General features: G+C 40.4%; 2 protein-coding genes across 3 annotated transcripts in view; both read left to right on the forward strand.

Moving 5' to 3' along the window:
• Positions 1–6858: 6858 nt before the first annotated feature.
• LOC114319234 (protein FAR1-RELATED SEQUENCE 5) lies at positions 6859–50922 on the forward strand. Its single transcript, XM_082897154.1, has 5 exons — positions 6859–6962; positions 47206–47268; positions 49143–49194; positions 49307–49388; positions 49955–50922. Exons 1-5 carry the CDS (start codon positions 6859–6861, stop codon positions 50920–50922), a joined length of 1269 nt encoding a protein of 422 aa, XP_082753280.1.
• An 18174-nt stretch (positions 50923–69096) lies between these two features.
• Positions 69097–72089, forward strand: part of LOC114315246 (sulfate transporter 3.1) — an 11663-nt gene continuing 8670 nt past the window's right edge. The window contains exons 1-2 of one of the 2 annotated variants that reach the window (XM_028261837.2): positions 69097–69709; positions 70390–70597. In XM_028261837.2, the coding sequence (XP_028117638.1) occupies positions 69367–69709; positions 70390–70597 (551 nt within the window). In that variant the 5' untranslated portion in view covers positions 69097–69366. The remainder of the gene's footprint in view (positions 69710–70389; positions 70598–72089) is intronic. The other variant, XM_082899549.1, reaches the window with a different exon arrangement.

Consider the following 72089-nt stretch of genomic DNA (forward strand, 5'->3'; position numbering starts at 1 on the left):
CGGCTGAAGAGTAACAAGAGTTGGTTTAATCCAGCTAACCACTCTTCAGCCTTAAACTTACTTCGACTGAAGAGTAACAAGAGTTGGTTTAATCCAGCCAACCTTTCTTCAGCCTTAAACTTACTTCGGCTGAAGAGTAACAAGAGTTGGTTTAATCCAGCCAACCACTCTTCAGCCTTAAACTTACTTCGGCTAAAGAGTAACAAGAGTTGGTTTAATCCAGCCATCCTCTAAGTTGGTTTTTTCATCCAACCTAGAATAGATTGTTTGGTTATTCCAACCAAACGTCCTGCAGCCTGGATTCTTATCTTGGGCTTAAGAGGGGTGTTGGTTTAATCCAGCTAACCTCTAAGTTAGTTTTTCCAGTCAACTTAGAATAAAGTGTTTGGTTATTCCGACCAAAACGTCATGCAGCCTGGATCCTTATCCTGGGCTTAGGAGGGGTGTTGGTTTAATCCAGCCAACCTCTAAGTTAGTTTTTCCAGCCAACTTAGAATAAAGCGTTTGGTTATTCCGACCAAAACGTCCTGCAGCCTGGATCCTTATCCTGGGCTTAGGAGGGGTGTTGGTTTAATCCAGCGAACCTCTAAGTTAGTTTTTCCAGCCAACTTAGAATAGATTGTTTGGTTATTCCGACCAAACGTCCTGCAGCCTGGATCCTTATCCTGGGCTTAGGAGGGGTGTTGGTTTAATCCAGCCAACCTCTAAGTTAGTTTTTCCAGCCAACTTAGAATAGATTGTTTGGTTATTCCGACCAAACGTCCTGTAGCCTGGATCCTTATCCTGGGCTTAGGAGGGGTGTTGGTTTAATCCAACCAACCTCTAAGTTAGTTTTTTCCAGCCAACTTAGAATAAAGTTTGCAATATACCTAACTTCACTAAAGCTATCTTTTACAGAGAACAACTTATACTGAAAAGAATCATTTTGTTTTATTGAGGAAAGAAAAAAATTACACCGATTTTTAAAAGAAAAAGCTAAAAATAAAATAATTTGAGATTGGCAGTATTCCATGGCCTGGGAATTGTCTTGCCGTCCTCGTCTTCTAAGTGGTATGCTCCTTTGCCTGCTAATCCAACCACTTTGTAAGGTCCTTCCCAATTAGGCCCTAACTTGCCATCTCCGGGCACCAAGGTGTGTCCCATCACTTTGCGTAGTACCCAATCTCCAACCTTGAATTGTCTTGGATGAACTGTCTTATTGTATTTCCTGGATAACTCTTCTTGATACGAGGCAATGTGAACCAGTGCTCTTTCTCTTCTTTCCTCCGCAAGGTCGAGTTCCAAAGTCATGGCTTCGCCATTCAAGACAGGATCAAAATTTTCGCTTTGAATTGTGGGGAGACCAACTTCCAGTGGGATCACTGCTTCCATGCCATAAGCTAAGGAGAATGGTGTTTTTCCAGTTGATCGTCGTGGTGTAGTACGGTAAGCCCATAAAACATGAGGGAGTTCCTCCGCCCACTTGCCTTTGGCTTTTTCTAACCGTTTTTTCAGTCCATCCAATACTACCTTGTTTGATGCTTCTGCCTAACCATTTGCTTGGGGATATGCCGGCGTAGAATTGTAGAACTCTATCTTGTATTCTTCACAAAAGCCTCTGAAGATTTTGCCGTCGAACTGAGTGCCGTTGTTTGATATTAGGGCTTTTGGTATGCCAAACCGAGTGATGATATTTTGCCAGACAAACTTCTTCACATCTCTTTCCTTGATTGATGCCAATGCTTCTGCTTCCACCCGCTTTGAGAAGTAGTCTGTTGCTGCGAGAAAGAACTTCCTGTTGCCGGGTGCTGTTGGAAGTGGTCCTACTATGTCCAAGCCCCACATTGCGAAAGGCCATGGGCTAGTTAATGGCAAGAGTTCTCTAGCTGGTTGATGTATTTGGTGTGTGAATTTTTGGCATTTCTCGCACTTCTTCACATATTTCTCTGAGTCTGCCTGCATGTATGGCTACCAGTATCCTTGTGAAATGGCCCTATCAGCTAGCGATCTTCCTCCTTGATGGCTTCCGCACACCCTTTCGTGTATCTCGTACAAGAATGCTTCCACTTTACTGGGGTGGACACACTTTAGATAGGGTCCTAAGAACGACTTTTTGTATAATGCCAAAGATGGGGAGAGCCAAAATCGCTGTGACTTTGCTCTAATTTTGTTGGCTTCTTTCTTTTCTTCCTGTAGGACGCCGTCTTTTAAGAATAGTATGATGGGATCCATCCATGAGGGGCCTAGTTCTGCGCAACATACCTCTTCTGCTTCGAGGTCCTCAATGCTTGGTCTAGGTAGGTAGTCGATCAATAGTGGATGAGGGATGGAGGTATCTGCCATTGACGCGAAGCCTGCTAGTTCGTCTGCTCTGCTGTTCTCCTCCCTGCCTATCTGTTCTATCCTCACTACTTCAAATTTCTTGATTTCTGTTCTGACCAATTCTTGGTACTTGGCCATCCTATCATCCTTTGCTTCGTAGTCGCCAGAAATTTGGTTTACCACCAACTGTGAGTCGCTGTAGACCATTAATTCGGTGGCCTTCATGTGGTATGCTGATTTGAGTCCTGCTAGAAGTGCTTCATATTCCGCTTCGTTGTTTGATGCTGGAAAGCCAAGGTTGATTGCTTGCTCCACAACCAGGCCGTCTGGTGAGATGAGGATTATGCCAAGTTCTGCACCATGCCGGTTGGATGCTCCATCCACAAAGAGCTTCCACATCTCACCAACGAACAACTTCCAGCAAGTAGAGGGGTCGGATGATGTCGTGGGGTCAGGAATGTTGCTGGTGTTTTCTTCAAGGTTCATGCTTGCTGTCTGCCCCTCGCTATCTGATTGAACCGAGTCTTTATTTGTTGGTGAGTCTCGGTTTGTTGTAGCTTGGTTTGCTTCGTCCTTGCTGTCTATAGTCTGGTCTGCCTTGGAGTATGACTGAGTACCTTCTGTAAAGGGTTGTGCTATTCCGGCGTCAACTTCCATCCCTAGTTCGGTTGTGTCAGTTAGGTCGACTAGGCAGATATGATGACTTCCAGGAGTAAACTATGCGACGAAGTCTGCCAAAGATTGGGCTTTTACTGCAGTTCTAGGTTGGAACTTGACGTCGAATTGTCCCAGCTCTACTTCCCACTTCAAAATTCGCCCAGAAAAGTTTGCCCTCTCAAACAAAGCTTTTAGTAAGAAAACTGTGAGGACGACTATGGTGTGGGCGTGAAAGTAGCGTGCCAATTTCCTGGAGGCCATCATCAAGGCTAATGCCAATTTTTCCAGTGGCAAATACCTTGTTTCGGCTCCCAGTAATGTCTTGCTGACATAATAGATGGGCAGATGTTGAATTCCTTCCGCACGGACCAATACTACGCTAATTGCGTGCTGAGAGACTGCAAGGTATAGGAAGAGTTCTTCTCCTGGTATTGGGGTGACCAGCAATGGTGGAGAGGACAAGTATTCTTTCAGGCTTTCCAGAGCTTGGTCACATTCTTCGTCCCATTCGAACTTGGCTTTTAAAGCTTGAAAGAATGGTCGTAGTCTGTCTGACGATCGGCTTATGAACCGATTGAGCACGGCCGCCATGCCGGTGAGATGCTGTACTTCTTTTACTGAGTTTGGTCTCTCCAAATCCTGAATTGCTTTGATCTGGGAGGGGTCCTCTTCTATACCCCGGTTGGTCACAAGGAAGCCCAAGAATTTGCCAAATCCTACTCCGAATGCACACTTAGATGCATTGAGGCGCAACTTGTGCTTCTTCAGGATTTCAAACATCTCTCCTAGGTCCTTGAGATGGTCATTTTCATCCTTGCTTTTGACCACCATGTCGTCGATGTAAGCCTCCATCGTTCTTCCTAATAATGGTTCAAACATCTTGGTGACCATTCGTTGGAATGTTGCCCCTGCGTTTTTCAGGCCAAAGGGCATGACCTTGTAACAGTATAGTCCTCTTGGAGTTGTAAAGGATGTGACCTCCTGGTCTGGTTCATGCATGGCGATTTGGTGATAGCCTCTATGTGCATCCAGAAAGCTAAGTCGGTTGTGCCCTGCCGTTAGGTCTACCAGTTGATTTATCCGTGGTAGAGGAAAGCTGTCTTTTGGGCACGCTTTGTTGACTGTTTTATAGTCGACGCTGACACGCCATTTGCCATTCTTTTTTGGCACTACGACTGTGTTGGAGATCCATCTTGGGTAGTGCACTTCTCTAATTGCTCCTGCCTCCAGCAGATTGCTTACTTCTTCCGCCACTATCTCGGCGTGGTGGAGTGCCGATCTACGGGTGCGTTGAATGATTGGTCTGGCAGATGGGTGGACATTAAGTTGGTGACAGATGAAGTTTGGATCAATCCCTGGCATGTCGTAGGGTGTCCAGGCGAACACTTCGATGTTAGAGGTTAAGAATTCCAAGACCTCTAATCTCTCAGTGCTGGACAACGACGAACCGAGCAAAAAGAACTTATCCGGGTTCTTTTCATCTATTTTTACCTCTACCAAGTCCTCCACTGCTTTCTGATCCGCCGCTCTGTCGACATCTGCAAATAGCTCATTACTCTCAGGTTCTTCCACCGAATGAACGTATCCTTTGGCAGCGCGGCTGCCATTTACAGTGACGAAGCATTGCTTTGACATGATCTGATCTCCATAGACTTCTTCAATTACACCGGTGTCATTGGGGAACCGCATTACTAGGTGGTAGGATGACGCCACTGATCGCATGGCATGCAGCCATGTTCTGCCAGGATGATGTTGTAAGTGGAGAGGACCTTCAATACCCAGAACTCCACTTGTTTCGTCACGCTTTCTGCTCTAACTGGAAGAATTATTTTGCCGACGGGCCATTCTGGCATGGAGTTGAATCCAATTAGGGGAGATACAGCAGGCGCCAAGTCTTTGTCTTGTAGCTTCAGTTGTTTAAATGTTTCATAGTACATGATTTCACATGAACTTCCCTGGTCAATTAGAATCCGCTTGACGTCAAAATCCTTGACTCGGAGAGTGACGACCAGGGCATCATTGTGAGGGCAATATATCCGTTCTAAGTCTTTATCTGAAAAGGACATGACGTTTGTGGCTTCTGTCTTCCCCTTCTTGATGGCAGGTTAGGCACTTAGAACTTCTCTTAAATGCTCGGCCTTTTTGATTGATCCCTTGAGCTCGCATACACGCTCAGGTTCAAAAACTCCATGTATCACATTGATAATGCCTTGAGGCGGGGCATCGATTGGCATCCCATTGGGGTTATTATGGTCCTAGGGGGCTGGTTGCGTCCCTCCTTCAATGTATTTATCCAAGTGACCTGTCGCCACCAACTCCTCCAGGTGCTGTCTCAATGGTGTGCAATTTTCAGTGCGGTGCCCCTTTTGTTTATGGAAGGTGCACCGCGATCTTTCGTCGTAGTCTTTCTGTGCTTCTCCCAGCTTAGTTGGTCATTTGATGAAAGGCTCATCTCTTATTTCGCTCAGAATCCGATATATCGGTTTCTTGAACACCGTGGTTATGGCAGTGCGGATTCTCAACCATCTTTTATCTGGGTCTTCTCCGTTATCCCGTCTGCCACGTCTGTTTCTGTTCGGTCGATCTACCGTATTAACCTTCGCTAAGGCCTTCTTTTCTGGTACTGTGGTCGTCCCAGATTTTGCTTTGGCACGTGCGCTATCCTCTTCTACCCTGATGTGCTGATGCACTCTTTCCATCAAGGCTTCCATGGTGAGGGGTGGCGTCATGGTGATCGAGTCCCTTAGTCTGTTCCCGACTGGAAGGCCTCTTTTATACTATGCAATGGCGAGATTGGCGGGGCAGTCCCCAATCTGATTGAATGTCTCCCAGTAGCGACTATTGTAGGATCTTAAGGTCTCTTTATCGCCCATGTCGATGGAGAGCAATTGGTCAATCTCCACCGGGGTTTTAGTGTTCGTTCGGAACCTTGTTACGAACGCCTCTGCCAATTGCGCCCAAGAGGCTATGCTGCCCTCTGGAAGTTTCTCGAACCAAGTCAACCCTAAGTTGCCAAGGCTAGATGGGAAGAGTATGCACATTAAGGCCTCGTTTCGCCTGTATACAGCCATGACCTGGTGAAAGTGGCTCAAGTGTGAGTAGGGGTCCATCTTCCCTTCATATGTAGTGAATTTGGGCTGAAGGAAGCCTGATGGCAGGGGCGCGTTTTCAATCACCAGAACAAACGGCGAAGTCTGCAGCCTTGCTAATGCTTTGTCCGTTGGTTCGTAGGCAGGGCGCGGTATTGGCATTCCAACCTCGACGCTTCCATGCGTCCGAGGAGCCAACCGCTGTAAGGCAGAAACTCTGTATGGATCCCGTGCCCTGGCATCCTCCTTGCATCGTGCTTTTTCTTCGAGCACGGTTCGTAAGTCGGATGATCTGGGTAACTCCGTCTGTCTAGATCTGGTTTGGTGCGTATGTGAGGGCCAATACGTGCTTCCTTCAGTGTATAATCTTCCAGATCTTGTCCTCTCAGACCTGGAGTGACGAGTTCTGGAAGACCTGGATTGAGTATCGCTTGTCCTGAGACTTCTACTTTCTCCTTGCGAGGGTGTGGTATTCCTACTACGATTTTCTGAGTGCCGAGGGGGCGTTTTATTTTTGCGCCCCTCTCCTGTCGTCACTTCTTTGTTCTTCATCTGGCGCTTCAAGGCCTCCATGTCCGCCGCCATCTTCCTTATTAATTCGTCTTGCTCCTTCACGCGGTCCTCCAGAACTTGAGGATCAATCCTCCGCCTTTGCCTGTCAGGACTTTGTGAACGAGAGTGACGAGGGCTGTAAGTCCGTCTTCCCCTAGTATCTCTCCTGGGGTTATGTCGTTGGGACTCCAAGTCCGCCATGGGAGGGATAGAAAGTAATCCTTCACGCCTGGTCCCCCCATCTGGTGTTTGCCCGTCGATGGCGGACTGTGGTAATTCTTCTATGTGCGCCATTGTTTGTAAAGGGGTTAAGCTTGATCAAGAGGTTTTGTCATCTGTTTCTTTCCACAGACGGCGCCAATTGTACGGGAAAGAAATAAACCTTCTCGTATAATCCTGTTGATCAAGCCTGCGCTCCTCTGTACGTCGTCGCTTTATCACCTGAAAACACAAGCGTGAGCTAGCCGGCGGGTGTGTGCCGGAAACCTCTCTGATGCCTAAGTCAATGAGCTTGACAAATAGACAAAAGCTCTGTGTATTCAGAAAGCAAAGTTGTATCTTACCTCTCCAAAGGTGATGTTTGTGAGCTTTTATAGGTTTCGTGTGGCACAATCCTAGTAGGACTTCTACTCCTCCATGCAGAGTCCTCCTAGAATTCATACTTCTGAAAGATAATGCTTATCCTTCGACACCCCCCTCACTGCTTAAACCAAGTGAGATGGTTTTATCATGGCCAAACTCTAATATGACCGAAGTAAATATGTCTATGCATAGCCGAAGAGTAAGCCGAACTAACTCTTCCTTTTAATGCTCTTACGTCGGCTCCTCATGCACAACCCATGGCGTGGTCAGACCGAACTAACATGTCGAGACCAGTGTAACTCCAAGACCGGTCTAACTTCAAAGTACCGTTAGACCGATCTAACTTCAATCTTCTGTCAAACCGGACTAGATACATGGCCTTAGGACCGGACTATCGACAAAATAACCACACGACCGGAGTAACTTACATGGCCATTTTACTCGGCCTTTTGTACTGCGGCTTATAACGGCCCATTACCTAGCTCGGCCCAATTTTCACATAAATTACCCTCTCAATATATATAAATTATTTGACATATAAATAAAGAGGGAAAGGTTCCAAATTGTTTCATCCTCAAAGTTTTAGGATAAATTACACATAAGTAGTATTTTCACAAAATATTTACCATTGATGAAAAAGTTTATAATTTTATTATTAATGTTTATAAAATTTAGTAATTTAACTATTTTTTAAAAAGATTACCCTGAATTATAAATTCTCCAAAATTTTATCCAAAGAAGATTTTTAACTTGGGTAGATATTTTTCAACACTACCCCCACTATCATATCACCAGCACTAACAACAACCAAAAAAAAAAATTGAAAAAAAAAAAATCATTAGCTTTTTGAAAAAGAAAAACTCAAGAAAGTTGAAACTACTATCCTCATTTCATAATTTTACTCGTGTTGTATGATCATTCATGGAAACATCCTTCTTTGAGGAGACAAATGAAAAAATAAAAAGTAGCTTACGTTTTAATTAATGATGCAAGTTCTCATTCTCATTCTCCTTCATGATGATAGCAAGATAGACAATGGAGATTCAAACATTAATTGCAATCAAATGATCAAGGAGCATATAATAAAGTAGGTAAAATTCAAATAATAACAGTTTGGTTTTTGCTAAAGAGAAATCACTTTTTGATTTTATAAGTTAAAAAAATAAAAATAAATAAATGTTGGAGCACTTGAACTTTTAATATAGGTTACTTTTACAAAAAGGGGAAAAAATGCTAAAATAACAACATTTTCTAGGAACTTTTTTGTTTTCTTTTTTGTTTTTAATTTTTTTTTATTTAGATAAATTAAAGTAAATCCTCTTAAATTATGACTCATTTGCAAGTTACCGCTTAAATTTCAAAACTCAACGTTTAAGCATCTCAAAGTATAATCTTGTTATAACTAGCCTTTTTTGTTATGATTATGTTAGGAATTTATATAAAATCAAATTATACATAAAACACATGACACATTTTTTTGATCGGTAAGCACATAACATATTTATTGATTTTTTAGGAACAATGCCCTTATTTAGTGATCTCGTTTGATAATTAGGTGCCTGAACCAATTTGTATGTATCTCGACTAATTTTAGAGTCCTGAAACTAATAACTATACAAACATCCAGTGACAGTGTCTCATTAAAGTGACTCGAACTTAAGATCTTATATTTTATTATTAGGTTTCAACTGCTCGCGTCAATCTTTGAAATTCAGTGGAAGCCACTATGACGAGACCAATGTGTTTGTTTCCAGTTTTCCAGCCATCATCAATGACCAAATGAAAACCTTTTGAGACATACGCAATCATGTTACCAAGCAATGACGATGACGATCTATAAGTTATAAGGTTATGTTTGGATCAATAATTTGAGTAGGAATTTGTGAAGAAAAATAAGAAAGTGAAAGTGAACAAAATTTAACTTTTCATTCAATTTTTTCTTTGTTTCTTCTTTTTTTTCTCATAAATCTTCCTTAAATATTTAATTCAAACAGGTTCACGAAAAATGCTATGCTATAAACTAAGGTGGAGCAAGCACTAGAGCTTTTCTCATAGGCTTTGCTTTTGAGTCAAGAGCCTCTCCTTGCAAGCTTGTGCTTGCGTCCGTCCTTGCAGGCCTTCGGGTCTACTTTTAGGCCCAATTTTGATAATCCGAACCGTTTATATTTTATGATTTATTCAGTATATCATACCTGTAAAAAATCAAGTTGATCGGATATCAGAAAGTATGTGTTTGAAAAATTGAACTAAACACTATTTTTTAAAGAATTTAATAAACAGTTTTCCGAACATATGCTTTCTGATATCCGATCAACTTGATTTTTTACAGGTATGATATACTGAATAAATCATAAAATATGAACGGTTCGGATTATCAAAATTGGGCCTAAAAGTAGACCCGAAGGCCTGCAAGAACGGGCGCAAGCACAGAAGCTGCAAGGAGAGGATCCTCACTCTTTGCTTTTACTGGATGTTACCTATTTGTCATAATTCTAGATAGTTTTATTTAGATTCTGTTTCATACTATCTAAAAAAATATATATTCGTCTCAATCAGAACCCACTTGTAACTTTCATTAAATATATACAAAAAAGTGATTAAGAATGTCATTACCTTAATTATTATTGATGCCATGTTCTAGGTTTATTTCTTAATTCTTTAATTAAAGGATCCTTTTTCTAATTAGAGTCAAAGAGTCATGATATGAATCAATGTTCAGTTGCTTAATTAGCATTTTAAATTTTAATTTTAACAATATGCCCCCAAATATGCATGTCAATAATATCTGGGTCGTCTTTTGGGTTTGCCTTGAAAAAAATAAAAAAATTATTTGATGACATTTTTGCTTTCAAAATAAATAAAAATAAATAAATAATAGGACAATGGATTCTTGTATTTTTACTTTAAATAAGAACAGAAAAGAAAAATCATCTTAAATGGAACAATTTTAGAAAATTTTAGCATGACTAATTTTAATTTCTTTTCCTTGAAAACTATATATTTCTCCATGTGTATATAACTCTTTTTAAACCATTTTCCTAACGGTTGCATGCCATCTATATTTAGTGAAATATGAATAATAAATAAAAGCACATAACTAAAAATTATAAATCACATGTATATAAAATAATATAAAATTTACGTGATTTGTTTTAAAATTAAAAAAAAATGTTTACAATCATCGTTATTTTATTATGTTCAGAAATATATAATATTAATAAATAAAAAGAAAAATTATTTATAAGTCCTATTAGAGAAACTTATGCTACATATGATCCTACTGAAAAAATTTATGTTCTCATAAGTCTTGTGTAAAGTTTGTTGACACATTTACCCTCAATATTAATTATTAATATCATAAATAATGGTAAAACCATATATAGGAAATTAAATGTTACCATAGATTAAGTTTGCGAAACGTAACGTAACACCTACATAAACATAATATAACGTGACCTTATCAGATAGGACATTACATAAATATAACGTGACGTGACACCTATATAAACGTAACGTAACGTGACACCTACATAAACGTAACGTGACGTTATACCTACATAAACGTAACGTAACGTGACACTTACATAAACGTTACGTGACACCTGCATAAACGTAACGTAACGTGTCATATATTACGTTTCGCAAATTTACTAGGTTTTTGATTTTTTTAATTGAATGTGAAAATATTACTTTCTAAGGTAACATTCAATTTCCTATATATGGTTTTGCCATTATAGTGTATAATAGTATATTAATACCATTTATTTACAACTCATAAGATCTTGTGGAATACATTCCTATCTAAATAGGACTTGAAACTCTATAAGAAATTACACAAGACTTAACATAATATAAGTATCCGAAATAGGACTTATAAATAAGTCTCCCTAAATAAAAATACAGATCACAAATATAAAACATCAAAAAATTCTGATTCTATAATTCGGATAGAATAGTATTATTCAGGATGCATATGAAGAAAATCAAAATAAAACTCAAGAAACATGTGTAGCACATGGTCAAAAGAAGTCTTTTTCACAGGTGCAGCATCATGCTTGCTAGTTGAGATAAGGCGAAAATTAGAGAGTTGCAGTTGCAGAGTAACTTCGTTTCAAGTGCTTGGTTAATTTTTCAGTGTCGATTGAAAAAAAAAATGTTATAGGCTGTAAATTTTTTATTAAATAAATGATTAAATGTTTCATATGAATGTTGGGTTCATAAAATGTAGACTTTACACCCATGTGAGATATTTGGTCATTTATTTATTAGAAAATTTTGTATCCGTAATATTACCAAAAAAAAAAAAAAAAATCCAACAAACTAAACGATTCATGTTACCGAAATAAAATCTGTGATGAATTTTATAGGTCTAATAATGCCTTTCAGCTCAAATGAAGGAGCTAAGCTTCCTTTTTGTCTTGTTTTGTGAGGCCCACATGTTATATTTTAATTATTTAAACCGTTCATTTTATAAAGTTATATTACTCAAAATAAATAAATAAATAAGTTGATTCAGGTTCAATTTATCACAAAAAAAACAAAAAAATTGATGATTTATTTTCAAAACTACACTTGCCGCCTTATTATCTTTTCAGAATCAAATTTTTTGTCTCAAAAAATAAACTATTTTGAGACTAAATTATTGTCCCTAAATGTTTATTTATTGACATTTTCAAAATTTTGTCACTAAAAGCTTTATTTTCTACTTTTCGAGACGACCTTTTAACAACTATCCTCACTGTAATAGAAATTGGTCCCTATATGTTTTCTACAACAAAATTCACTTTTAAAGATAAAAAAAATTTAGTCTTTACAACTCTTGTATGTTATAGTGATTCATAGTATTTTTTGAATGTCTATTAAACTTTTAGTTTCTGATGATCGAATTTTTAATTGAAAAAAACAGTATCAAACGAGTCATTTCAGACCTAACAAAAAAGATAATGTTGTTAATGTTCTCTAATAGTAGATTATAATGAAAATATTAAAATACAAAATTGTTGATATATGATCTTATGATTGAGAATATTGAGAAAGAAAAACGAATATAAATTTCGAGTACAAAAAATCCAATAACTCAAAAAACATGGGATCCACTTCAATTATTCATGCATATTAATATTCAATTAAACATCATAGCAGATTAAGACTGTATTTAGATAATGAATTTGAGTATGAATTTGAAAAAGGAAAAAAAAATGTGAGATATATGTGAATAAAATATAAGTTAAGTTTGTTGTTCAATTTTCCTTTTTTTTTTTTTTCCTTCTAAATTTATGATCTAACACAATGTAAGGAAAAAAGACAGAAACAACCCTAATAATTAAATCCATTTTGCAGTCTACAATAAGTGTCCCTTGGCAATTTAATTAAGCACCCAATTGTCATTAATGAATCTAGATTTCATTAGTTTTCCTCTTTTGTCATATGGGAAAAGGCCTTGTAACCTTGTTACGGTGAATAACAAATGCATATTTCTTTAATCATCAGCCACTCTTCTTGTTGCATAAAAGCTCATCCATGGTCCCTCCTCTCCCTAGTCTCATATGTCCCCATTTTGATTAGATTAGTCATTATCTTCAACTAACGTTTGGGCTAGATTAGGCAATACATGACCCCACTAAGATTCTTCATTAATACTTGTTAAAACTCATAAAACATTATTTCTAAACTAATCTTCAATAATATGACTTGTTCCCAGTCATGTGTTAATTTGTTTATGAATTAACCAATTAAGATCCAATTTCTTGTCATGTCGTTATGAGTATTAAAATGATATTTTAGAAATAGAGTTAGATTTCCCTCCGGTCCATAATCTAGATGGATAAATGTTGTTTACGCCAAGGATTATGGGTCACTGCTGTGCTAAACACACAGCAGTGACTGTTGTGGTTCATTTTGCGATGCATTATGGGCTTATTTTTATGATCTGAACCGTTCATTTTGTAGGATTTGTTAAGTACTTCAAGCCTACCAAAAATCATATTAATCGGATATCAACAACTATATGATCGAATTGCTTATTTTTATACTATTTTTTAAAAGAAAAACTTCTTGTTTGTTTTTTTGGTTATCAATCATATAGTTATTGGTATCCGATTAATATGATTTTTGGTAGGCTTGAAGTACTCAACAAACCTTACAAAATGAACGGTTCAGATCATAAAAATAATCCCATAATGCACCACAAAATGAACCACAACAGTCACTGCTGTGTATTTACCACAGCAGTGACCCCAAATCCTTAGGGCAATGGGACTTACTACGGGTTCTGTGTTGATGATCCCAATCATTTATTTTGTATTGTCTTTTGCGTATATCATCTAAAAAAATTAAATTGATCCAATAATTATAACTTATTCAATTTATTACATTTGTGTCCAAAAAATGAATAGCAAATATATTTTAAACAATAAATCATTTATTTTTTTTACAATTTATATTATCAAAATATGATTTATGATAGACCCGTGATAAATAAAACAATTATGTTATTGTTTTATTGATCACGGGACGAGTTATTGATCTGATCAAGCAATGTGCTTGTCAGTATAATAATCTAACATAATTGCTTAACGTAAATTACAACCTTGATCACGGGATGTGATAATGATCTGATCAGCCAATATAAAGAATTGTTTCTCAATCTTATATTTCTTATTAATTGATCATCCATATGACGGCCAAATATCATTTATTCTTATTTTTTTTCTGTCTCAAAATAGTGCTAATTCTTAAATCATTGAAAATTTTAAAATGCTATAATAATTTTAAGTATTTTGAGATAGAAGGATGAAACAATTTTGAGAAGCGTTCCAAACACAGTCTTTGTCCTTTTATACTAAGTCAACTCCCAACTCATGGTATAAAATCTCTTTAAATAGGGAGCTTTTTTCATAAATTCATCTTTAATTACTAATGTTACATCTAATTCATATTCTTTTTTATTATTCTATTAGGTTTTATTTGAGATAAGAAGATCAAAATACCATTTTCATCTACTTATGTTCTATTTAGTTCATATTATTTTCTTATGTTTCAATAAGTCCTATGGGTGACATAAGTACCAAAATACCCCTAATGTGAATGTTCACACCGTCAATGTGAATATTCATATCGTCAATGTGTAGGGGCCCGGCCCATGTATAATGTGAATATTCACATTGACATGTTAACATTCACATTGATAGGAGTGTAAAATTAGTCCACGGCCTGTGAGCGGCCCGGGGCGAGCCCGGTCCAACCCGTAACAATGTGAATATTCACATTGACATATTAACATTCACATTGATAGGACTGTAAAATTGGCCCGCGGCTTGTGGGCGGCCCGAAACCCGCCCGTTGCCAAGGCGAGTCCGGCCCGTTGATAATATGAATATTCACATTGACATGTTAACATTCACATTGATAGGAGTGTAAAATTGGCCCGCGACCCGTGGGCGGCCCGAAGCCCGCCCGCTGCCCAGGGAGGGCCCGACCCAGCCCGTGACAATGTGAATATTCACATTGACATATTAACATTCACATTGATAGGAGTGTAAAATTGGCCTGCGGCCCGAAGACGACAGCCTCGGGTCGGGCCGGTGGGCCTAGGCCTAGGCTCAAGCTTAGGCCGAGCTTGGGCGAGCCTGGCCATTTTTTTTTAATTCTTTTTAATTTTTTCAACCAAAATTTTATTATTTTCCACAAAAAGAGACATTGTGCCTCAGGCGGGCTGGGCCTCGGACCGAGCCTTGAATGGGCCTTAAGCGGGCCGATAGGCCGGGCCGGGCTTCAAAATGATGGCCTAGGCCCTAGCCTAGGGTCTCGGACATGCTCGGGCCCGGACCCACACAAGCCTGCCCCAGGCCGTGGGCGGGCATCGAGCAGCCCACGGGCGGCGAGCCAATTCTACATTCCTATCAATGTGCATATTAACATGTCAATGTAAATATTCACATTGTCAACGAGCCGGGTCGGGCCTATCCCGGGCCGCAGGTGAGCTTCGGGCAGCGGGAAAATTTTACACTCCTATCAATGTTAATGTTAACATGTCAATGTGAATATTCACATTGTAACGGGTCGAGCCAAGCCCGCCTCGGGCTGCGATCGGGCCTCGGGCCGCCCACGGGCTGCGAGCCAATTTTACACTCTTATCAATGTAAATGTTAACATGGCAATGTGAATATTCACATTGTCAATGGGCCGGGCTGGGCCTGCCCCGGGCTGCGGGCAGGCTTTTGGCCCCCATGAGTCGCGAGCCAATTTTATACTCTTATCAATGTGAATATTAACATGTCAATGTGAATATTCACATTGTCAACAGGCCGGGCCGGGCCCCTGGGGGCCGTCCACGGGCTGTGGACGGGTTTCGGGCAGCCACGGGGCACGGGCCAATTTTATACTCTTATCAATGTAAATGCTAATATGTCAATGTGAATATTCACATTGTCAACAGGCCGGGCCGGGCCCGCCTCGGGTTGCCTATGGGCTGTGGGCGGGTTTTGGGCAGCCACGGGGCGCGGGCCAATTTTATACTCTTATCAATGTGAATATTAACATGTCAATGTGAATATTCACATTGTCAACGGGCCGGGCCCGCCCCGGGCAGCCCACAGGCCGTGGGCGGGTTTCGGGTAACCACGGGGCGCGGGCTAATTTTACACTCCTATCAATGTGAATGTTAACATGTCAATGTGAATATTCACATTGTCAACGGGCCGGGCCGGACCCGCCCCGGGCCGCGGGCGGGCTTTTAGCCGCCCACGGGACACTGGCTGTAGACACCCCGTTTTTGACCGACCTTAAGACTCAGACGTCACTGATTGAGCGCTTGGTGATGTTGCATATCGTGCTCGTTCAGAGGTTTTAGAGTCTCGGTTGCGAGCCTTGCCTCCCGACTTCCGGACTCTTGAGTGCTTTGCCTCGGTTTGCGAACTAGGCTCTGTTTTCTTTGTTTTCTCTTCCCGAAGGGAGGGAGAGGTCTCGTCGATCATCTCTCAGTGGCCGTAGGCTACATTTCGTGGTCGTAGGCCATTTTTCCCGTTTGGAGTCTGGTTTCTAGTTTTACAGAGCCGTTGGCCGTGTGCCTCGGTTCGGGACCGCTTAACCATCTCCGTTTGCTCCAGATTTCGGCATACATCTTATTTGCTCCCTTTTGAGGGACACTGTGGCACGAGAAACCAACTTCGTGGCTGAACACCACTCCCGGTGCCTAACAGTCAGTTTTCGGGGCCTCAGGCTGCGCGTTTCGGCCCCCGAACCTTCATTTTGCATCGGTTTTGGTTTGTTTTTGGCAGGGACCTTTGTTTCATTAGTAAGAAGGTCGTAGAAGGGTGGGAGGCCAACAATTGTTCAAACAACCAGTTTTATTCCTCCATCGCCCTCCGTCGCCCGTTTTTCCACACTTCAAAGCCAATGTTGACCACCCTTGGGCCATTTTCTTGCACCCTAAACCCCATATTTGTGATGTACACATCTGGGAGGCCACCAATATTTGGTGGCCGGCCAGTAATTGCTTTTGAACCTTTTGAACCCCTTTGAAAATTGGGTTGTTCTCTCTCCTGGTTCATTATCTCCAGTTTTTAACCACTTGGTTGTGTTGTGCACACATTAGAGGCTCTCTTTTTGGGGTGGCTGGCCACTAATGCTTCTTGACCCTTTTGACCCCTAGCCGACTGGCCATGGGAGGGAGCCGGCCGGCCACCTAAACCCTAGATAACTGGCCGGCCAGAATCCTTGCATCAAGTACAGTGCAGATACACCATCCTTTTCCCCCCATATTCTGTATCCGGGGGGGGCCAACTTTTGGAGGGAAACTTGGCTTCATTTCCCTCCATTTTTCCCCCCTTTTCCCCCTCTCTTTTGCCTATATAACAAGCCTTCCAGCTGCATGTTTAGGGTTACAAAAATTTGCCTTAAGCCCCTTGCATTGCATCTCCCTCTCTCTACACTTCAACCCTCCAAACCTTTAAGTTCCTACACCCCTTTCTACACCACCACCTAGCACCATACCTCCAACCTCCATTGCAGCCACTTGAAGCTGTTTTCTAGAGCTAAGGAGCCACCAAACTCAAGCCAAGAGGCTGTCAAAGATTGGTCCTCAAGGGTGAGTCCCTATTCTCCTTTTTTGTGCTTTATTTTGTTCAATATATTAGCCATACTTGCTTGCTGTTTTGGGCTCTGACCCTAACTGGAGCTAGCATTATTTTGAGGTATTTTTCATGTTTGTTTAAGGGCCTCTCACTGTTTGAGGCCTCCTTGTTGCACTTGCTTCATTAGCTCCCTTGTATGCCATTTTCTTGTGTAGTATTTTTGGCCTACGTGTAAACTGTTTTGAGCTCTGTCATAAACTTTAAAGTTTCTTATTTTGAGCCCTTATTCAACATTGTTGAAGGGCTTATCACTGTTTGAGGCTTCCATTTGCCACTTGCCTTTATATCTCTCTTTTGGCTCCATTTTTGCATGATTTGTTAGCCTCTTGTGCTTCTGTTTTTGGGCTTTGGTCCAAACTATAAATGACCTTATTTTGACCCCCTCTTCATGTTCCATTAAGGGTCTTTTACTATTTGAGGCATCCTTTTTGTACTTTGTGTTATAGCTCTCTTTTTGGCCTTGTTTTGCATAGTATTTTGAGCATGCTTGTGCACTGTTTTGGGTTTGATCATAAACTGTAAAATGCCATGTTTTGGGTCCCTCTACAATATTGTTGAAGGGTCCTCTCTTGTTTAGGGTCATCAGCTGTGACTTGCTTCTTTATCTCACATTTAGGGCCATTTTCGCATGCTAGCTTAGCCCCATTTGTGTTCATTGTTTGGCCTTCCTTAAAACTGTAAACATGCTTGTTTTGGGGCTGCCTTGAATCTGTCTTCACACTTCATGATCAAATAGTGCATGTTTGTATAGCTATAGGCCATTGCGCATAGTTTTGCATTTCGGGTACCATTTCATGCATCGGGTGCCATGTTTCCATGATTCGGGGATATTTTGGGTCATATTTTAGTGCTGAAATTTGCATGCTAATATGCCATATTCCATGTTTTTCCGTGTCTTGTTAGAGTGGCATTTGGCGCCTTAGGTTCGATCCTCAGTTTGCGTGCATGCGTGCGCGCATCTCGAGTTGTCTCATTTTCATCGTATGGCCTCCTATGTGAGTGTGACTGAGGTCTACTCATGTTGGTGTAAGCCCATATTGCATTGTGCATGCCATTTCATTTCATAGCATTGTGTATGCTAGGTTGTATGTTAGCGCATTGTGTATGCCACGTTATCTCATGCATCGTGTATGCCATTTCGTAGCATGTTGCATGTTAGGTTGTATCTTAGTTGCATTTCATGCATATCATGCATATTGCATTGTGCTTGGGATAGGAGTTAGCCCGAGCACGGGAAATGAGGTACGTTTCGTACTCCGAGTGACGGAATGTGTCTCAATTCCCAGTCACCGACACTCCGGATTATCCATGATGGAGTTAGGCTTTAGTTGAGTTTTCATGTGCATTCATTCATATTGAGTAATGCAAATCGACTCCTCGGTCATCATGCATCGATATGCGTGATTGGTGGCACGAGGATCGAGACATGCATACATCTGTGAAAATACATTGCCATGTCCTTTTCCTGCTCTCTGTTGCAGCAAGCCAAGAATTAGCAGTCTTCCGGGACTTGGCGCGCTTTCCAAGAATAAACTGCAAACAAAGGCTAATCGGGGCATCGCCGTGGATTTCTGCGCAAGGCAACCCGAGCATGCATCATTCATCATCCAGGGTGGAGTCAAGGCAGGCCCTGGCTTGCATGCCAGTTTATTGTTTTCCTAGTTCAATTGGTTAATTAATTAGGATTTTTGTACATATTTGGACTGTATTATTTATTCGGACTGTATTATTTGGACTGTAATATTTATTTGGGACTGTATTATTCTTTCGGACCCTCTGCGCGAGGGCAATGTTGTAATAAGTGTGCGTGCATGTGATGTATGTCTTCCAACCCCACGTCTTTCTCCCTTTTATTTACCCGCTTATGATGGTTAGATTAGGGCATGTTTCAATTAGCATACAGTATGATAGCATGTTTGCATTCATTCATCTGTCTTGCATGAACCGGGCTCGGCGCATTATGCTAACTGCATCGTATTTTCAATTCCAAGTTGAATACTTGTTAGCTGTTGCATCTCATATGCCATGTTTAGAATAGTCGAGCCTGCTATAGTTGCATTTTGCATGTGTTGCATTAGGCATTTCTGTATAATTAGGATCATGCATGGATTTCTAATGAGCTTCTGTTTTGGCTTGGAGTACTCGGTAAGTTTTATGCTTTAGCATCATTGCATGCGTGTGAGTGACTACCATGAATAGCATGCTTACCATGAGGCCATATGCTTATGTGATATAACTGCCTGAATGCCTGTGGGTGAAGGTTGGGTTATTTGAATTGGAACAATTCATCAAATGTGCGTTTTAAGCCCACTAGATAGTGACAAAATCATGTTTTCTAAGCCCACCCGAGGGTGGCAAAATCCACGTCTTAGCCTACTTGTGAGTAGTACCATCAAACCATTTTCAAACAAACAAACATTGAAATGTTTTGTTCCAATTCAGGCGATCCAGTCTATATTTGTATGCTGTGCGCATCACATAGTAATCTAGGCTAATAACCGGAATAAGAACACATAATGTTTTCAAAAATAGATATCATAGTTAGTAGAGGCCGATCTTTGATCGGGCGAGCAGGGGTGCTCACGAAGTGACCTTCCCCAATCGTACCCAAGTTCCCGAGCCGAGGCAACTTTAGTGATGACGGACACGTGGCCTTAGGCAAACGAGTCAGGGTTTCCTAAATTTTCCCCAAATAAAATATTTAGGTGGCGACTCTGTATCTGGCAAAGCAGTCCATGTTTGGCACTTCTTTCAAAAATCTGTTTTCTCAAAACGATTTGCCGGATTTGGACTCTTTGGTTCAGACTTAGAACCGTGACAATTTGAGAGTCCTGAGCTGTAGTGAGCCCAATATCGAACGGAACGGGGGGGGGACTCGTTCCTCCCCGGGGCGTTCGGGGGACGTCTACAATTTCTGACGACTCTGCTGGGGATTTAGAGAACTTGACTCGAACTCATCATATCTGTTTTTGACTACACTTGTGTGTTTCTTTGCATTGCATTTGCATTGGTGCGCCTAGGACACCGCGTTTGCCATCTGCTATTCCTGAACGGTTTGCCGGAGGCTTGTCTTGTCAAGGCATGACCATAAGGCTGACCGGTTGTGGGCTCTGCCAGTATGGGAACACAAACCCCGGTTTTACCGGGGCACCCTTTTTGACCATTCGACCTAGTGCATATTCGGATCCATAGTGACCATTCCAAACTAGGACAGGTTGCTTACCCGTGTATAGGTTGTTTGAAACCGCTGTGTGCGTAGTGAAACCCTAGCTCCTGACAAAATAGGACAGGGAAACCCTACCCCAACATAGGGGTGTTTTGGCTCTCACTTATCTGTTATGTGCTTTTAGAGTGCGTCTCTACAGGAATGCATGTATCAGTTTATGAGTTTGGGCACCAGGCCTGCGGGCATCAGTCAGTGTTTGAGAATCAGTTATCTGCTGGTATCAGAGATTCAGTTTTGGGGACAGTGATTCAGGGATAATAATCACTGATTGAGAACAGTGTGTATTCAGCTTATCGACCGTGTGTTGTTATGCCCGGCTGTGTGTCATGCATTTACTTTAAGCTGTTATGATGTCCGTTTATCTGTTTATTTCATTCCTTATTTGCTTTATTTATCTTTTTACTAGGGCAGTTCTAGCACAATTGCTTCCAACCCAGTAGATATTCCCCAAGCACTTTGGACAAGAGGTCGCCAACTCAATCGATCTGAGGATCTAGTTGACGGACAGCCAGTGTTTCATTCTCTACCCCCAGTTGTCAGAAGAAGGCCAAGAAAACGCAATGTGTCTGAGCAAAGGTTACCAGAACAATGGTCTACCCTAGCAGTGAACAGTCGAGCTGAGGTTTTAGTTTCTGCCATAGAAATACACATACCCGTCAGTCAGTAAGATCAACAGAGTGTAGCCGAAATGGAGGATATGATGCGCCAGCTCCAAGAGAGCATGAAACAAATGCAAGAGGACGCCGCCCGCCAAGCAGAGTTCTCTAGACAACAGGTCACAGTCATGGCTCAGCAGGCCGAGCTAATCACTAGACTGCAACAGCGAAATGCAGCATCAGCCTCACATCAAGTCCCTCCTCCACCAGGGGTCCCGCTACCCGAGCAAGCACCTACTGTCCAGAATGCTCTGCCAAACACCCAGAACACCTTACCCAATATCCAGAACATCCAAGAGGACACGGACCTTCCAACGGGGCCAGCTCCGCCCCCGCTTCCGCCTCAACTGTCCAAAACCCACACACCCAACCACCCAGAGTCTCTTTTCGAGTTCGAAATAGACCATACAGCTTTGAAACTGAACAAGCTTGAAAAGCTTTTCAAGAAATCACAAGGAGTAAAGGCTATTTCGGATATCGAGGACGGGTATACCGATGTGGCCGTAACATTGCCAGATAGATTCAAGATGCTGTAGATTGATCGTTTCGACGGATCCGGGGATCCCATGGTCCACCTCCGGTTATTCTCATATATACTGCGGCTAATGGGCCTAACCCGACCACAAAAGCTTTCGCTGTTCGGCCGAACCTTGTCGGGTGTGGCCGTTATCTGGTACGCAAAGTTAGAAGATGAGGTAAAGAGAAGTTGGGATGAAATGGCCGAGGCCTTTGTCGCACAGTACTCATACAACACCCAGATCGAGATTACAACTCGTGATCTCGAAACGACAAGGCAGGAGCCCAAAGAAACTTTCTCAGATTTCGTAACTCGATGGAGGGCGAAGGCGTCGATGATGACTTTGAGGCCCACTGATAAGGACCAAATCAGGATGATTGTGCGCAATCTCCAACCAAAATTGATGCAGAAAATGATTGTACTCCCCTTCTCCACTTTTTCGGATCTACACGAGATGGGAGTACAGATCGAGGACGCGATGAAGCAAGGTCTGATTGACTAGGACAGGGAACAACCCCAGAGAACATTTAACCGCAACAATAATGCAGGCCCGAATGGCGCTGCAACCGCAAGAGCTTCGGAGGTCAGCATGGTCGCCACTATTCCCCCTCCCCTTCCAAGGCCCATAGCAGCCACACCCTTCTCCGGTGCATCCGGAAGCAATACCCAAACCTCTAAATACCAGCCCAGAGGCCAAAGAACCTTCACCCCACTATACATGCCTTTGTCTAAGGCTCTGGGGGTCTTGATCAGAAAGGGGCATCTAAAACCCCTAGAGCCGAGGCCATTGCCAAATCCACTCCCTCCCTCTCACAACCCAGCCAAGTACTGTGCATATCACCAGCAGCACGGTCATGATACTAACCAATGTTTTAGGCTGCGTCACGAGATTCAAGACCTCGTTGACAAAAATGTGATTTTGCCGCCAGAAAAACCCAACGTCACAACCAACCCCCTCCCTACACACAACCAAACTCCACCTCCCAAAAGAGTCAATCTTATCCAGACTGGGGTCGTGTCTTACGATCCTAGCATCTATATTACTCCTACCCATCTACCTAAGCCGGAGGTGCTCCTTCCCGACTGCACTGACTTCTTGTGCATGTTGGACATCTCCACAACCCAACCAGAGCCGATGGTAGTGACCATCGAAGATGGGGCAGGGCAGACTTCAGGAAAGAATAGGATTGTTGAGTCTGGGATTGAATAGAGTTTTGCTGGGGAAGTCTATGATCCAAGTGAGTACATCCTGTCAACAAGCCAGATTGGGCTGGGTATAGAATTGCCAGAGAAGGAAGAGCTGTGTGTGATCCAGGGGGATGGATTTTAGCAAGGGACAAATGATCTGACAGCTATGGAGGAGGTCTTTGCCAACCTGCAATTTTTCGATGACCAAGAATCAGGGGACGCGGCAGTCAACTGGTTTGACTATGAGGAATCGGCAGAGGCCACTGGATGGCTGGATGATCAACCAGATGTGGTGGAAGAATCCCAACCAGAACAGGGCCCGGCAGGGGCAAGAATATCAGCTATGGCCAGAAGGGCCGAAAGTTAGGTTACATTGCCGGAGAGCGCCGGTAAAAAGAATTTCGCTCAGGACAGAAGCATTGTGGATGCAGGGAAAGTTGAACAACAAACTGCACTAACGCAAGTAGAACAACAGGGTTCTGAGAGAACCGGGAAAGCCAAAATCCATGAGGGGATTGAAAGTGCTACAGGCACAAGAACAGAGGATGCTGTGAGCATGAAGGCTGAAAGTGTTATGAGTACAAACATGCCCGAGCCAGATAGGTGCTTTCTGAATGCCAGTGGAATGTGGTGGGAAGACGATGACTTATGTCTTGCCCACACAGACGAAGACTGGGGAGGCAATCAGCCAGACGACACCTGGTACCTCGATGAGGTTGATCACATGACAAGAAGTGGGCGGTACTTCAAACCCCCACACCTAGACCAACCCGAGGCATCTGGGAAGGATAAAGAAGCTGAGAAACAGAAGGAGAAGCAGATCGAAGAGAAAGCTGTACTAAAACAGCTAAAGAAGATACAAGCAGACATCTCCATCTGGGGACTGCTTATGGCGTCACGAGTACATAGACAGGCTGTCTTATCTGCCATGGACAAGTCCAAACTCTCTATAGATACTACACCAGAACAGCTGGTTGGGCTGATTTTTCCGGGAGGAGGTTCCCCGGCATTAACCTTTTCAGACAAAGAACTAACGCCTGAGGGCACAAATCATAACAAACCCCTCTACATTTTCGTGGAATGTAGAGACAAGTGGATACCGGTGGTACTTGTTGATATCGGGTCCGCCATCAATGTCTGCCCAACCAGAACAGCGTATGCAATCGGGTTGAAGCCCGTGGACTTCGTGCCGACTACTCAAGTGATCAGAGCATACAATAATACTAGCAGGGAAGTGATGGGGACTGTCAAAATTCAAACCCAGGTTGGTCCCGGACAACACAGCATTGAATTCCATGCCTTGGATGTTCCCGCAACCTTCAACCTACTTTTAGGGCGACCGTGGTTGCACCAGGTCAAGGTAGTCTCTTCCACTTTACATCAGATATTGAAGTACCCTCACGGGAAGGGGGTGGCTATTGTCTTCGGGAATTCATCAATCCATCCGCCGCCGGAAGTGTCCACACCAGTCTTGGAAATCGAGCATGGCACTGAGGATGTGTTCTTATCAGGGCTCACTTTGGCTGAGGCTCGAGTGGTGCAGAGTATTATGGCCGTGAATGAGGGGGTGTACGTCAGTGCTCAATCCGTCTACCTCATGAACAAGTTACAACGTATCCCCGGAATGGGATTGGGAAGGAGCGGCCGAAAGGGCATCGCAGCATTGGCCGAAGTGCCACACAACCCTCACACCTTTGGCTTGGGTTATCTACCCACCAAAGAGGACTGGGTGAGGAAGGGTAAAGAGATAGCTGGAAGAGCCAAAGCAAAGAAGGCTGGGAAGCCTTTTGAATTAATGCATCGGCCCATTCGGGGTACCCTAAACAGACGATTCGTCCGGGAGGGGGAAGACTTTTCATTTTGCGGCTTCCTAGAGCCATGGTTGAACGCGGAGAGGAAGCGCGTGCTTAGTTTCGAGATCTTCTTCGACTTACAACTACCCGGAGATGATGTTGCCTAAGAGCAGACAGACCCATCAGCTGAGGTTAGGCAGTGTAAGGCAATGGATTCCGAGAGCACCGAGCTTGAGATGGGGGTAGTACTGGCATGTCTACTTTCAAATCCTTCGATCGACCAAAAGTGCTTGGGGGATAACTCCTCGGTTTCCATGATTGGGGATGAAACAGCTGCGGACCTTCCAGCGACTATTTTGGATGCATCTATCGCACTCTCTCTCACTTGGCAGTACGAGGAGGGATTTTTGTCCAGCAGCACCGGGTCAGGTAGTGAGCCGGAATCTGATTCCACCGAATCTTGTGAGTCGTAATCAGGTTCCAGCTCGACTGAGTCTGAGTCTGGTAATCCTGGGGATGATAACCCGGATGCCACAGTTATGTCCAGGTCGTCTTTTTCTTTCTCATTTGAGTCTGTTATAACCGAGAACTCGGACGATTTGGATGTGCCTAATGAGAATCAAGTAACTGTGGTTTCTGAGTACTTTTCTGTACCCTTAATTTATTGCATAAACTCAGACTTTCAAAATTTTGATAAAAACGATGAGGACGAAATTCCTCCGGTTTTGCAACATTTAATTAAGCAGGAGCAGGAGAGATTTGTCAAACCCTTAACAGATGAAATCATTACCGTGAATATTGGTACTGAGGAGGACCCGCGGCTGGTCCAGTTCAGGTCCACGTTGTCTTCGGAGGAATGCGAGCGCTTAGTCGCTTTACTAAAAGATTTCAAAGATGTTTTCACGTGGTCCTACGAAGACATGCCTGGGATCGATCCTGAGATTGTACAGCACCGGATCCCCCTTAACCCCGAGGCCCGACTTGTCAAGCAGAAACTCAGAAGGATCCGCCCGGACTGGGCTCTTAAGATTAAGGAAAAGGTCACCAAGCAAATCGATGTAGGCTTCCTGCTGGTATCCGAATACCCGATTTGGTTGGCCAACATCGTTCCAGTGCCGAAGAAAGATGGCAGGATCCGGGTGTGCGTGGATTTCAGGGATTTGAACAGAGCTAGTCCGAAGGACGACTTCCCCTTGCCGCATATTGATGAGTTGGTGGATTTCACAGCAGGGCATGCTTTGCTTTCATCCATGGATGGCTTCTCAGAGTACAATCAGATAGTAATGGCACCAGAGGACAAAGAAAATACTGCATTCACCACCCCGTGGGGAACATACTGCTATAGAGTAATGCCGTTTGGGTTGAAGAATGCCGGAGCTACTTATCAACGGGCCGCGACCACAATATTGCACGACATGATCCACAAAGAGGTTGAGGTGTACGCGGACGACATGATTGTCAAGTCCAAGGAAAGAGAGGGCCACTACACCACCTTGCAAAAGTTCTTTCAAAGGATCAGGGAATTCCGGTTACGGCTAAATCCTCAGAAATGTACATTCGGTGTTACAGCGGGAAAAATGCTGGGATTTCTGATTACACAAAGGGGCATCGAGGTCGACCCTTCAAAAATCAAGGCCATCTTAGAAATGCCACCACCAAGGACTGAAAAGGAGGTGCGAGGCTTTCTGGGTAAAATGCAATTCATAAGACGGTTCATCTCAAAATTAACCTTGACTTGTGAACCACTTTTTGGTCTCCTGAAGAAAGGCAAGAAATTCCAATGGGACGGCCGATGCCAAGCTGCTTTTGAACAGATCAAGAAATATTTACAGAACCCGCCCGTGTTGTCGCCACCAGAGCTGGGGAAACCGTTGATATTGTACCTTTCAGTGACTGAGACTACAATGGGCTGCATGCTCGCACAAGAATCGGAGGATAAGGTGGAGAAGGCCATCTGCTATCTGAGCAAGAAGATGTTGGACTACGAGACCCGCTACACTCCGCTCGAGAAGGCTTGCTTGGCTTTGGTATGGGCTACCAAGAAGTTGCAACACTACTTGTTAGCTCACTCCGTAATGTTGGTTTCACGACTGGATCCCATCAAATACCTTTTCGAGAAACCGGCACTTACGGGTAGGCTAGCTCGTTGGCTGTTGTTGCTCTCCGAATTCGATCTGAAATATATGACACGCAAGTCAGTCAAGGGAAGAGCAGTGGCAGAGTTCTTAACCGATCATCCAGTCAAAGGGGATGAAGCAGTCGAGTACTTATTCCCAGATGAAGCCATTTTGCACATCGACGACGAGTATTGGACGATGTACTTTGACGGAGCGTCAAATCAATACGGGTATGGGATAGGAGTGTTGCTGATAGCACCCGACAATTCCCGTATCCCTCTAGCCTTCAAACTCCGGTTCAAAGTCTCGAACAACGAAGCAGAATATGAGGCATGCATTGCCGGCCTAGAAGCGGCCCTAGAACTAGGGGCAAGACATTTGGACGTCATCGGGGATTCAAACCTTGTTGTATCTCAGGCAAACGGAGACTGGAAAGTCAAAGAAGAAAAGATGATGATGTACCACCAGACCTTGGACTTGTTAATCCCTCGGTTTGAAAAACTAAACTTCGCTCATCTTCCAAGAGAGAACAGCAGGTTCGCAGATTCTTTAACAACTCTATCTTCCATGATAGACATTCCGTTTGGAATCCGGATGCGTCCAGTTGTCATTGACCAGAAATTTGCGCCAGCCTATGAGTCGATTGCTGTTATAGATGAAGTTCAGGACGAAAACCCCTGGTATTACGACATTTGGAATTTCTTGGAGAATGAAGCATATCCGCCAGGGGTAAATGCCAAGGATAAAAGGGCAATCAGAAGAATGGCCGTTCAGTTCATCATCTGTGGGGGTAAGCTGTATAAGAGAGGTCATCTGGGAATGCACAAGCTGTGTGTTGAAGCCGAGGAATCTAAGCGCCTGATGGAGGCCATCCATGGAGGAGAATGCGGTGCGCATATGAACGGAGTAATGCTAGCACGAAAGATCCTCAGACAGGGTTACTACTGGTCCACCATGGAGGAGGATTGTATTAGTTTTGTTCAGCGATGCCACAAGTGTCAGATTCATGCGAACCGCATTAACATCCCGCCGTCGAAGCTGTACAACATGACTTCGCCATGGCCATTTCAGTTTGGGGAATCGATGTGATCGCGGCTGTCACTCCAAAGGGGTCGAATGGGCATGAGTTCATCCTGGTTGCGATAGATTATTTTACGAAGTGGGTCGAGGCCCAATCGTATGCGGTGTTAAAGCGTTACACGTTGCAAAGTTTATCAGAAACAACATCATTTGTCGCTATGGGGTCCCGAACGAGGTCGTTTCAGACAATGGTTCCCACTTTAAGAAGGAAGTGATTGACTTGTTGGAGAAATACAACGTGGCTTTCCATAAGTCATCTACATACCGGCCACAAACCAACGGAGCGGTCGAGGCCGCCAACAAGAATATCAAACACATACTGCAGAAGATTGTGGAAACCTACCGAGATTGGCCAGATAAGCTGCCATTTGCTCTGTGGGGTTACAGGACTTCAATCAGAACTTCTACCGGAGTGACTCCGTATTCATTGGTTTACGGTATGGAGGCTGTTCTACCTATCGAGATTGAGGTTCCGTCGTTACGAGTATTGGCTTAGTGTCAAATAGCCGAAGCAGATTGGCAGCAGAGCAGATTTGAGGAACTCATGCTTTTTGATGAGAGAAGACTGAAAGCACTGTACCATGTTCAAGGCTATCAATGCAGGATTGCCCGGGCTTTCAACAAGAAAGTTAAGTCCAGGAATCTAAAGGAAGGAGATTTGGTGCTCAAGGACAACCGAGCTCCCATCCACGACCCAAGGGGCAAGTTCAAACCCAATTGGACTGGTCCCTACATCATCAAAGCTATTTGGTCAGGTGGAGCTGTGGTTCTGATGGATCTAGATGGCCTAGAGTTCTCCCAACCGATCAACATGGACAAGTTGAAGAAATATTACCCCTGAGAGGCTCGCTAGGTTGAAAACCCGAAAGGGCGACCTAGGCAAAAGTTAGAGCACAAAAAATTGAAAAATATAAAAACTGAGCTTGCAAGGTTGAAAACCCGCAAAGGGCGACCTTGGCAAAAGTTAGAGTGTAAAAGGAGAGTGAATATACTCGAGTGAACCTAAGCCTGAACTACGTAAGGCTTGATTCCCATCTTTGGGATACGTAGGCAACTTCGCCCTGAAGTTCAGCCATAAACTTTTTCCCTGATCAACTTTGTCCATTTTAACCATCTTAGTCATCTTTATCCATCAGTATTTATCGCAATCTCCGGTGCAGTGTTATTCAGACTAGGGGCAACTTTCCGTTGCCACACGGTGCCGCGGTACTCTTCAAACTAGGGGCAACTTTCCAGTTGCAGGGATCCGGGGTTGTGCATCTCAGTGACAGATGTTAGGCGTGTCCAGTTCTGATCCATATCGAAAATGGTTTTGAAAAGTTTTAATAAAAGTTGACTTTGTTCAAAGTAATCTCTTTATAACTAAGACCATTTTTGGACCAAAGCGGAAAATTTTCAGTACCACAACCTTCAATTTCATTGATTTCAAAACGGAGTTCTCCTGCTCTTGCATACAATCGAAGTTGTTTTTATTACATTCATAAAGAAAACTTGAAAGTACTAATAAAGCAATAAATCCAGGGCATAGTCAAGTCAAGTATCCCTGCGCCCCCTCCCAGAGCTGGTCGAAGCCTCTGACGCCAAGCTAGGCCCAACCTGTGCCTCCTCATTGAGCCAGCCCAAGCACTCGTCAGACAAAGTGCAACTGAAAGTGGGAGCAGGAGCCAGGAGCTCTCTAGTCCTCCATGCTGTGGCATATCGGGCAAGCTGTGCACCTCGGGCCGAGAAAGCAGCCGGGTACTCAATCCCCTCTGGCGGGCAAATCTGATCATGACCGAACTGGCACAGGAACTGGAACGGAAAGTAGAACACACAGTGGGTCAGACCAATCAACTGGATCCCGATCAGCCGGGACATGCTATAGCTCATTGCCGGGAGATTGAGCCAAGGACAGCGTCAAGCAATACGATCTGCGGACAAATTGCACATCCAGTCAAACCACCACCTTTCATCAGGGGCATCGACTAGGCGCTGTCGAAAGAAATAGCCTCGAGTTGAGTAGGCTGGGCAGGAGTCCACAACCTGTAATTTGTCCATCAACCATACCTGGGGGAGGGATAAAAAATGAGAGAATAAAGAATAGAGAGATGTACGGTGAGAGAAAAGTGAGAAAAGGGTTTTGTGAGAAAAATCGAGCCTGAGGGCCGAGTGATGCGAGCAAATACATATGTAAGTTTGGGTGGGAAACATTACCTGCAACAGCAGTGGACTCCCAGCGAATCTAGTCGTCTCCCGGCGATAGACAACATCCAAGCCCATCAGTGTCTCGGCCAGGGTCATGGCGATGCAGCTCTTTCCATCTTTCAAGCCGTGAGCAACTTTAATCAGACGAATGCTAAATCCGCCAAAGCCCGGGGAAAGCAGAAAGTGAGACAGCAGGCACAAGCAAAGGGCGTGTTGCCGGAAACCTTTCCAATAATGGTTGCTGCGGTCACCAGTGTCGGAAAAGCGGTGAATCAAACCAAGGATATCCAGCTCCCCATTACAGATCAGAGACCGAGCATCATGCGCGGTGAATCCACACATCCGCCCTAAAGCTTGGGCATGGGCAAAGCAGAACTGGGGCAAGATCTCTTCGCGACCTTCAGATTCCATCAAAACTTGAAAATCTTCAAAAGTTGGACATACCTCTTGCCCGCCGAAGCTAAAGACATGCGTCACCGGGTTCCAAAACCTCGCCGCGACATGAAGGAAAGGAAGATGTAGCGGAGTGCGGCTCAGTGTGAATAGTGTATTCAAGCCGAAACCCCGGAAGTTCAACTTTTCCGAGCCATCTAGAGAAGCGATCCAAGCTGTGAGATTTTCAACGAGAAACGCCTCCATTTTTGTGAAAAACTAAGATGAATTGAATGAACCACGGAGCTAAGGCTTTTAAAGAGGAAAAAACACTATTCAAGGGGACAAGTGTCAAAAATTGGGCGGTTGTGAGCTAAGTGGCCGGCCGGCCATCTTTTCTGGCAGGCCGGCCATTTCTTGTTTCAAAACTGGCCGGTGGCCTCCCCTCTGCAATAAATCTGGCCGTCCGGCTCCCAAAAGTGGCCGGCCATGCTCCTATGTGTGTCTTCAGCCCTGTTTTACCCTATGAGGGAAAGTTTCAAGCATTTCCATGCGACGGATGTGTCGAAGGCCTCTATTTCTCTCTGTTTCGGATGCGTTCCGTTGCCCAGATCGTCCGAAGTACACTTCGTTCTGTTAAGTTTTGTTTATCGAGTTGTTGTTTTGTTTATCGAGTTGTCGTTTTGCTTATCGAGTTGTTTGTCGAGCTGTCGTGTTTCGTGTTTTTGAGTTGTTACTCTTTGTTTAAGCTTTTTGTTCGAGTCTTGTTTATCGAGTTGTCAACACTATTGTGCTTTGTTTATTGAGTTGTAACTTGCTAAGGTTTTGTTATATCTTAGAAAGTTAAGTTGTTGCGTCGGTTCACTACCTGACTGGGCAAAATGCACAACACACACTTCCATTCAATCTCATTATGATGCAGAATGATGCGATATGATGTTAAATGTTTAAAATACAATACTTTTTTCAAAAACTGTTTCATCCCATCATGCCTCGCTTGTTACAACATTTTACAGGCTAAGGCACAAGTTTTACAGAGAATAAAACTGCCCGATAATGTACAATGTGCTACAACTACTAGCAAAAAGATAAATAAAACAGGAAACAGCCGCATCTGTGCTCTCAAGAGCAGTAATAAGAGGCCCTCTTCGTCCTCTTCTGTGGAATAAACTCTCCGCCACTATCGCCATCGCCATCATCTGAATTAGAGTCTTCATCCTCGGGATCCCCCTCAGCCTCGCCTCCACTCCCGAAACCAAGACCGGAGCCGTCCTCTTTATCAGCAGATGGCTCCGACTGACGGTCTGCAGCCTCCTCCTCCTCATCCTCACCAGGCTCCTCCTCCACAATATGTGCTCTGCGTCTACGAGACGACCCCTCCCCTCGATAAGGCCTGGATGGCCCAGCTCCTCGGAAAGGCCTGGATGGCCCAACTCCGTGAAAAGGCCCAGATGGCCCAGCTCCCCGAGAAGGCCTAGGTGGCCCGGCCTGTGGCTGAGCATATACCGGAGGCATCTGAGAACAAAGAGTTCAATTTAAATACATCAGTCCAAATATGTACATCAGATGTAGATACAAGCAAAAACTACATGAAGTGGGTGCATGTAACAAGTGGGGTGTGTGTCAGATGTGCTCTACACAAGTAGCCTATCAATGCAGTAGAAATCAGCATGTCATCAGAAGTATGATAAATGCCAGAAAACTAAAGGGTACCTGGAAGCCCATGATAGACAACTGTGCCTCCCTCCGCAGGACCATCCCCTCAAGTGAGGCTACCATCTCGAGCACCTGATCCATGTACTCAACAGGGGACTACAGATGCAAAGGCAAGGGTGCCAGTAAAGGAATGAACGTCCAAATATCTGAGTGATGAATCAAAGCTGTGAAACATACCGGTGGTGAGTCGGGGTCTCTGACATATCGATGACCGGGCATCGGAGGCTCTATCGAGATCGAAATCGGAGAGGTAGTCCCATACTACCACCCCATCAGCTCGGTCGGCATGTCCGGCCACCCAGGATGAGGAAAAGTCGGAGGAATCGGGGGAACCGATCCATCCCCACCTCTAGATGTACCAGCCCTGCTGGTGGAAGGGGCGTCTGTAGCCCGAGCCCGGGCCTGGCTCAAAGATGGCATACCAGCAGGCCTCATCATCGGAGTACGAACTCCCGTCAATGGAGGCATCAGGTATGTGTGACGGTAAGTAGCGTAATCTCCCTCCTCAAGATGCAGCAAAGCATCAGTACCCAGCATAGCATTAACAACATCCCGGGAAAAGAGCACATCAGCAATCCGCATGTCGACCGAGGGTGCTGAGGGAGGGTCCTGAGAAGTGTACCCCCAGACCTGACGCAAGAAACGCTCCCCCAAAAACCAGGCCCTACCAACCGGCCCTTCAAACAGGAGCCTGTACCGGGAGGCACCCCACCCTCCGGCAAACTGGAATCGGAGACCCTCACCTAAAGGCGCCCAGGGCTGCCATGTAATCTGCGGATAACAGGCGCATAAACCAAGCGGAAATCGAAGATGTACAGGACAAATCAAAGATGAAAACAAAAAAAGAACTGAGAGTTCTGAGGTACCTCCGACGAGCGCACCGTGTCGAAATACTGTCGCAGGTAAATGAGAGACTCCCGAGGTCTCGGCCGGTGCTGGCCTTCAAACACAAGTGAGTACGGGGTCACGAGAGGTCCTGCTACCATCAACTCCGGGGCCAATGTCGGGAAATATACATAGACCCACAACTGTAGAAAACAAAGCAGAATATGAAATGCTGAGAGCAAAATGCACGATACATAGTATAAAGTGCGCCGTGTGTGCGATGTGCAGGTAATGAGGAGCAGAAATGTAAATCAAAAGGGCAGAAAGTACCTCCCAGGCTCTCCAATAGCCGCCAAGTAAGTGGCGTGAGGTCGCGCTCATGTAGCAATAAAGGGTGGCCAAGCCGGCACCACCCCAGTTATACCGCCTGACCTGTGACAGGTCCACCAAGGCACTCAACAAATAAAGCCCAACAGTGTTCCCTCTATCAGCAAACAGAGTGGTACCGAAGAGGAACATCAAAAAGCCGCGGGCATACTGTGCTGCCTCCTCAGGAGTCTCGGGCTCCATCTCCACCCGCCGGAAATGGGAAGAGAACCAGGTGTATCGGACTCTCCCCGAAGCTCTATCAACGGGTGGGCGAGCCCCCAGCAGATATATCCAAGCGGCCTCCCACTGGCCCATGTCCTCGTCATAAGGGATAGGCCAACCTCCCACGTCAAGGCCAGTCAGCACAGCAAAGTCAAACGGGGTCATGGTCAAGTCCCCCGTGGCAGAAAAATAGAAAGAGTTGGTGGTGTCCCACCATCTCTCCACCAAGGCGGCCATCAGCGTCCTCCTGGCAGGACAATGAGATAGCCCAGTACAGAAGGGCCCAAACCCCGTCAAGTCAACCAAATCCCGAACGGCCTCCGGGAGCTCAGCATACCAGTCTCTCACCGCGGTAGAGCCATACCCCCGCACAGTGCAAGAAGTCACCTGCATTCAGGATGAATACATGTTTCAGCATAAAGTGAATAAGCTGCGTGCAAATAAAATGAATAGGCTACGTGCAAAGTAAAGTAAGTTGGGCTGCGTGTTCAACTCTTAATCAGTGTGTGCTGTGTGTTCACCTTCAATTTGGGTTGTGTGCTCAGAATATCAGTGTGGGCTGTGTGTTCACCTTCAATTTGGGCTGCGTGTTCAGATAATCAATGTTGGGCTGTGTGTTCAACTCTCAATCAGTGTGTGCTGCGTGTTCACCTTCAATTTGGGCTGTGTGTTCAGATAATCAGTGTTTTGGGCTGCGTGTTCAACTCTCAATCAGTGTGGGCTGTGTGTTCACCTTCAATTTGGGCTGCGTGTTCAGATAATCAATGTTGGGCTGTGTGTTCAACTCTCAATCAGTGTGTGCTGCGTGTTCACCTTCAATTTGGGCTATGTGTTCAGATAATCAGTATTTTGGGCTGCGTGTTCAACTCTCAATCAGTGTGGGCTGTGTGTTCACCTTCAATTTGGGCTGCGTGTTCAGGTAATCAATGTTGGGCTGTGTGTTTAACTCTCAATCAGTGTGTGCTGCGTGTTCACCTTCAATTTGGGCTGTGTGTTCAGATAATCAGTGTTTCGGGCTACGTGTTCAACTCTCAATCAGTGTAGGCTGTGTGTTCACCTTCAATTTGGGCTGTGTGTTCAGAAAATCAGTGTTTGGGCTGTGTGTTCAACTCTCAATCAATGTGTGCTGCGTGTTCACCTTCAATTTGGGCTGTGTGTTCAGATAATCAATGTTTTGAGCTGCGTGTTCAGAATATCAGTGATGTGGGCTGTGTGTTCAGAAAATCAATGTGTTGGGCTGCGTGTTCAAACCTCAATCAGTGTGTGCTGCGTGTTCACCTCCAATTTGGGCTGTGTGTTCAAAATAATCAATGTTTTGAGCTGCGTGTTCAGAATATCAGTGATTTGGGCCGTGTGTTCAGATAATCAGTGTTTGAGCTGCGTGTTCGACCCTCAATCAGTGTATGCTGCGTGTTCACCTTCAATTTGGGCTGTGTGTTCAGATAATCAATGTTTTGAGCTGCGTGTTCAACTCTCGATCAGTGTGTGCTGCGTGTTCACCTTCAATTTGGGCTGTGTGTTCAGATAATCAATTTGAGCTGTGTGTTCAACTCTCAATCAGTGTGTGTTGCGTGTTCACCTTCAATTTGGGCTGTGTGTTCAGATAATCAGTGTGTTGGGCTGCGGGTTCAACCCTCAACCGATGTGTGCCGTGTGTTCACAATCAATTTATGGGCTGGGTGTTCAGGAATTCAAGTGATTGGACCGTGTGTTCAGAATGCAAACAGAATGCAAGAAAAATTCATAATACGTTACAGAAAAGGTAAGAACGAAGTAAATACCTCTCGTGCTTCATGGGAGAGATGATACTCTGGCTCCCGCAAAAGGAGATCCCCGGGTGCTCGCTCGTCAAAATCGGTGAAATGATGGAAAACAGCCCGCGGGATAACGTGTACTGGTGGGTCATACCTCTCGGGGATGAAGGGGCGAACCCTCGGAGGAAAAGACATGATGTCAGGCTCGCCTCCGGCACCTGGAGAACCTCCGCCGTGGGGAAATTGACCCGCCATTTCAAGAAATCTGCAAAAGGGGCAAAAATGAGCCAAAATTGGAAAAAGTCAACAAAAGTCAACTCTCGGGAAATGAAAAAGTCAACAAAAGTCAACTCCCGAGAAAATCTTCCAAATATTGAGACAAACTCACCTTAAGTGGCGAAAATGAGAAAAGAAGCCCCGAAACCAAAATTTAATCGATTCAAAGTGCTTAAAACTGAAAGATTTCGCGAAAACAACTTGCGTGGGATGTTGGAAAACGCGTATGGAGCCCAGATCTGAGGGAGAAAATGGTTTGGAAAGCTAGAGAAGGTGTTTTCGGAGCTACACTTATGAGCCCGAAATGTTTGGATGGATGTATTTAAAGAAAAGAGGCCGAAAAGAAAAAACTGCCCCCGGATTTGGCAAAGTGGCCGGCCGGCCACTTTTTCTGGCAGGCCGGCCATTTCCTTTTCAAAAAATGGTCGGTGGCCTCCCTCTCCCAATAAAACTGTCCGGTGGTGTTCCCCACATGCCCTCCAAGGTCCCTACAAATTTTGGGGAGGGTTGGAGTCCCCAAGACCTGAAAAAGTACAAAAGAAGTGCACTTTCTGTCGCGAAATCGCTCCGCCGGAACTTCAGCTTCAACTTCCGATGCATGTCTCATCGTTTACTCATCGAAAGTGAGGTATATCCTTTTGAACAAGTTGTAATCTCGCCAGGAGGTGGACCGGAGGCCGCGATCGAGTTGCCCTCGCCGAAACGCGCGTTTCTCTCGCCGAAACGCGCGTTTCTTCCCGCATTGCGATGCACTTTTCTATCAAACACCGTGATTGTCTGCATTCGATATCACATTGAACAGTATGTTGTTAGATGTTCGTGCTCGTTGAGTTTCTTTATTTTGCAGGCACGATATTGTATGTACGGTTCATTTGAAGCTGGTGCTACCAGACGAATCGCGCAGGTATCGTATCTTCTCCATGTGAGACGCGATGAGAATTGAATAATTCTCCGCATTCCTAACTGCATGAAATGTAGTTGTTGCTTTGCATTCTTACTTAAAACTGTTGCATCTATTTGCGAATACTTGCTTCATTACAGCTTGCTGCATTTGCATGATCATCAAGTCGCATCTGGCCTTGTGCATACCGTTTTGCATTTTGCCCCCTGCCTGCGGGCATGCCTGCGGGCGCATCTCTGTTTATTTTGCCTGCTTGTCTAAGTCTTCGGCCTTGTCAAAAATGGGTCGTCTCTGGGCTTTGACATTCACTCCCGTCACTTATGACTTTCGAGTTCTATCAAAGAGGGGCAACTGTAGACACCCCGTTTTTGACCGACCTTAAGACTCAGACGTCACCGATTGAGCGTTTGGTGATGTTGCATATCGTGCTCGTTCAGAGGTTTCAGAGTCTCGGCTGCGAGCCTTGCCTCCCGACTTCCGGACTCTTGCGTGCTTTGCCTCGGTTTACGAACCAGGCTCTGTTTTCTTTGTTTTCTCTTCCCGAAGGCAGGGAGAGGTCTCATAGATCATCTCTCAGTGGCCGTAGGCTACATTTCGTGGTCGTAGGCCATTTTGCCCGTTTGGAGTCCGGTTTCCGATTTTTTGGAGCTGTTGGCCGTGTGCCTCGGTTCGGGACCGCTTAACCATCTCCGTTTGCTCCGGCTTTCGGCATACATCTTATTTGCTCCCTTTTGAGGGACACTGTGGCTCGAGAAACCAACTTCGTGGTCGAACACCACTCCCGGTGCCTAACAGTCAGTTTTTGGGGCCTCGGGCTGCGCGTTTCGGCCCCTAAACCTTCATTTTGCATCGGTTTTGGTTTGTTTTTGGCAGGGACCTCTGTTTCATTAGTAAGAAGGTCGTAGAAGGGTGGGAGGCCAACAATTGTTCAAACAACCAGTTTTATTCCTCCATCGCCCTCCGTCGCCCGTTTTTCCTCACTTTAAAGCCAATGTTGACCACCTTTGGGGCATTTTCTTGCACCCTAAACCCCATATTTGTGATGTACACATCTAGGAGGCCACAAATATTTGGTGGCCGGCCAGTAATTGCTTTTGAACCTTTTGAACCCCTTTGAAAATTGGGTTGTTCTCTCTCCTGGTTCATTGTCTCCAGTTTTTAACCACTTGGTTGTGTTGTGCACACATCAGAGGCTCTCTTTTAGGGGTGGCCGTCCACTAATGCTTCTTGACCCTTTTGACCCCTATCCGACCGGCCATGGGAGGTAGCCGGCAGGCCACCTAAACCCTAGATAACTGGCCGGCCAGAATCCTTGCATCAAGTACAGTGCAGATACATCCTCCTTTTCCCCCAGATTCTGTATCTGGGGGGGCCAACTTTTGGAGGGAAACTTGGCTTTATTTTCCTCCATTTTCCCCCCTTTTCCCCCCCTCTTTTGCCTATATAACAGGCCTTCCAGCTGCATGTTTAGGGTTACAAAAATTTGCCTTAAACCCCTTGCATTGCATCTCCCTCTCTCTACACTTCAACCCTCCAAACCTTTAAGTTCCTACACCCCTTTCTACACCACCACCTAGCACCAGAGCTAAGGAGCCACCAAACTCAAGCCAAGAGGCTGTCAAAGATTGGTCCTCAAGGGTGAGTCCCTATTCTCCTTTTTTGTGCTTTATTTTGTTCAATACATTAGCCATACTTGCTTGCTGTTTTGGGCTCCAACCCTAACTGGAGATAGCATTATTTTGAGGTATTTTTCATGTTTTTTTAAGGGCCTCTCACTGTTTGAGACCTCCTTGTTGCACTTGCTTCATTAGCTCCCTTGTATGCCATTTTCTTGTGTAGTATTTTTGGCCTATGTGTAAACTGTTTTGAGCTCTGTCATAAACTGTAAAATTTCTTATTTTGAGCCCTTCTTCAACATTGTTGAAGGGCTCATCACTGTTTGAGGCTTCCATTTGCCACTTGCCTTTATATCTCTCTTTTGGCTCCATTTTTGCATGATTTGTTAGCCTCTTGTGCTTCTATTTTTGGGCTTTGGTCTGAACTATAAATGACCTTATTTTGACCCCCTCTTCATGTTCTATTAAGGGTCTTTTACTATTTGAGGCATCCTTTTTGTACTTTGTGTTATAACTCTCTTTTTGGCCTTGTTTTGCATAGTATTTTGAGCATGCTTGTGCACTGTTTTGGGTTTGATCATAAACTGTAAAATGCCATTTTTTGGGTCCCTCTACAACATTGTTGAAGGGTCCTCTCTTGTTTAGGGTCAGCAGCTGTGACTTGCTTCTTTATCTCACATTTAGGGCCATTTTCGCATGCTAGCTTAGCCCCATTTGTGTTCATTGTTTGGCCTTCCTTAAAACTGTAAACATGCTTGTTTTGGGGCTGCCTTGAATCTGTCTTCACACTTCATGATCAAATAGTGCATGTTTTGTATAGCTATAGGTCATTGCGCATAGTTTTGCATTTCGGGTACCATTTCATGCATCGGGTGCCATGTTTCCATGATTCGGGGATATTTTGGGTCATATTTTAGCGCTGAAATTTGCATGCTAATATGCCATATTCCATGTTTTGCCGTGTCTTGTTAGAGTGGCATTTGGTGCCTTAGGTTCGATCCTCGGTTTGCGTGCATGCGTGCGTGCATCTCGAGTTGTCTCATTTTCATCGTATGGCCTCCTATGTGAGTGTGGCTGAGGTCTACTCATGTTGGTGTAATCCCATATTGCATTGTGCATGCCATTTCATTTCATAGCATTGTGTATGTTAAGTTGTATGTTAGCGCATTGTGTATGCCATGTTATCTCGTGCATCGTGTATGCCATTTCGTAGCATGTTGCATGTTAGGTTGTATCTTAGTTGTATTTCATGCATATCATGCATATTGCATTGTGCTTGGGATAAGAGTTAGCCCGAGCATGGGAAATGAGGTACGTTTCGTACTCCGAGTGACGGAATGTGTCTCAATTCCTAGTCACTGACACTCCGGATTATCCATGATGGAGTTAGGCTTTAGTTGAGTTTTCATGTGCATTCATTCATATTGAGTAATGCAAATCGACTCCTCGGCCATCATGCATCGATATGCGTGATTGGTGGCACGAGGATCGAGGCATGCATACATCTGTGAAAATACATTGCCATGCCCTTTTCCTGCTCTCTGTTGCAGCAAACCAAGAATCAATAGTCTTTCGGGGATGGGCGCGATTTCCAAGAATAAATTGCAAACAGAGGCTAATCGGGGCATCGCCGTGGATTTCTGCGCAAGGCAACCCGAGCATGCATCATTCATCTTCCGGGGCAGAGTCAAGGTAGTCCCTGGCTTGCATGCCAGTTTATTGTTTTCCTAGTTCAATTGGTTAATTAATTAGGATTTTTGTACATATTTGGACTGTATTATTTATTCGGACTGTATTATTTGGACTGTAATATTTATTTGGGACTGTATTATTCTTTCGGACCCTCTGCGCGAGGGCAATGTTGTAATAAGTGTGCGTGCGTGTGATGTATGTCTTCCAACCCCACGTCTTTCTCCCTTTTATTTACCCGCTTATGATGGTTAGATTAGGGCATGTTTCAATTAGCATACAGTATGATAGCATGTTTGTATTTATTCATCTGTCTTGCATGAACCGGGCTCGGCGCATCATGCTAACTGCATCGTATTTTCAATTCCAAGTTGAATACTTGTTAGCTGTTGCATCTCATATGCCATGTTTAGAATAGCCGAGCCTGCTATAGTTGCATTTTGCATGTGTTGCATTAGGCATTTCTGTATAATTAGGATCATGCATGGATTTCTAATGAGCTTCTGTTTTGGCTTGGAGTACTCAGTAAGTTTTATGCTTTAGCATCATTGCATGCGTGTGAGTGACTGCCATGAATAGCATGCTTACCATGAGGCTATATGCTTATGTGATATAACTGCCTGAATGCCTGTAGGTGAAGGTTGGGTTATTTGAATTGGAACAATTCATCAAATGTGCGTTTTAAGCCCACTAGATAGTGGCAAAATCATGTTTTCTAAGCCCACCCGAGGGTGGCAAAATCCACGTCTTAGCCTACTTGTGAGTAGCACCATCAAACCATTTTCAAACAAACAAACATTGAAATGTTTTGTTCCAATTCAGGCAATCCAGTCTATATTTGTATGCTGTGCGCATCACATAGTAATCTAGGCTAATAACCGGAATAAGAACACATAATGTTTTCAAAAATAGATGTCATAGTTAGTAGAGGCCGATCTTTGATCGGGCGAGCGAGGGTGCTCACGAAGTGACCTTCCCCAATCATACCCAAGTTCCCGAGCCGAGGCAACTTTGGTGATGACGGACACGTGGCCTTAGGCAAACGAGTCAGGGTTTCCTAAATTTTCCCAAAATAAAATATTTAGGTGGCGACTCTGTATCTGGCAAAGCAGTCCATGTTTGGCACTTCTTTCAAAAATCTGTTTTCTCAAAACGATTTGCCGGATTTGGACTCTTTGGTTCAGACTTAGAACCGTGACAATTTGAGAGTCCTGAGCTGTAGTGAGCCCAATATCAAACGAAACGGGGGGGGACTCGTTCCTCCCCGGGGCGTTCGGGGGACGTCTACACTGGCCAATTTTATACTCATATCAATGTGAATGTTAACATGTCAATGTGAATATTCACATTGTCAACGGGCTGGGCCGGGCCCGTCCCGGGCCGCGGGCGGGCTTTTGGCCGCCCATGGGCCGCAGACCAATTTTATACTCTTATCAATGTAAATGTTAACATGTCAACGTGAATATTCACATTGTCAACGGCCTGGACCGGGCCCGCCCCGGGCCGCCTATGGGCCGCAGGCGGGTTTCGCGCCGTCACTGGACGCGGACCAATTTTGCACTCCTATTAATGTGAACGTTAACATGTCAATATGAATATTCACAGTGTCAACGAGCCAGGCCCACCCCGGCTCACAGACGGGTTTCGGGCTGCCCACAGGCCAATTTTACATTCCTACCAATGTAAATTTTAAAATATGGATGTTCACATCATAAAATTGCTAACCGTTCAAAAAATATTTATAAGGGTATCAAAATTAAATATAAGGGCATAAGTGTCCAAGAAAATAGTGTAAATCAAGAAAAAAAACTTTATGGAATAAAACTATACATACATGGGACTAAATGGATTAAAAAATTCCTTCATGGACTTCTTAAGTTAAAACACTTTTAAATGAGATTTATCAATAATTTTTCCCTTAAAATAAAAATAATTAATTGAAAAAGGCAAGAAGCATGAAAGATGGATTTTGGGAAGACGGTTAGGTTGAGATTTCAGAATTCATTTTTTGAAAAAAAAAATTTGAATTTGATGGAAAAAATGATAAAATCAAAAACAACGTATTATTTTTAAATGATTTTTAAAAATTTGAACACGTATTTTTTAATATTTATTTTTATCAAATAAGTTTTATTATTTTCTTTAAAGAACACAAATTGACGTAAATGAGATGGTCAAAAATGGGCAGTTGAGTGAGAAATTCTTAGTATAATTATTAAATCTCTCTTTACACTTATTATATGTATCATAAAAATCTCTACTTTAAATAGAAAAAATTGCCTAAAAAATGTAAATATTAGGGCATCAGTCAATATTTCAAATTTTAATTTTTTGGTACGATTGTCTAAACTCTTTTTTTTTTTTTTTTTTGAAGGACAATACTAATTTGAAAGACCATATTATTCTCACTTATATGTCTATTTGTTTATTTGTCCCAAGTGTTCAGTTTTTTGTCTATCGTTGTTGTCAGTGGTTATTGATAGTAGTGTCTAAGAATGAAAAGATGAACTAAATATAAAAGATAATAAGGGTAAAAAAGAATGTTCTTTAAAACATTTGTATTTCTCACCAATTTTTCATATAACTATGTTTTTAAAATTAAACAAATCAATTATTAAACTTAATGTCATATACTCCTAACTGCAAATTACTCACATTTAAATTCAAATTTATGAGGGAAGCCTAACTGCAAGTGATGGCACAGTGGGGCTAATTGTAAGACAACATGATCAGCGATCATGGAGGAGCAGTTCGACGGTTGGAAATACAATTCGATGGTTATCCTCAAGAAGTATAAATAGCAGAGAAGGCCCAGAAAAAGAGCCTCCAAACTCAGATCCAAAAAATCAGTCTTATTATACTTATTTTCCTTTCCAGTTTTACATTTCCAGTCTTTCATTTTCCTGTACTTTAAATTCCTGCACTATACGTCGTTCATAGGAGTAGTTTCAAGTAGATTGTTGCTGTAAACCTCTACGAGACTGAGTTTGAATCATTGTAAGTTTTTCATTTTAATGAAATACTTCAACTGTTCTTCATTTAATTGTTATTTTGCTTAATTCTCCTAAATCAAGCCACCAGTAAAAGTCCTCTTCGTTCAGACTGAAAGAACTAAAACACAATCGTCTGATAATCAGTTGGCAATTAATTTTCTGTAAGAACTGATTGATCCTTACTGACACGCTCGCAATTACAATAATAACCTTCGAAAGCTAAAAAAGCCAACATAATTATTAAATCTCTCTTTACACTTATTATATGTATTATAAAATTTTCTACTTTAAATAGAAAAAATTGCCTAAAAAAATGTAAATATTAGGGCATCGGTCAATATTTCAAATTTTAATTTTTTGGTACAATTGTCTAAACTCTTTTTTTTTTTTTTGAAGGACAATACTAATTTGAAAGACCATATTATTCTCACTTATATGGCTATTTGTTTATTTGTCCCAAGTGTTCAGTTTTTTGTCCATCGTTGTGGTCGGTGGTTATTGATAGTAGTGTGTGAGAATGAAAAGATAAAGTAAATATAAAAATAATAAGGGTAAAAAAAAAATGTTCTTTAAAACATTTGTATTTCTTACCAATTTTTCATATAACTATGTTTTTAAAATTAAACAAATCAATTATTACACTTAATGTCATATACTCCTATAAAATAGTTTTGTCATAAAGTTTTCTTAAATATTATGAAAATTTTAGTAGGTGCATTTGCTGTGTCGGCTCACTAAAGAGAGAAATAGTCATAAAAAATGAAAAATTACACTTTTGTCTCCTTTATGTTTAGCTATTTTCTTAGTTTGATTTTTTAAATTTATTTTTTCTCACTTTGACCTTTTATATTTTAAACATTTTTTAATTTACTCAAAAAATTAACTTATGTTCAAAATTAAATAGAAAATGACACATTAACAAATAGGTAATATAAAAATATTTTATTATATATAATTCAAACATGTGTTATAACTTCAATTATAATATAATAATATATTATTTATATTATAGGACAATTATTATAATATCTTCTGTCTAATTTTATATAGAAATTAGTTTCACGAGTAAATTAAAAAAAAATTAAAACTTGAGGGGTCAAAGTTTAAAATTAAAAAAAATTTAAAAAAAAATTAAAGATTAAACTGTGAAAATGATGAAACATAAAAGGCAAAGTGTAATTTATCATAGGTAGGCTGTTAGTACAACATATGATGTTGACAAGTGTGATGATCATGTTTTGGAAGTGAGAGCAAAAATCAGGACGGTGATTCACTTTTTGGGGAGGTAAGTAGGTGTTTAATACGTATTAAAAATGTATTTTTTTAAAAAAATATATATATTTATGTTGATCATATTAATCAACATTTATTAATATATATATTTTTTATTTTTGTACTTATTACTTTCTTTTATAAAAAATTAAAAAATACATTTATTTTAAATATTCCAGACTACTCCTAACTTTACAAAATCAGGCTGGTCTGTCGTCAAATTGGGCCGTCAAAAAGCAACCGTCCTCGGGGCTTTACCGTTTCAAATTTGACCCAAAAAAGACGTTACAGAGAAAAAGGAAAAAAAATTGACTCCAATATTTAATTATTTAATTTAAAAATATTATGTAATTTGTTTAATGTGGCCATTTAAACTAATCATGTGCCTAATTTTTGTAGTTTTTATAAGACGAAAAAATCGATGTGTTTGGATTTTTAATTTTTTTAGTGATTTTATTGATTGTATGAAAAAAAAGATTGACACAAGAAAATGAAAAATATTAAAAACTATGATGGAATTTGTAATAAATTAAAAGTTAAAACCTATTAGGTCATATTATTACGAACCTAATTAGGAAAACTATTTTAGAGGTCTTAAAACATTTTGCATGATATATATTGCTTTTCACCTTACACTTTTATTTTGCAATTAGTAGATAATCAAGCTAAGTCAGCAACCAATGCACCCCGCAACCCCACCTTACAAACCACGCACCCCTAACCACCCCTCTGCCACGGCGGCAAAGGTGGCTCGGTGGGCGAGTGTAGAAGATACAAAATGTAAGAATGTATTTTAAAAAATGAGGTGTTCAACAATTTTTTATAGGGGACATTTGGAGATTTTCAGTTTTATATGGTTAATTCCCTTTTGATTAGACCATTTCGACCTTGATTTTTTTTTTTATTATAAATTCTTGATAGATGTAATATATTTGACTAAATCGGCACAATATAAAAAACTAAAACGATTGAAACTATAGAGACAAAAGGATCACAGGTATAATTTATACATAGAAATATCAAGTAATATAATTTTATGATACTTTTTACATTTTGCTTGGATAGAAATTGATATTACATTTCACATATTTGTTATAATATTTTTAATGTTGTAGAAGTTCATGGCTCCAAAATGAAATTCGTTATAACCTTTTTAATGTTGTAGAAGTTCATCGCTCCCAAATTCATTGTACTCTTGTAGTTTGATTAGTTCTTATACTTTAACTCTAGTTTTAATTTAATTCTTTTGTTCAAATCGTACGTTAAAAATAACGATTTTTTTACAAGTGTCAGTCCAGATAGAAAAAATTGGTAATTATTTTGATGAAAGGACCAAATTGAGACTATACAAGAACGAAATAATCTTTCACTCGTATAATCATGTTGATCAAGCTTGCACTCCTCCACACGTTGTCATAATACCTGAAACCACAAATGTGTATACCGGAAACCCCTCTGATGCCTATGTCATCAAGCAGACTGAGGATACAAAAGCTCTGTGAATTCGGGAGTAAGAATTGCAATAGTTGGATGAGGGTTTGGCTTGAGCTTTTGTAGAGTCCGCATGACACAATCCTAGTAAGACTCTATCTCTCCTTCGTAGAGTCCTCCTATGAATCACATTCCTAAAAGATAATGCATATCCTTTGACACTCTCCTCATTGCAAGCTAAATGAAATGGCACAACTCTTTGCTCGGCTTTCGTCGTGTAACCGAACTACTTTTGCTTTGTTCGGCATTGGCCTAGCCGTGAAACACACAACATCGTGCACAACTTGCACGGCGCGCCACCATGCTAACATTGCACTACTCTTCTCCTAACTCGGTCAAACCTCCATACTTAGTCCATTTGACAGCCTTCCTCGTAGCTCGAACAAATGCATTGACCATTAGGAATGAGCTATAGGTCCAAGAATATGGGCCTTTTGGTAGTCCGGTCAAACTTCTTTGACCTGTTCCATCCACTATTATAGCGATTCCGATTTTAACAAATTAGATGATATTAAAAAATTGGTTGTAAGTAACAAATTGGATGATATGTTGTCATCATTAAAAAAAAGTAATTTGGATGAAACAAATTAAAGATCCAAAATTAGGAACCAAAATCAAAGTCAAGAGTTGCTTTTAAGAATAAATTATTGAATAATCAACTTTGGAAAATGTGGCCATAAATCCCTATTAGCTTCATTTTCTTGTTAAAAGGACAGAAAAAAATTCAGTACTTTCAAAATCCCCTTATAATTATAAAATTATGTATAAAGAATAAAATTTATTATTTGAATATTTTATTTGACCATTATACCCTCTCTTTCTTCCATTTCTTTTGCAGCGCTCTCTCTCTCTCTCTCTCTATCTCTCTCTTCACCAACTAGATGGTTGTGCATTGTCTCCATCATCTTCATCATCTATCAACGTCGCTCATCCTCACCATCAGTCGACAACTACCATTTTTACTGTTAAACCACCATCATCTCAGATTTGATACTTACGAACTCATATTTGAGATCAATAATTTCATATCAGAGATTAAAAAAAACTTAGATTTGACAGAAAAATAAGAAATCGAGATATTGCAATAAAAAATTAAGAATTTTTTGTTTGTTTGTTTGTTCATAGATCTGCAAGTAAAATTTGACTATGATTCGTTCATTCAATATATATTTTGTTTTCGTGACAGTAAAATTTTACTTTGAATCATAGTAAAATTTACTCTGATTTAGAATAAAATTTTACTCTCATTTTTTATTTATTTTTATTTTTTTATAATTACAAAGTAAAACTTTACTCTAAATCAGAGTAAAATTTATTATGATTCAAAGTAATATTTTACTTTGAAATAAGCTGCGAGAATGGCTTTACAAGAGAGTGTCATGTCATAAACCAAAGTAAAATTTTACTATTGAAAGAACAGAGCATCATGAGAAGAAGAAAGAGAGATAGAGTTCGAAAATCGAAGATCAAGAGAAGAAGAAGAAGAAGAAGAGAGAGAGAGAGAGAGAGAGAGAGAGAGAGAGAGCACGAACCATCAAAACCAAAGAGAGAAAGTGTGAAGGATATCAGATTTGAGGTTTACGAATCGTCGTAAATCGTCATTTTCCAGTGACGAAAATTGTGAATGATCTCAGATATGAAGTTGTGGATTCAACAAATAAAGGTGGTGATGAAGACGGTGGAGAAATAGTTCCATGGTGAGTGACAGTGGTGCCGATGGAGAGCAACGATGGCACTGATGAAGAGAATAATGATAAATGGGAGACAAAGAGAAGAGAGATTGAGATGAGAGAGAGTGATTACAAGTTGACACACACGCACACACACATATATATATGAGGGTATTATAGTAAAAGAAATAAGTTTTAAAATACTAAGGGGATTTTGAAAAAATCTATATAATTCTTGTCATTTTGAAGGACAAGTTAAACACTGAGGGGTCTATCACCAAATCCCCCATCAATTTTAGTAGTTGACTTTTTTTTTCTTTTTTTTTTTATTATTTGGAGCAGCTTACTTCCAGTCTAAGATCAGACTGGACGGTGTTGTTCGGCTAGTGGGGGCCCACCACGGGTCCCGTTTTGATAATCTGAACCGTTCAATGTGTAGAATTAGTCGAGTAGTATATACTTATAAAAATCACGTTATCAATAGTTATGTAATCAAATCAGTTTTGTATAAAAAAAAATAGACGGTGAATAAATTAACAATTGACAAAAATTGATTCGATGAGATAACTATCGATATCCAATCAACGTGATTTTGTACAAGTATATAGTACTCAACGAGTTCTACACATTGAACAGTTCGGATTATCAAAACGAGACCCGTGATGGGTTCCCTGGAGACAAGCTGCTTTCTTTTTTTTTTCTTTGTGAATATACTTAACAAGATGGTTGGCACTGTTAGGTAAAGTACTTTCTAAATCAAAATTACAATTTTGCACCTGTGATGATGCTTATGATGCTTCCTAATATATTGGGCAGCTACCATTTCCTAAAAAAATTAAAACCAATGGACATGCAAAAGCTGTCGTCAAAGAACCCACCACATTAAAAGGAGTCTAGATCCTCTCCTTGAGGAGGGTCCTCCATTCCCTGCTTGCAACGGCTCACCAACGGCTGAGATTATAAAATAAAAAAAAATCAAAAATGAAATTTCGTTAATCTTCCGCCCAAAACAAAAACACAGCTCTCAACGCCCAAAACACAGCTCACACAGCCTCTCACACAGCCCACACTCACCCATTCCGTCCGTCGAACCCACCCTCACCGACGACCCAATACCGGTGGCGACCCACTATCGACGTCGTTGCTGATCCGACGACGGTAACCCAGTCTCAAATCATTCCAGATTCTGTCTGGGTGGGTCCTTGGCAACACAGATGTTAGTCTTCTTCCTTTCTGCTTTCATTGTATCGATTTGAGATTTGAGACCTACAAATATGAATATACCCACATTTTTTGAAATAATTGCTTAGAATTAATGGAGACCAAAATAAACATTTTTCCTTTACGAAGAGAATATTATCATCCCAATAACATGATGGGGGCATTTTTGTATGGAAAGAGTTAGTCTACAAACATGTAATATTAAACAAAACAGAGGTTAGTCTTCTGTTCTAGATTCTGTTTTCATTCATTCTGTTTCATAAACAAACAAAGTAGAGGTTAGTCTTCTTCCAGGCTGAAATTGTATCAATTTGAGATTCTGTTTTCATTCATTCTGAAATTATGATTGACCTACATGCCATATAGGAATGTACGAAAGTGGCTAATTCAACTAATACAACTGATTCATACTTAGGTTTTGCCTCCCAGCAGACCAGTTAGAGTATTAATTTAATCTGGTTTTTAGATTAATTTTATAGTAATTTGGTTTTTAACAAGAAATGAATTTAATAGGACCATATGTCATATAAGGAATTTAATAGGACCATATGTCAGTATATGATCAAAATTAGGATGACATATGGTCCTATTCAATTTGGTTTTTAATTTAATCTGGGTTTTATGGTCCTATCTGTATTAATTTAATCTGGTTTTTAATAATTCAATTTCCTTAATTCCAGTAATTTTCCTTATATGACATATGGTCCTATCTATAAACCAGATAAATTTTATGTATAAACCAATTTCAATGCATTTTCATAGCACTACAACCTAAGCAACCCTGCAATCTTACTAAGAAGCTCAACTATCATTAACTTAAGATTTTATCTATATGGGTTTTCAGTTGCATTTTGATATCGATATGGAACCTGAGAATGACTGTGATTGGAAGCCAAAACTGGGAATGATATTTGATTCTGAACAATGTGCGTATGATTTTTATAATACATATGGAGGAAGAATGGGGTTTAGCATAAGAAGGGATTATTGTAGGAAGGACAAGTTCACTAATCAACTTATTCATAGACTTTTGGTTTGCAACAAGGAGGGATTTCGAAAGGTTGACAAGTGAGACCCATGGTCAAAAAACCCTAGAGTTGAAACTAGGACTGGTTGTGAGACTTGACTTTATATTAAATTACATGAGGGTACGGAAAATATGTTGTGACTGATTTCAAAGAAAAACACAACCATGATCTTGTATCACCCGAGTGTGCCCACATGTTGTCGTCACAAAGAAAGATATCAACTACCCAAGCAATTCAGTTAGATTTAGCAACACAATCTGGTCTTCGTTTAGGCCAGTCTTTTGAACTCATGGGTAGGGAAGCTGGTGGAAGGCAATGTCTTGGTTTTACGAAATTAGATTCTAAAAATTATTTGAGAACCAAAAGACAACAAAGTTTAGCATATGGGGAAGTAGGCAATGTATTGTAATACTTTAAAGAAAAATCTTTGCAAAATCCTTCATTCTTCTATGCTGTTCAATTAGATAATGAGGAGCAAATAACCAATATGTTTTGGGCCGATGCACAAATGATCATGGATTATGCCCAATTTGGTGATGTTGTCACATTTGATACGACTTACAAGTTAAACAAAGAACATAGACCCTTCGCATCTTTTGTGGGATTCAACCATCACAGGGAAATAATTATATTTGGTGCAGCATTGTTATATGATGAGATCGCCGAATCGTTTGTATGGTTGTTTGAAAACTTTCTAGAGGCTATGTCAAGGAAGGCACCAAAAACTTTGTTCACCGATCAAGATGCTGCAATGGCTAAAGCCATACCCATCGTTATGCCTGACACAAGTCACCGATTGTGTACTTGGCATTTGATGCAAAATGCATTAAAACATGTTAACTGTTTGTTCCAAGATAAAGGGGTGAAGGGTGTACTAAATAATTTCTTCTTTCACATTGAAGATGCAAATCAATGGAAGTTAGAGTGGGCGAAAATGCTTGATAAATATGATGCGCATGAAAACCATTGGTTGAAATTGACTTTTGCGGTGAAAAAAAAATGGGAATGGCCTTATGCTAGATCAACATGGGCTGCGGGAATGAGTACCACACAACTTAGTGAATCTTTTAATGCTTTTTTGAAGGATTACATTCGTTTTGATTTCAACTTAAATGAATTCTTCATGCATTTCGAAAAGGTACTTTACGAGAAGCGATACAAGGAGTTAGAAGCAGGATATACTTTGTGCCAAAGGTTGCTAAAGGTCAAAGTAACAATAAGAATGTTAATTCAAATAGGTAACGTCTACACAAAAAAGATCTTGGAGGAATTTCAAAATGAGTACTTTCAATCCATTGAATCGGACATAGAAGCAATTGAATATGGCGAGGCTAGTACCATTTACACAGTTGTTGATGTTGGAAACAAACATGCAAGGAAAGTGAAAATGGAGAGGGATGGCTCTTTGGGTTGTAATTGTACAAAGTTTTAAAGGGAAGGAATCTTGTGTTGTCACTCATTGAAGGTCATTAGAGATATATTGAAGATGAAAGAGGTTCCTCCACAATACATTCTAAAGAGGTGAATCAAACAAACAAGAGTCGAAACTGTGCAACACATTAAGGAAAATGACATTGAAGTAGATGTGAAATTCCAACAAGTCTCGCGGTATAAGACATTGATGACCGCATTTAGAGCAGTAGCAAGTAGAGCTGCTGAAACTGAAGAAACTTATGATTTTTGTATTGCACACCTTGCGACATTAGGTGCCGATGTTGAAGGCAAGTTAAGTGCTCATTTTGGTGTTGGAAATGAAGTAGGTAATGATGATGACACCTAAAGCTTTGAAGTAGATTGCGAAGATGTGAATCATGTTGTGCAACCAAAAGGATTGAAGAAAAAGGTGGCAACTAGTAAGGGCAAAAGGAGGGTCAAAGGTGGATTCGAAGCGGCGTTGGTAGCGAACTCCAAAAAAAAATCCCATGCGTCATCACAATTTATTGCAAGTTCAACGGTTGCACCTTCTCCATTATCTATTGGAGGAGATATATATGTTCGTCGACATGTTCCTCCGCTTCAACCTCTTCCTCCCCTTCATCATCTTCCTCGATCTTTGCCCATGGTTGGTAATTATATTCCTCCGCTATTGATGTATCCCACATATCATGTAAGTCTTACTTTAACATTGTATTTTTTGTGTGGATATAATATGTGACTCAAACCTTGACTGAAAGCATATATGACATTGTTGTAGGCGAACAATTTGTGGGAGATGTATGTTGTGCCAAATTATTTGCCAACTTCAATGGCTCAACAACATTCTGCTCAACCAACATTCCAGTCACTACTACAAGGTTCATGTGGATATGACATTGGGTTTCGATATTCTCAAGAATCAACTACTCCAATGTGTAGTGAGGTTCGTCCTTGATGTATTTTTAGTTTTTAGTTGCTGAAAATTCTGTGATATCATGTATCTATAGTTGCTTAAAAATTCTATCTTTTTTTTTTTTAGGCTATGGACAACCATAAACAGAACCAAACTAATGCTGAAATTGGGCTGCAGAGTGAAGTCATGGCCTCTGAAATTGTGAAGCAAATTGCTGCTAGAAAGTGATGTGGAGGAATGTGTGTTGAAATGTTAAATTATATGGACCAATGTGTTAAATTACATGGACCAATGTGTCAATTTTTAAGGACCAATGTATTAATTTAGATGTTAAAGTTGTACTGGTTGATGTCCATTTACAGTTGATTTTAATTTATATGTTAAACCCAAGTGAACTGGTTATTGTTAATGTTCATTTAGCTTGGTTGATGTTGGTTGATGTTCATGTTCAGGACCCTTGTGTTGGTTGGTTAATGTTCATGTTCATGTTCATGTTCATTTAAATTGGTGTCCATGTTGGTTGCTTGATGTTCATGTTCAGATTCAGGAAACTGGTATTGACCATGCTGTATTGAACATAAGAGATAAGTCATGCTGTGTTGAACACTGGTTCTGATGTTGAAACTGGTATGCTTCTGAAACTGGTTCTGAAATGGATCTGCATGTTGTGAAACTGGTTGTGATGTTCTGAAATGGATCTGCATGTTCTGAAATTGATCTGCATGTTCTGAAAATGGTTCTGAATGTTCATGTTCATTTACAATGGATCTGCAATGCTGGTTGTGGTGTTCATGTTCTGCTGGTTCTCATGTTCTGCTTATTTAACTGCAATGCTGGTTCTGATGGAAACTGGTCATTTACAATGGATCTGGTTTTGCTAGTCTTTGCTGCACACATCATTTTGCTGGACACATGGTTTTGTGTTATTATGGACACATGGTTTTGTTGATATAAACTTTGTTGTGTTATTATGGGTATGAAGCTGGGTGTAACTAGTTCTGCACATGGTTCTGCACACATGGTTCTGCACACAGGTGAGTGTAACTAGTTGTGTTATTATGGACACATGGTTCTGCACACAGCTGAAGCATTCATGCTGACCTCATATATTATAGTTACATAACATAACATTCCATCATTCATTCCAACATTCCAAAATGATATTGGCATACTCATTCCATCATTCATTCCAAAATTCCATCATTCATTCCATAACAGATAAGAAGTTGAATGTTTCCCAAAATTCATTCCATAACAGATAATAGATAACAAGTTGGAGTACATAAAACCCAAAATGATACAAACTTCCATTAAGTTTCCCAAAAATACAATAAAGTCGAAAAGTTACATCATAAAGTACAAAATGATACAAAATACAATGAAGTACACCATCTTTTTTATATTATTTTCCATCATTTGCAGCCTTTGACCATAGTCATTTTCCATGTAATGAAGCCTCATCCTTACATCGTTCAAGTCTTCTATTGTTATACCAGCAGAAGCTGTACTGTTGGAACGGATTCTGGACGTAACGTTTTCATCATCTTCAAACACGAACTTGAAGTAATTGCAATGGTGAGTGAGAGTGTTACTCTGCAATGCATGTGAATACATTAGTTCAATAAGACAAATATTAATGTGACTAATAAAGGAAGAAAATAGCTAGAATTACCAACTTACATATTTCGATGGGCAAACAAAGAACAAACGCCCTTCATTTCCATTCTCGTTGGTTCTTACAATATGTATGGCAGCTGTTCTTCCACAATTGCACATCCTCGGCAGTAATCTTATGTTGCTAATGTTAGAAGAAGAAACCATTTTTTAAATCTGCATACATGAGGAGAGAGACAGAGTGTGAAGGCTAATGGAAGTTGTTCTAATGTAAGTTGGTGCTAATGGACAGAGTGTGAAGGCTAATGGAAGTTGATGCTAATGGTGCTAATGGAAGTTGGTTCTAATAATATGTCCCATAGGAACAACTTGAAGACATTGTTACAGATGCAAACTGGTTCTGATGTTAACAGATGCAAACATGGTTATTAACAGATGTAATTGTATGGACTATGGATTGGTTACATAACAGATGCAGATGCAAACTGTTATGCTTCTGACTCTGCATGGTTCTGCTTTGGTTACATAACAGATGCAAACAGATTGAAGACATTGTTCCATGCAAACTGGTTCTGATGTTACAGATGCAAACAGATTGAAGACATTGTTAATAACAGATGTAAACTGGTTCTGATATTACAGATGCAAACTGGTTCTCATAGACATGGTTATTAACAGATGCAACTGTATGGACTATGGGTTGGTTACAGAACAGAAGTATGTGAAAATCCTACGTGATTTGTGATTAGATCAAGATTAACTTATTCCAAATCCCAATAAATCAAAACACTCAACCTAAAATCATCAAACACTTACGAGAGTGATTTTAGTTTGTTTGCTTTTGAGAATAAACAATAAATCGACACAAACGATTTTTTACGTGGAAAAAACCACAATTGAAGAGCCTTCAATTGTAATCAAAAACCACGGGCGAACCGCCACTATCAATCCACTACTGAAGAACAAAAAGATTACAAAGATACCATACAAATTACCCAACCCAGTCAATTTGTCTCTGAATCTTCTGTAACTCTTTCACCACGCCTTCGTCACGGAATTGATCCTGAAGTTGATTCCACACCACAACTTCTCTTGTCGAATTAACGACTGCGTAGAATCAAACACCTTTTGGATTCTACGTTTTAATCTTCGGAATCCACCGAAGAACTCTCTCTCTTGAAATCAAAGTCACCAACTCCTTGATGTATGTATTTTAGATCATGAGTGAAGAACTCTTCTCAAAATATCAAGGAAAAAACTCACCAAAACCCAGAATAAATCCTCTGAACGAAACCCTAGAACCCTTGAATCAGATCTAGCAAAAGTCCCCCTAAAAACAACCTAAAACGATATAAATAGGAAACCTGAATCTGCGATCTCCGCTCGAGCGCCCAACAGCCCGCTCGAGCGGCTTCAACAACATACGCGTGTGGTAACACAGTGGTCCGCTCGAGCGCTTCATCACCCGCTCGAGCGCCAAATTACGCACTCCAGTACTTTTACAGACCTGTCACAAATACTGGGAGACCACAAATTCCGCTCGAGCGTCAATGTCCCCGCTCGAGCGGGAAGAACAAAAAATACTGAAAAATAAACAACTTGAACAACACAAGGTTTTGTATCTGGATTTGACAATCAAGGGACCTAACAATCTCCCCCTTTGTCAATTCCCGGACAAAACCTTTCTAAACAAATGTTCTTTTCTAAACAAATGTTCTTACACACACGAACTAAACAACCAAAAAAAACTCAAAACATCTTGCTAAACAAACAAACTTGCAATGTACCAGTCCATCAAGCCAACTCGTCCTCCAACATATACCTGAAAAAAAACCAACAACATACCAGAAAAAACAAAACTTGTGGAACTATATAAGAATATATCAAAACGTGTCCATCCGATAGAACTAAAGAAACAAACTAACCAAGATATCCATATGAACAACAAAATATCCAGAGACCAGGAGAACATAACAATATCCAGGTGAACAAAAAAAACAAAAAAATACCATCAATACAATATACCATCAATCCATCAAGAACAGCATCAATACAATATACCATCAAGCCATCAAGAACAGCATCAAGAACAGCAAGAGCAAGAACCACTCTCCCCCTTTTTGACCGGGAATGAAGAAAGCAAGAAATCAAGCACCAGGTGGAGGAGGGGGCGACTGAAGCGTCAGCAAGGAAATGATGTGGTCCAGCTGCGAAGTAGTGTGAGCGGCAGTCTGCTCCATCTGACCAAGACGACCATCAAAGGCATCAAAACGGGCATCAAGAAGATCTAACCTCCGGGTCATGGCCTCCTCAAAACGCTGAAGCTGGTCAGGAAAAGGGCGAGGTGGAACAGGTGGAGTAGGATCCTCCTCACCCCCGGCGGTGGCAGCATCATATTCAGCCTCCTCAGCAAGGCCAACAGTGGTACCTGTAGAAGGATCAGCCCGAGAAGACTCCCCCTTAACATGAGCCCGACTCTGTGAGACAGTTTTCTTTGTGAAAGGTCGGGAGGGAAAGGCAAACTCATCATCCTCGAACACCCGAACCCCAAGGTCAGACAAAAGACGATTAATCAAACACCCATAAGGAAGCCCTAACTGTCTATTCCCAGAGACACCTATCATTTTCCGAATAATCAAGGGAGCGAGATCAATAGACATATGACGGGCGATACAAAATAACACAAAACCTTGGTCTTGATTAATTTCGGAGGAGTGAGTGGTCACAAGAATGTTGGCACAAACAATCAGATTAAGCAGTCTAAACTCCGGAAGAAGTTCAAACTGTTTAATCAAAGCGCCTGTAGGCCAAGGACGGGAAGAACCACAAAGTACCTCAGTCACATGGGTGAAATCACAGGTAGGACGACCTGGGACGGGATAAGGATAGTGTTGAGGGAACACTTGATCAATCTTAAGAAGATGTCGAATGAGAGCTGGGGTGACGGAAATGGATTTGGATCGAACCCAAGTAGTAAAGGAAGGCTCAACATCACTAATTTGCTCAATATTACAATAAAACTCTCGAATCCAGTCGAGATTTTGACGCCCAGAAAACGACAATACCAAATCACCACCTAGAGGATCAAACAGATGACGGATAGGGATGGACTCGAATGTGTTAGGTTGGACAGTCCGCTCTAGGTGAACAGTGCGAGCGTCAAAAGACTTATGAAACAACTTGTCTTGCTGAGCATTTTGAAACCTCTCAGAATTAAAGGTAGGACGAGACACAGTTGCCTTTCGGTGTTTAGGGGCGGACATGATGAGAGGAGAGAAGACTAAAACCAGAAAAAAAACAACCAACCCAAAAAGAAACCAAACCCGAATATCAAAACAGACACAAGACAGAAATCATTAGCAACATTTAAACACAGAATGCAAAATCATGGATGACAATTTGCAGGGACAACATTTCATAAACATGTAAAACACATATTAATGAAAAGCAGAAGGCAAAAATGTGCATACTGATAATGGCAGAATAGAAATGGCCTAGTGAAGCTAAACACTGAGATCAAAACAAATGGTACTGCATATGACAACACTGCTCTATCTTGTGTTCAAAACAGGGGCTCACACAGGGAGCACAAACACAGAAACGGCAAGCATGTGGAACTCACACAAACACTGAGGGATACACAAAAACAAGAAATGCAACATGAGGAAGACAGGATGATGCAGTGAAAGAGTGTGTGAAGAAAAAGAAAAAACAAAAAAAAACCAAGAAGCTAAAAAAAAAACAAAACACGACCAGAATACAACCCCCAAAAGTGCCGACAAAAGAGACAAAACAGAGGAGAAGAGAGGGGAAAACTTACTAATAGGGAAATCAGGAAGGAAGAGAACGAAAGAGGTTGAAATCGACCACGCAAAGCCCACGAGCCAAACCCTAGGTCTGAGAAACTGAAGAGTAGGGAAAAAAAATGACCTGAAGAGTCGAAGGAGGGAGTTTTATATAAAATCGGTCCGCTCGAGCGTAGGAAAGACCGCTCGAGCGTGATGCAAGGCTAGCAGGAACCCGCTCAAGCGCGCATAAGGCCGCTCGAGCGCCAAAAAACCGCTCTCAGAACTGTAAAGGCAGAGGGCAAACTACTGCAAAGCGCAAAAATACGCTCGAGCGTGAACAGAGCCGCTCGAGCGGGTTTTTTTTTTTTTTTTTTTTTTAACAAAAAAAACAAAAAACAACTCAACAACAAGAGGGGAGACCTGAAACAAAAATAGATGATCATACTGAACCAAGTGAATACTAAGATGAAATAATCCGCAATTCATGAATCTAGTGAACTTGCAATTTTAAAAAAATTACACTGGAAATCATGAGCTAAACAGATAAAAAATAATCAATGAGCATAAGCTACATGAGAATGTACAACCCAAAAACCAATATGAGAGCTCACAAAAAGAAGTGCGTGTGTGCAATCCATGAGAGGTCACTGAGCTAGAGTTAATCCTAGTAGTGATCGGATGGCTGGACCTCCATCAAGAGTAACTCAACAATACAGTGAAAAGTCAAACCACTAGGAATCACGGGGTATTTGTTGAGTAAATGCGGAGGCTCCTCCTCAGTCAAAGAGTCCCTTTTTTTTTTTTTTGTGGGCACTCACTGGTGGCTTTCACTCTCAAGAGTATGGAAACCAAACCAGAGAAGAATGAAATCATAAAGGATGGCCTGGTTGGTGCCTCTGAGGTAGCCTTTTCCTAATGCCCGGACTTCAAGGAACTGAGGGAGAAACCGTGGAAGTGAAAATAGATGGAAGATGGTTAAGAGACTCAACATCACCCATGATATGCTAGTATCGGTCAATTCCACAGTAAAAGTACAAGAAACACTGTTAGTGGTCCATAGAGAACTTTGATCACATCTGCGGAAACCCCTGCAACAATTAATCTCAAGGATGTGTACAGAATGAGATCATGTGGTTAATGAGCATGGGCATTCAAAATGAGCTATGACCAATGAACAATGAGATCTTGTAAGCAGCATGAGTAGTGTAAAAAAATTGGATGCAAGTAAACAGCTATCAATGATAAGGGGATTATCACATCCAAGCATTCATAAGGCACAAACAAGCACACCTACTCAAGAAACAAGTAACACTCTAGTGATCGAGCATGACACCCAAGGTCTTTCTAAGGAACTCAAACCAAAGAAGATCAAGGGGTTTTGTAAAAATATCAGCTTTTTGATGCTCAGTGGGAATGTGCTCAAGAGCAACAAGGCCTTCATCCACTAACTCTCGAATAAAATGATGACGGATGTCAATATGTTTGGTGCGAGAGTGTTGGACTGGATTTTTTGAAATGTTTATGGCACTTGTGTTATCACAAAAAAGAGTGAGAGTGTTCTGTTCTATCCCATAATCATGAAGCATTTGCTTCATCCACAACATTTGAGCACAACAACTCCCTGCAGCAATGTACTCAGCCTCAGCAGTAGAAAGAGAGATGGCATTTTGCTTTTTACTATGCCAGGAAACCAGATTATTCCCAAGGTAAAAACACCCCCCAGAAGTACTTTTCCTATCATCAGCACACCCTGCCCAGTCGGCATCAGAAAAACCAGTAATCTCAGCTGTAGTATCAGTAGAAAACCAAACCCCATACCCCAAAGTCCCATTAACATATTTAATGATGCGTTTGACAGCAAGTAGATGAGACTCTTTAGGACTAGCTTGGTAATGGGCACAAACACCTACACTGAAAGCAATATCTGGACGACTGGCTGTGAGATACAAAAGACTCCCTATCATACTCCTATAAAGGGTAGGATCAACATCAATACCAGAGGAATCTTTGGAGAGGTGAAGACTGGTGCTCATGGGAGTGCGGGCATGTTTGGCAGACTCAAGACCAAACTTAGACACAAGATTTTTCGCATACTTAGACTGAGACACAAATATTCCTGAAGGAGATTGTTTAATTTGAAGACCCAAAAAATAAGACAACTCTCCCATCATGCTCATCTCAAACTCATGTGTCATGCAATCCGAAAAACATTTCACAAGATGTTCCGCAGTGGATCCAAACACAATATCATCAACATAAATCTGAGCAACAAGAATATGAGACTTAGTATGTTTCACAAATAAAGTCTTATCCACACTACCCCTTTGAAAATCATTATCAAGAAGAAATGTAGTGAGTCTATCATACCAAGCACGAGGGGCTTGTTTCAAGCCATACAAAGCCTTGTCTAACTTGTAGACATGATTAGGACATTTAGGGTCCTCAAACCCTTTTGGTTGCTCAACATATGCCTCTTCTTTCAAGTACCCATTCAGAAAAGCACTTTTCACATCCATTTGAAATAATTTAAATCCAAGAAAACATGCAACACCAAGTAAAATACGAATAGATTCGAGACGTGCAACTGGGGCAAACGTCTCATCATAGTCAACACCCTCTACTTGTGTGTAGCCTTGAGCAACCAGCCTAGCTTTGTTCCTAACAACTGTACCATTCTCATCAGATTTATTTTTAAAGATCCACTTGGTACCTATCACGTTCATGTCTCTAGGTCTGGGAACTAGAGTCCAAACTTTGTTACGTTCAAATTGACCTAATTCTTCATGCATAGCATTGACCCAACTATCATCTAGCAAGGCTTCTTTAAAATTCTTAGGTTCAATTAATGAAACATAACACATATGTGATACCTCATCCCGAATCTGTCTTCGGGTTTTCATTCGATCCGAGACACTTCCAATCACCTGTTGAGCTGGATGATTCAGTTTCACCCTAGCTGATGGTTTAAGCTCAGGACTTGCGGTGACAGGGGCAACAGGAGTGATGTCCCTTGGAGCACTCTTTGGACTTGACCTTACCTGTGAAGATGGTTCTGTAACCATTTCTTGTGATGGGTCCGCACCTTCTCCTTGATTTTGTGATTCCGTGTCCAAGATTGGAGACTCATCATTATCATCCTCATTTGTTGCTGGAGTAGGTGCACCTGTGTCATCTATAACCACATTGATAGATTCCATTAAAGATGAAGTTCGCAGGTTATAGACTCTAAAAGCCCTACTAGTGGTTGAATACCCTAGAAAAATACCTTCATCACTTCGGGAGTCAAATTTGCCCAAAGGCTCTCTATCTTTGAAGATGTAACACTTACTCCCAAAAGTTTTGAAGTATTTTACATTAGGTTTCAAACCCTTCCACAATTCATATGGAGTTTGTAAAGTGCCGGGCCTTAAATACACGCGATTTATGACATACACAGCAGTATTTAAGGCTTCAGCCCAAAACTTAGGAGGAAGTTTCTTACTAAGGAGCATGACCCTAGCCATTTCTTGAACAACCCTGTTCTTCCTCTCAACAACTCCATTTTGTTGTGGAGTAATAGGGGCAGAAAATTCATGCTTGATTCCATGCATATCACAAAAATCCGAAAACGAACTATTTTCAAATTCACGACCATGATCAGTTCGGATTCTTATGATACGCCCAATGGAAACACCCTGTTCATTTTGGATTTTAAGGACTAAGGCCTGGAAAGCATCAAACGTATCAGATTTTTCCCTTAAAAAATTTACCCACGAAAATCGAGTAAAATCATCAACAGTTAAAAAAATGTATCTTTTACCTCTGATGCTTTCAGTGCGAGTAGGGCCCATTAAATCCATGTGAACCAATTCAAGAGGACGTTTGGTTGTAAAGCTGTTCACTTTTTTATGAGGAGCACGGGTTTGCTTGTCGAGCTGACATGGTCCACACACATGGCTCAAATTCTTACCTAGTTTAGGTATTCCCTTCACAAGCTCTTTGTTGGCTATCTTAGTTAGGTCATTGAAATTCATGTGACCTAATCTTTGATGCCACAAGTCAATGTTACTAATGATGGCAGAGTGACAAGTGAGATCATTAGTAGTAACAATCCCATAGCAGTTATCAGATGTGCGAACCCCATGTAAGACAGTATTTCCCTTTTTATCCAAAATTTCACATTTATTTTTAGAAAACAATACTTCATGATGGGAATCACACATTTGACTAATGCTTAAAAGATTTGCTTTAAGACCATCAACTAGTAGAACATTATCTAGCTTGGGAAGACCAGCAACACTTATAGAGCCCTTACCAATGACTCTCGAAGTGCCGCCATCTCCAAAGGTAACAATTCCTCCTTCATATTTTTCAAGGGAGGTGAAGTAGGATTTGTTACCGGACATATGACGAGAACACCCACTATCAAGATACCACATGTGTGAATCACGTGCTTTTAGAGCAGTGTGAGCAACAAAACAAGTCAAATCCTCTTTTCTAATCCAAATCTTTTTAGTCTTGGTGTTCACCCTAGACATGTAAGGTTGTCTCCTAACCCAAAAAGTATTAGAATTTCTACCCTTTTGAGACACCTTACCAAAAAGTTCAAAACAGTAAGGACGAATGTGGCCATACCTACCACAGTGATGACAAATAAAAACCGGTTTTACCTCATTTTTGTTGATTTTACCAGCTTTCGGTAGACGGAGAGAGAGATCAGCCTGGTCTACCTTCAATTTTCCCTTTGCTTGAGTCTTCTTGTCATGTGAAGTAGAGGCCTGTCCCTTGTGTGCTGTTGCACCATAGCCTAACCCGCTTTTGTCGCAACCCATTTGTTGAGACCCGAGGATGTCTTCTAAAGATTTTGAACCTTTGTTCCACATGGCAATAGTGGCTCTAGCAACCCGAAGCTCTTCATCCTTTTGACAGACTATCTCTTCCAATCTGGCTTGTGACAGCTCAAGACTTTCAAGCTTTTCTTCATATGTGGAATACACATTCTGAAGTTCATTCCTTTCAGTTTCAGAGGATAGTAATTTTCCACATAAGTCTTGCCTGTCACTCGAGATCTTGACGATATTCTGCTTTGCTGCTACAAGTTCTCCTTTCAGCCTGACATTCTCACTCTCACATGTCTTGAGCTTGAGAGAGAGTTTGTCGTTGAGTTTGGACAAATTCAAGGATTCCTCGTACAGCTTTTCGTAGGCTTGTTGTAGTTCATCGCCATTGATCTCCTCATTATCCTCAGATGTTTCATCATCCTCTTTTTGCTCTTCATTCTCCTTTGCCTCCTCCAATCTTGCAACTAAGACTGAAAAGTCACTGGATGGTGGTGAATGTGAGTTTCCTCTTTCATGGAATTGGCTCAAAATTTCCCATGCCTCTTTAGCCTTTGTGCAACGAACAACCCGTTGCTGTTCTTCAGCAGAAATTGCTCTACGAATAGTGCTAAGGGCTCTCAGATTGCTCGGACTGTCAACACTTTCTGTATCTTCTTCAATGGCCTGCCAGCCTTCTGGATCAAAGGCTCTCAGAAAAGCCCTCATTCTGATTTTCCAAAACAGGTAGTTACTCCCATCAAAAGTAGGAGCATGATGCAAGTTCTGACCACGAGCTAACTCCGCTGGCTTTGGAAGAGTTTGAGTGAAAGTGGACCAAAAAGCCATAAAAGCACTATCCCCGTCTTCTCCAGATTCAGGTTCTTTGGGTTCTTGCTCCGACCCGCTTTCATCATCCCAAGTTACAGTGTAGACTTTCTTTCGATTCTTTTTCGAAGGGCATTCAAGGGCAATGTGACCAAACCCTTGACACTCATAACACTTGACCCCTGGTCCCCTTACAATCTTTTTTTCAGTAGTTTGAGCAAATTTTGGTGGAACAGTTTTGGGTTTGTCACTACTCTTATCTTTTGAAATAGGGGCTCTGAAATTCGGCTTCTTTTTCAAAAAAATTTTAAACTGTTTTGTAAGCATAGCCGTCATTTCAGACTCTAAATCAAATTCAGTCTCCGGAGGTTTTGCAGTCTCATGGGCACTCGTGAAAGCCATATTTTCTTTTTGCTTTTTCTTAGAAATTTGGTGGGCTTCATAAGTCTGCAAATTTCCAACCAATTGATCGAGCTTGAGGGTATCAACATTCTGAGCCTCCTCAATGGCTGTCACCTTTGGTTGGAACCTCTCGGGAAGGGACCTCAAAATTTTTCCAACAACTTTTGCTTCCGGGATTTTTTCACCGAGAGTGAAACAGGAATTCACGATATCACTGAGTTTTGCATAAAATTCATCGAACGTCTCACCGTCGCGCATAAAAAGGGTTTCAAAGGCGGACGTGAGACGTTGAAGTTTTGCCCTTTTAACAGAGGTGGTACCTTCGTGAATCGTTTCAAGAATATCCCACGCCTCTTTTGCTATTTCACACGTGCAAATTCGACGGAATTCTTCAGGTGTGACAGAGCAGAAGAGGGAGTTTAGAGCTTTGCTGTTCCAACTCGAATTCTGGTAATCGGTTGTGTCCCATTTATCAAGGGGTTTAGGAATATCAATCCCATCAACGGTGATTGTAGGTTCACTCCACCCAAAGATTACGGAGTGCCAAACTTTCTCATCGATGGATTTTAAAAATGCTCTCATACGAGCTTTCCAATAAGAATAGTTTGTACCGTCAAGTAATGGGGGTCTATGAGTGGAGTTACCTTCACGAATAGAATCCATGATACTAATCACACAAAATCACACTCCTATAGTTTTTTAAAAAAACAAAGAGTGACCCGCTCTGATACCAATTGAAAATCCTACGTGATTTGTGATTAGATCAAGATTAACTTATTCCAAATCCCAATAAATCAAAACACTCAACCTAAAATCATCAAACACTTACGAGAGTGATTTTAGTTTGTTTGCTTTTGAGAATAAACAATAAATCGACACAAACGATTTTTTACGTGGAAAAAACCACAATTGAAGAGCCTTCAATTGTAATCAAAAACCACGGGCGAACCGCCATTATCAATCCACTACTGAAGAACAAAAAGATTACAAAGATACCATACAAATTACCCAACCCAGTCAATTTGTCTCTGAATCTTCTGTAACTCTTTCACCACGCCTTCGTCACGGAATTGATCCTGAAGTTGATTCCACACCACAACTTCTCTTGTCGAATTAACGACTGCGTAGAATCAAACACCTTTTGGATTCTACGTTTTAATCTTCGGAATCCACCGAAGAACTCTCTCTCTTGAAATCAAAGTCACCAACTCCTTGATGTATGTATTTTAGATCATGAGTGAAGAACTCTTCTCAAAATATCAAGGAAAAAACTCACCAAAACCCAGAATAAATCCTCTGAACGAAACCCTAGAACCCTTGAATCAGATCTAGCAAAAGTCCCCCTAAAAACAACCTAAAACGATATAAATAGGAAACCTGAATCTGCGATCTCCGCTCGAGCGCCCAACAGCCCGCTCGAGCGGCTTCAACAACATACGCGTGTGGTAACACAGTGGTCCGCTCGAGCGCTTCATCACCCGCTCGAGCGCCAAATTACGCACTCCAGTACTTTTACAGACCTGTCACAAATACTGGGAGACCACAAATTCCGCTCGAGCGTCAATGTCCCCGCTCGAGCGGGAAGAACAAAAAATACTGAAAAATAAACAACTTGAACAACACAAGGTTTTGTATCTGGATTTGACAATCAAGGGACCTAACAGTATGGACTATGGGTTGGTTACATAACATCAGAATTGTAGGTTGGTTACATGACAGATGCAAACTGGTTCTGATGTTAACAGATGCAAACTGGTTCTGATAGACATGGTTATTAATATTCAAGGTTCTGATAGACATGATAGTTATTATTATTTTTGATTGATAGACATGTCTATCAGAACCAATTTGCATTGTTCTGATATTCAAGGTTCTGATAGATATGATAAACAATTCAGTTAGATTTAGATGTGTAATATTCAAGGTCTAATAATAACCATTGTTTTGGACTTAAAATTTATAGAATTCATAGCTTAGAAAAAATTCATCAGTCATAGATGAACAAAGCACAGATTCTCAAAGCTATGAATCAAGCATAGATGAACAAAGCATTCTCAAAGCATAGATGAATTAAGCATTACAAAGCATAGGTCAAATTCTAAAAGCCCTTATTTTTCAAAACCCAAATCTCTATTTCTGAAATTCATAATTTTTCTAAAAGCCCTAATCCCTAATTTTGAAATTCCTAATTTTTCTAAAAGCCCTAATCCCTAATTTTTCAAAACCCAAATCTAATTTTTCTAAAAGCCCTAATTTTGAAATTATAAAATCCCTAATTCTAAAAGCCCTAACTTGTCCATATCAATTCCAAACCCAAATCTCAATCTCAATCTCAGACGTTCGAAGACCAACATGGTTCGTCAAGAATAACCGATGGTGCTCAACCGATGGTGGTTAGTCGCGGTGGTTTACGAACCATAAGCGGTGGAGCTCTGGTCGTCGTCGCAGAGTTACGAGTGGGTTCGTCGTCTGGGTCGCCGTCGGGACTGGTCGCCGGTTCGCCAGTGAGGGTGGGTTCGGTGGACGAGCGGCTGAGTGAAACAGACACTGTATGTGAACTCGTGAATGTATAGCCTATAAGCTGTGTTTTTGTTTTGGGCGGGACATCGACGAAATTTCATTTTTGATTTTTTTTTTATTTATAATCTCAGCCGTTAGATGACCAACGGCTCATCTGAGCCGTTGCAAGCAGGGAATGGAGGACCCTCCTCAAGGAGAGGATCCGAACTCCATTAAAAAGGCACACATGCCAGCTGGCATTAGGGTAGCCTCTTTAGTAAAATAAATAAAAAATAACAACTTATTAACTGAAATTCAAGTTTATCTGATATTCTCACTTAATTAAAAACTGCAATTTTAATTTTAAAAAAATAAAAAGTTAAAAGGTTACTAGACATTCACGTTTTTCTATATAATTAAAAAAGTTATTTACAATTATATATTAACATTTTTTATCTCTTAAAAAAAATTAAAAAGTCGTTAAAAAATTAAATCTTAAATCACATCTTAACAAAAGTGAATCAATATATTTTATTGATAAAATTTTTCATCTAAAAAATACTGTGTAATATTTTAAAATTATTAAATAATTATCCAACTAAATATTAAAAAAATATTGGAACTACCAGCAAGCACTTTGCTTTGGTGCTGTTTGGTGTAGCTATTAAAACAGATTATAGATTATAACTTAACAGATTATAGATTATGACTTTAATCAGAAGCTGTTAATCTGTTTGGTATAGTTGTCGGATTATAGATTTAAGTTGTTGAGTAGTGTTTGTTAAATAAGCTGTGAAGTAGGTTTTTCAATTAATTTTTATTTTTTATTATTCACTATTTATCTACATTTTTCATAAAAAATAATAATAATATTTAATAGTTCATTTGAGTCTTTTTCTATTTTTAAAAAAATAAAAAATAAAAAAATCTAAGAGTATAACCGTGAATTAGCATGTCCACAGCAGAAGATGAAAATCAGAAGTAAGGGGTGAGCAGCTTCTCAGAATCAACTTTTTTGACTTAAAATAAATTATTAGAATCAGAAACTGTTTAAAATAAGTTTAACCAAATAATCCAAAATAACTTTTTAAAAGATAAAAATCATAAGTTGGCTTAAAAAAATTTCACCAAACGCCCCCTTTGTCCCGCGAGAGGACTCAAAAGGCACAAGAGATTGGCTGATGAGATTTTTTGAACACTAATTTATCAACGATATTTATTTTATTATTATAATATAAAGTGTACAGTACTATTATTCATATGACACTGTCAGAATTGTGTTTTATGTAATTATTTTTATTGAAAAATTACGGATCAATGGTATGGTAGTTACAAAAAAATAAAAATAAATAAGGATTTATAAAAAAATATATTTTTTTTTAATTATCAATATTTATAAAATTTATTACTTATTTGTAATTACTTTTCAAAATCACCCTAGTGAAATTTCCTATACTGCCAAAAAATCCCTCTCACATCTAATTATTTAAAAAACAATAATTATTTATCTAATCACTTCACACATATAATTTAAAAAACCAAATAATGAAGACCCAAAAAATTATTATATAATCCAAATTTAACTCATATATTGTGAGCTCATATATGAAAAAATTGAATTGCAAAATAATTTTCTTAAGATACTTCTGTGAGAAAAATGACATACAAATTTATTTTTTAGACTCATCTTTTAGACTTTAGTAATGTGTCAACAAAATAATTGGTTGATTATTAGAGAATAAATAAGAGAGAGATGACTTAGGGTTCGTTTGGAAAGTGGGTTGACTTTTTGACTTTTTGGCTATTTTAGCATGGGGCTAAAAAGTCTTGTTTTGGAAGGATTTTTTGATTTTTTTAACTTTTTGTAAGAGAAAGAATATAATAATTATGAGTTGGATGTGATTTTTTGTCATATTAGGTTAAAAAATTTATTTTGTCTTTTTGTGACTAAAATAGCTACAAACCCAACCCAACCCAACCCAACCCATCTTCCCAAATAGAGGCTTAGATAATTTGGGGGTGTTTGGGAAGTTGGCTTTAAGAGTAATGATATACATCTCTATTTTTTTTTTTTAAACGATATATATCTCTAATTTGAGAGCTCTAAGTGAAACTCTAGTCAAGTGGAAGAGAGAGAAAGTAAAGAGAGGAGCGTGGGACCGACCTTCACATGGGTACTCTCCACATCTTTAGAGTTGCATTAGAGTTTTCAAATTAGAGCTCTCAACAATTATTGTAAGCTAAAATAACCAATAAAAATAAAATATACTAAAATAACTAATAAATCAAAATATGACATCAAAGTCATAATCATTTCACTTTTTCTCTCACAACTGTCAAATCAACTATAAAAAAAACAATAATACTAGGTATCATGAAAAATCTTTCATAAAAATCATCATGAAAGATTTGTGACCTTTAGATTACACTTGCAATAAAGCACCTCACACTAATCAAGGTAATCTAAGAATCATAAATCTTTCATGATCATTTTTATGAAAAAATTTTCATGATCCCTAACATTTCTCAAAAAAAAAAAAGGACAACTATCATCTCAAACACAACTTTTTTAGCCAAGTTAAAAAAGTTAAAAAGTCAACTAAAATAGTCTATTCTCAAACGGAGCCAACTTGCCACATTATTAAATATAAAAAATAAGTCTAATTTTTAGAACTGAACAACAATCACTGTGTTTGGTTTCAATTTTCTGGAAATTGAATTTTTTTTTCAATTTTTTTTGTTTTTAGTGAATAGTTTTAAAATTTTAAACAATTTTTTTAGATGCACCTTATTTACATATATTCAAAAAGTAAAATATTTGTAAGAAAATATTTTAAAAAATAATAAATATACAAGAATACAAAAATGTATTGAATTTTCATATTTTTTTTATATTTTTGGTAATTAGTGAATTTTTTTAAAAAAAAATTCATAAATATTATGCTTTTTAAATATATTTATGTTAAGTGTATCTAAAAATTAAAAAAATATATATATCAAAAATATTTTAAAAATTCAATGAATATAGAAAAATATGAAAAATAATTTAACTTTTTAAAAATAAATCCTGAAAAGTAAACCAAACCAGCTTAATGCTCTTTATGAATGACTTCGAGCAAGGATCCTCTAAAAAAAAATTTTCCTAAAGTTTCATAGAGTGGTGCATTGTGTGGTTAAGATTTAATGACAAGTCATATCAATTTTTTAATATTAAATCTCAATCATATAATACACTACTTTAAAAAATTTAAAAAAAAATATACTCTAGAAGATACTTGCTAAATGACTTCAGTGTACTCCACACGGTTCTAATACTAAAATAAAAAATGTAAACAAGACACGTGATACTTGGTAGTGATCAATTAATCCACTTGTGAACCCTATGGCGCACTCAAACATCCCTTCTTCCTCTCCACTCTATATAAACCCCCCAGCACCCCCACCCTCTCCCCACCTATTTACACACCTTCCATCTCACGCCACCACCACTTCAAAATCAGCAAAACCACCTAAACCACAACCTCACTTCTCTCCCTCCCTTCCTCCTCCATTGCAACCCATCAAAACTCTTCACAAAATATTTATCAATACAATATACTAAACAACATAGTTCGCGTCAGATGGGCAACGCCGACTACGTGCATTCGACGACAACAAATGTCGTCGAAAGTGCGCACCGCGTGGCGGTCCCACCGCCACAACCTTTTTTGAAGTCGCTGACGTCGTCCTTGAAAGAGACCTTTTTTCCGGACGACCCACTGCGGCAGTTTAAGAACAAGCCACCGTCGAGGAAGCTCGTCTTGGGCCTTCAGTACTTCATGCCGATACTGGAGTGGGGTCCGCGTTACAGTCTCGAGTTCTTGAAAGCCGACTTGATTGCTGGGATCACCATAGCTAGCCTCGCCATCCCTCAGGGGATTAGCTATGCAAAGCTTGCTAATTTGCCTCCAATTCTTGGCCTTTGTGAGTGTTTGCTAAATAAAAAATAATAAATAAAGTTGTAGTTAAATGCTAAGCAGTTAGAAAATTTATTACGAAAAAATGTAGATTTATTCTAAGTGTGAATTGCATATTATAAAAATAAATTTGAATCACACATCATCTTTTGAATTATACTTTTTTTTTGACAACTTTTTGGTTATTATATTTTTTGTTTAAGTCATATTTACGGTTATTTTTTAGCTTTTGAACTAAAATATAAGTAGTAAAAAATTAATATATTCAAAAAAAATTTAAAAGTTATTTATATAAAAACGTACAAAAAAAAATAAAAATAGAATGAATGAAATTTAATTTTTTGTTTTGTTAAAAATTTATTGACTTTTTTACTTTTTTTTTATTGAGTTTTTGTCACTTTGACTAAAATTTGCAATTGCTAAATGAGGCTTTACGTGCATAAATTCTATGCACATAAATTTTATAGTTAAAAGTGTTATATCTAGTTCTTCTATTTTATTTCTTTTGTTGATTTAGTATTTATAGTTCTAATTACATTAATTTTACTCTTCAACTAAAAAATTATTAATTAAATTGATACAAGAAACAAATTACGGCAACCAGTATAATTTGTCCTTTACGAGGCATTTTTTGGTTCAAGTCTAAAGTGATTATTATTGATGGGTTTTTTGTGTTGGAACATGCAGATTCGAGCTTTGTACCACCTTTGGTATATGCAGTGATGGGAAGTTCGAGAGATTTGGCAGTTGGGACAGTTGCAGTTGCATCCCTACTCACAGCTTCAATGTTGGGTGATGAAGTCAATGCTAAAGAAAATCCAACACTTTATCTTCATCTCGCTTTCACTGCTACATTCTTCGCTGGAGCCTTTCAAGCTTCTTTGGGTATCTTAAGGTTTGTATATCTCTCACATCATAATACAACAGTCAACAACTACATGAATCAATTCATTACCTAACATAAACTCCAAGTGACTTAAAAAAATAAAAATAAAATAAAATAAAATATAATAAAAAAAGGTAATGAAAGGTAAAACCTCTTAATCACTGACTTCTTCCTTTTTGAAACAATTCTCCGCACCAACACCATAATACAACAGTCAACAATTACATGAATGGCCATTCAGTGTATGACACTTATATTCTTATCTCTCGAATTTAATGTACAAGTATTTTTTCTTACTATTTTAACTAATAAAATACTAGTTAAGACAGTCTTCATACATGTCCTAAAATACTCAATTATTTCTCGCTTGCGTGTACTTGGTTTAGCAGTAATAAGTAGTACAAGAGGCACTAAATTGGTAGTAATGTTTTGTCTTAATTGTTACAACGTGACAGGAAAGGCTTGTGTTAACAATTTTGTTTGCTCTTTCTCTCTCATGTAACTTTTGGTCCAATAATGCTATGGTGAGTCAGTCACCACATTTTTTTAATATTATATTTTGTTTTTAGGAAATTACACTCCAATAGAGGATTGGAAAATTATTTTCAGATTAATGATAAATATTATAAATATTAAAAGATAAAATTATAAAAAAATTTCATAGCTTTTTAATTCATTTATGAAAATTATATAATTTTCCAATTTTTCATTATTATTTATGTTGATTTAATGAGTGTCACTCTCTATTATTTGTTATTGACACCTAAAATAATAAATAAAATATAGTAAAAGAATTTTCATTACATTTATATATTATTATGAAATCCCTCCAAGGAAGGGACTAGTAACTATATAGGAGATTTGGATTTGCTAATTGAATCTCATAAGATTAGAAGTGAAATGACTTTATTACTCCTATTTTACAAAATAAATAAATAAATTTTATTTTTATATAATGAGAACCAGCTAATACCACCAAGCTAGTACATAAATAAAGATAATTTATTTTACATTTTTAATATAATATCATCATACTAATAATCTTCTCCTTTAATCTTATCTTACTTATAATCTCATCCAAATATTGTCCTCGCATTATTGTTGTGATTTTTGTCTTTGTTGCATGATTACTATCACGAGAAATAGCCTTCGCAATGGAACTTCTTTCGTAACCATGTTTTAGGGACTTTTGATTGCAGCAATATTAGGTATCATGAAAATTTTGTCATGAAAATAATCATGAAAGCTTGGTGACCCTTGGATTACACTTAGAATAAAACACCACACATTAATCAAGGTAATCCAAGGATCATAAATTTTTCATGATCATTTTCATGACAAAATTTTCATGATACCTAACTTTTTCCCTTTTGATTGACCAAAAGTCTTTAAAAATTGCAGTCAGATATCAGCAAAAGTATAAAACTTATCCCCCTTTTTTTTATTTATTTATTTTTTCCTGAGACATGCGGCCTTATTTGGTTTGTTTACTGGGAGATAA

Source organism: Camellia sinensis, chromosome 12 (genome assembly GCF_055761805.1).
Source record: "Camellia sinensis isolate YWXY chromosome 12, ASM5576180v1, whole genome shotgun sequence".
NCBI lineage: Eukaryota > Viridiplantae > Streptophyta > Magnoliopsida > Ericales > Theaceae > Camellia > Camellia sinensis.

Bases quoted from the DNA above. Each gene is read 5' to 3' on its own strand.
- LOC114319234 (XM_082897154.1), top strand. From the start codon at position 6,859: ATGGCGGACTGTGGTAATTCTTCTATGTGCGCCATTGTTTGTAAAGGG. The intron at 6,963-47,205 runs GTACGGGAAAGA...GAATGATCTCAG, and splicing joins TTCCACAGACGGCGCCAATT to ATATGAAGTTGTGGATTCAA. The intron at 49,195-49,306 runs GTATAAACCAAT...ATGGGTTTTCAG, and splicing joins ATAAACCAGATAAATTTTAT to TTGCATTTTGATATCGATAT.